Source organism: Miscanthus floridulus, chromosome 1 (assembly GCF_019320115.1).
Source record: "Miscanthus floridulus cultivar M001 chromosome 1, ASM1932011v1, whole genome shotgun sequence".
Lineage (NCBI taxonomy): Eukaryota > Viridiplantae > Streptophyta > Magnoliopsida > Poales > Poaceae > Miscanthus > Miscanthus floridulus.
In genome coordinates, this window is record NC_089580.1 from 96,850,338 (window position 1) to 96,922,426 (window position 72,089).

The following is a 72,089-nucleotide window of genomic DNA, read 5'->3' on the forward strand; positions in this document are numbered from 1 at the left end:
ATCGGTGACGTCGCGAATGTCCCCCATGGAGTTGTTCACGATGTGGCTCCGGATACCAATTGTCAGTCGCTTGATCGCCTCTGCGACCAACAGGAAGGTTATCAGCTAGCTAGGGCTGCCTGGCGGCGGCCTGGCTGGATGAGCAGGGCGGTGGGGCGGTAGGCTGGTAGCGGCAGCAGCCTAGTAGCAGGGGCCAGCGGCCTGGCTGGGAGCGGCAGAGGAGGAGTTGGCGGTGGCAGAGAAGAAGAGGAGAGGCGGTGCGCTGAGAAAAGGAATGGAGAAGGGGGAGGGATAATGAGATTAGCCCTAAACTTGCTTGCCTTCTCATTAAGAGTTTCCCTCATATATATAAGGGGGGTTACAATTGCTAATGGGCTTAGCCCATGGAACTTAATCTATAACAGTTGGCCCTATTACCCCTCACTACTTTAATTAACCAATTGCCTTGTTCCGTTGCTTTCTCCTAGTATATGTCTTGCTGACCATGACAGATTCAAAACAAAGTGGCACACTTTGAGATTTCGACCTTCACATGTATAAATCTGTTTCTTGTCTCAGGCTGCATACATCAGAAATGGACATCTACGCTTTGTTTTCATTGACAAGATCTGTCAACTGCCAATTTAAAGTTGAAAACTAGAAGAATTTGTTCGGTGTTCAGATGAAAGTTTGCAAAACTATCAGAATTCAGGAAGAGGCCAACGAATGGTGCTTGGCGGGTTACAGGCAGCTGCTGTCGTTGCTAGCTTTGCTGTAATGTCGTTTGTTCAACGGTCGTAAATCTACTGCTAGCTGGTTTATGTGAGAGAAAAATACTGTTCGTGAAGAAGTACTGCTGGCTGGTTTGTGTGAGAGAAAAATACTATTTCAGCTAGAAATTTATGATCGTTTACGACAAGCCACAGCCAAACGAACAGGCTGCTAGTTGTCTGTAAATCACAACCCCGTGGTGCCAAATGGCCGAGTAGCTTTAGTAATCCGTTGATTACTGCTGCTACAATTTGTACTTTCGATGTTTTTTCTACTCCTGCTTAATGAATCCGTGCTCATGCACGTTCGAGGAAAAAAAAAGAAAGTTTGCAAAACTTTTAGCCTGTTCGGTTGGCTGGTTCGTATCGTTGCTGGTTCGTGAAGAAGTACTGCTGGCTGGTTTGTGCGAGAGGGAAATACTGTTCCGGCTGGAAATTTACGATCGTTTACAACAAACCACAGCCAAACGAACAGGGTGTTTAACTTTTCAGATGTACACTTCCAAATAATTATAACTACAATTTGTTTCGATGTATATCATGCAAGATAAGGATGACTAGAGATGTTCTACCTGCCTCTCTTAAGTAGTAAAGTATTCATACGCCAAACATGTAAACAATGGCAGAGAGTACAGTTCAAAGTAGTTTCAGAAAGGTCTCCTGGCAGAAAAGAGCAAGGCCACAGAGTTACCAACCTCTGATTATAGTTTTTTTTCTCTCAGATGTCACCTTTTTGTGGTAGGCAGAACACCAGGTTTCTACTGCACCCAAAGTTTTGCCATACTATCGTTCCACAGCATTTGGATTTTGGCAATCCATCATGAACAAGCTACAGCAAGAATTGCTGAACAGGATGAGTGTAAAAAACTCCTCAGCAGATTCCTAAACAAGTTTAGTATCAACGCGTTAATAAAGATTGGACTTCTTGACTACTTTGATCAATCTGGTTCCACTTAGCCAACAAATCGTACAAATCGATGAGATTTTGTAGTTCAGGATGCGTCTTAACATGTTATTTTCTCTTCACTATATTCCTATAATCACCAGTATAGTAGACATCAGAAATAAATCTTGCCCCATTAGCCACTGAACGAAGATCAGCTGCCAGGTGCAGTTTTTTAGCTTCAGAGAGGCCTTCGAAGAACTCATGCAACAAGGCTTTGTCAGGAGCAATGCACCTCCTGAGCATATCCTTCAAAACATCAACTGCGCCTTCAAAATCCTTGTTCTTAGAGAAAGTGGATACGACAATCTTATATGTGTAGTAATTCGGTTGAAATCCAGCTTTCTTCATTGCATTCAACAGATCTAATGCACGCTCTGAGTTCTGCTTCTTGCACTGGCCAATAATCAGAGCCGAGAAAGTTGATGCATTAGGTTCAAGTTTGGCAGCACAAAGCTCCTGAACCAATTTCCCGGTCTTCCTAGTCTTCCCTTCATTACAGAGCCCGAGAATGAGTGCATTGTAGGTTACCATATCAGCACCAACTCTGGCCTTCACCATCTCCTCACGCATCCTCATCGCCCCCTCGTTATCACCAAGAGTCACATAACCATGAATTAGTGTGTTGAAAGTGATAGTGTTTGGCGTCACACCCTTCACCCTCATCTCGTTCACCACCCGGCTCGCCTGCCGCATCCTGCCCTCCTTGCACATCCCATGCACGATCGTGTTGTAGGTCACCTCATTCGGCACAAGACCTTCACGCTCCATCCTCTCCTTCAGCCGCAATGAGGTCTCCATGCCACCACTGTCATGGCAGTAGGCAGCGATGAGCGTGTTAAAGCTGGCTGCAGTCCTGCTAAATCCCCAGCCCGGCATTTCGTTGAGCAACTGCGCCGCGTTCACGACACGCCCCAGGATACAGTTGGCCCGCATCACCATGTTGACGGTGTACACGTTGGGAGAGACCCGGCACCGGCGCATCTCTCGGAAGAAGGATATGGCTATCTCTGGGCGCCGCAGGCGGAGCGCGGCTGAGATGAAGACATTGCATGACTCGACCGTCGGAAGCAAGCCATGCGCGCGCATGGCGCGGTAGGTAAGCGTGGCCCGGGAGAGCTTCTTGTCGCGCGCGCACGCGGAGAAGAGGACGTCTATCGCCGGGACCGCGGCAGCGCACTGCGTCCCAGCAGCGAGGCGAGCGGTGAGGAGCAGGTGGTGGAGGAGGTCCGGGAAGGCTCGTGGCAAGACGGAGGGGAGCACGGAGGTGAGGAGCTCACTGCATCGGCGTGGCGGGAGTGAATGGAGCAGGATGGCGAGCGGGAGCGGTGGAGGTGGTGAGGGGAGGAGCGCGGTGAGGAGGCTGTGCAGAGGACGCGAGACGCGCCCGGCGAGGAGGAGGACGAGGTGGGAGAGGCGGAGCGGGGTGAGGCCGGGGAGGAAGCGGGAGAGGGAGGCGGCGGTAGGGGGAGGCGAAGCGGAGAGGTGGGAGCGGAGTGCAGCCACGAAGAGGTGATCCTGTCCGGCGAGAGGCGGAAGCGTAAAATGCGGGAGCGGTAGTGTGCGCGGCGGCGGCGGCGGCGGCACCTGCATCGGTAGCGGATTGAGTGGGTCAGTCGGACTTGGGGCTTGTCCGTGCCCAACTATCCTACGTCAACGTGGGAGCAGAAAATGGTCGTGGTTGCTTATATGGTCTTGCGTAATTTTATTCGTGTGCATAATACTAGTGAAGATTCGGACTTTGAGCGTTAATTTTATAACGCTCATTAAAATTAATGTTGAGGTATTGCATTTGAGTTATAAAAAAATACAACATTATTTTTTTCGTGGGCAAATCCATCGAATCCTCAATTTCGTGCATCTGGATCTGCTCTGTTAGTCAAACTTTTTGTCTACTCCAGGATGGGAGCACAGATTCACGGTAAAACTGCTCTACACTGAATCTAATGATCTAGATGACTTGGAGGTCTCCCGAATATAGTTGATTTCACAAGCAGATACATGCATATGATAATCTCATATAAAACTGTGCTACGGTTGGGAGTGGAGTTGGAATCATCAAGTCTTTCAAAGAAGGGCGAATAAGAAACAAATCAAACAAGAACAACGATGGCGGGACAAAATCAAATTCGTGAAGGAATATGGCATGCATGTGACTGGAATAGAATGCACGTAGCAGGATAGCTACAGTTGTATATATCGTTGTTTTTGGCCGCTCATGTCGGTGGCGGCGTTCTTGACAGCTTCGAATACGGCTCGCTACGCAACATGCTTCTATGGTTTTTAAGGCGTTAAGGCGAGACATAACAATCCACTCATTCGAGACGACTTGGTGACACCTAAGCGGTCATTAGGCGAGGCAAAGTGATGCCTTACCATTCTAAGAAATAGAAAAATAGTAGCAGGGTATAGGCAAGAAAAAAAACAGAAATACTATACAACACACATGTGTTTTAGCACAAAAAAACACATGGATTTTTTTTTGTATCTCTCTTTCTCACCGGTGACCACCGGCACCGACGACGGCGACCAGTGAGCTTGCCCCGGCGGCGGCGGCGGCGGATCTGTGATTTGTCCTTTCATAGAAAAAAAAATTGTGATCTGTGATTTGTGATCTGTGGAGGCTAGAGGCTGGAGGTAGAAGAAGTGTGAAAGATATTGGATCTTAATCCTATAGTGTAAAAAAATCATGTGTTGAAACTACATAAAACACATGGTTGTGTGGTAGACAGACTCGTGCCCCTCTTGTACTTATCCCTTCTCAGCTCATCTCACGGAGGCACACACACGTCGTCTGGGAGCTCTCTACTTCTCCTTCACGCAGGAGACGTGGCATCTCCCTCCTTCACATAGGTGCGGGGCCGACGCATCTCCTCCCTCATGGCTTACACAGAAGCTGCGCCACCCATCATCCCTCACGCTGCTCTTTGCTACACGTGCCCAGCCTGCCCTCCGCTCCTGCCCTCCGCTCCTTCCCTAGCTCTTTGCTGCTACTCCCTTGAATCCCCATCCCGATCAACTGCCACCTCTGTCGCACATGACCCAGGTGGCACCGGTTTTTTTACGCAAAACCGTGGGGGAGTTCCCCATGGTGTTAAAAGAGCTTTTTCATTAAAGAGAGGGCTAATGGCCCCAGAAAATAGGGATACTTACTGGTATGAACCCACTAGGGTTGAATCCCGAACTTTCGATGAGAGGGCGTGGGATAACTCAATTGGTGGATGGAGACGACGTTCATGGTCCGACTACAACCTTTCAAGTTGCGCCTTAGCAACCGATACACCACCTCCAATGGTTGCCACGATCTTGTGGAGCACATCACCCGGCCACTAGGGCACTCGTCCTGCAAGCAATCGAAGAACTTGCAAGAACAAGTATAACAAGTACTGAATTTACTAGATGAAGATGAAGGTTTCAAACTCAATCTCAAATAAGGTGGGGTTCCGGAGATAAGAAGACGAGTGGCTGATCCAGCACGCGCGCTTACAAGCAAGTAGCGAGAGCTAAACTTGATCTAAACAAAAGCCCCAGGGTGTTAGGGTCGTGCTCCAATCCTAGGACGCGTCCCTAATAGACCCGACTTGATACACGGCCCATTGGGCCAAACTAAGGCGACGTAGCACCTTTGACAGAAAACTTCTTGGTAGTAATTCGGTCATTGCGGCCGCCTCAGAATAGATATGGACTTGATTCCAGTTCCATGTGAAAATAGACTTCATCAGGATTCCATGAAGTACTTGAACGCGCCCCAATCCAAGTCTGTATGCGACCGTGGTGACCATCACAAGTTGGAGTTGTCCTCCGAATCCAGCCTGCATGAATCCTTTTCCCTTTCGGTCCTCTCCCTGGTTTCTAACCAAAACAAGAGTGCGTGCATCTTCATGGTCTAAATATAATGGACAAGAACTCAAGAGTGAACTTACTTGATGATTAAGTTGACGAGCACGGGCGCGAGTAATAGGACCAGAAACTGGTACTTGTGTCGGTGTGGATGTATCGTTGGTGTTGATGTCCTCATCATCCTCCCTTTCTTGCATTTGAGTCATCCTCGACTCAAGCTCTTCTTCTTCTCCAAAATATGGCTTCAAATCGGCAATGTTAAATGTGGGACTAACCCCAAAATCTGTAGGCAGATCGAGCTTATATGTATTATCATTAATTTTCTCTAACACTTTAAATGGTCTAGCAGCCCTAGGCATCAATTTAGACTTTCTCAATTCCGAAAACCTATCCTTTCTCAAGTGCAATCAAACTAAATCTCTAGGTTCAAATATTAGTTCCTTTCTACCTTTATCATCAGTAAACTTATATTTAGCATTCATACGCTCTATGTTTTGTTTAGCTGTTTTATGCAGTTTTAAGATCAATTCAGCACGCGTAATAGCATTAAAATTTAGTTTTTCAGAAGATGGCAAAGGCATCAAATCAATAGGAGCACGAGGCAAGAAACCATACACAATCTAAAATGGGCACATCTTTGTAGTAGAATGCAGCGAACGATTATAAGCAAATTCAATATGAGGCAAACAATCTTTCCCCATCTTAATGTTCTTCTTTAAAACAGCCCTTAACATAGTAGACAAAGTTCTATTAACAACTTCAGTTTGACCATCGGTTTGGGGATGACATGTAGTAGAAAACAAAAGCTTAATCCCTAGTTTTCCCCCATAAAGTCTTCCAAAAATGACTAAGAAATTTAGCATCACGATCAGAAACAATTGTGTTGGGCACACCATGGAAACGAATAATTTCTCAAAAGAACAAATCAGCAATATGAGTAGCATCATCCATTTTATGACAGGGTATGAAATGTGCCATCTTAGAAAATCTATCAACAACCACAAACACACTATCACGTCCCTTCCTAGTCCTTGGCAAACCCAACACAAAATCCATAGAAATATCTTTCCAAGGAGCACTAGGAACAGGTAGAGGAAAATACAAATCGTGTGGATTTAACCATGATTTAGCCTTTTGACATGTCGTGCAACGAGCAACAAACCTCTTCGCATCTCTTCTCATCTTTGGCCAAAAGAAATGACAAGCAAGTATGTCCTCCATTTTCTTAGCTCCAAAATGCCCCATTAACCTCTATGCGCTTCCTGCAGCAACAACAAACGAACGGAGCTACCTGGAATGCATAGCTTGTTAGCTTTAAACACAAACCCATCATTAAAGATGAATTTGTTCAACCTTTCCCATCTTTACAATGCAGCAACACATCTTTAAAATCAGCATCATTAACATATTGGTCTTTAATTGTTTCTAATCCAAAGATTTTGTAATCAAGTGGATTCAGCAAGGTATATCTCCTAAACAAAGCATCAGCAATAATATTCTCTTTCCCTTTCTTGTGCTTAATAATATAAGGAAAGATTCAATAAATTCAACCCACTTAGCATGTCTACGCTTTAATTTCCCTTGACTACGAATATGCTTCAAAGATTCATGATCAGAATGAATAACAAACTCTTGGGGCCACAAGTAATGCTGCCATGTTTCTAATGTGCGAACAAGAGCATACAATTTCTTATCATAAGTAGAATAATTTAGAACAGGCCCGCTCAATTTTTTACTAAAATACGCAACAGGTTTGTCTTCTTGTAACAAAACACCACCCAGTCCAATTCTACTAGCATCACATTCAAGCTCAAAAGTCTTATTAAAATCAGGAAGTTGGAGAAGAGGTGCATGCGTCAACTTATCTTTCAGCATGTTGAAGAAGTTCTCTTGTACTTTGCCCCAACTAAAAGACACTCCCTTCTTTGTAAGCTCATTCAAAGGTACAACAATGGTGCTGAAGTCCTTCACAAAACGGCGATAGAAACCAGCAAGTCCTAGAAAACTCCGCACTTGTGTGATAGTCTTTGGTACAGGCCATCCCTGTATAGCTTCTACCTTGGCTTGATCAACCTCAATTCCCTGTAGAGTCACAACATAGCCAAGAAAAGACATTCGATCGGTGCAAAAGGTGCACTTCTCAAGGTTATCAAATAAATGGGCATCTCGTAAAGCATTAAAAACAGCACGTAAGTGATCAAGATGTTTATTCATAGATTTGTTGTAAATTAATATATCATCAAAGTAGACTACAACAAATTTTATAATGAAAGCACGTAGAACCTCATTCATTAATCTCATGAAAGTACTAGGTGCATTAGTTAACCCAAAAGGCATGACTAACCACTCATATAAACCAATTTAGATTTGAAAGCAGTTTTCCATCCATCTCCCAATTTCATACAAATCTGGTGGTACCCACTACGCAAATCAACTTTGGAAAATACAACAGCACCACTCAGTTCATCAAGCATATCATCCAAACGTGGAATAGGGTGTCGATATCGAATGGTGATATTATTAATAGCTCTACAATCAACACACATACGCCATGCTCCATCTTTCTTAGGCACTAAAATAACAGAAACAGCACAAGAACTAAGGGACTCACGCACATAACCTTTGTCGAGTAGTTCTTGCACTTGTCGCTGAATTTCCTTTGTTTCTTCCAAATTTGTCCTGTATGGCGTATGGTTTGGCAAAGATGCACCAGGAATAAGATCAATTTGGTGCTCAATCCCTCGTATTGGTGGTAGCCCCACTGGTATCTCACTTGGAAAAACATCTGAATACTCCTACAAAATGTTAGCAACATTAGGGGGCAAAGAATGCTGCATATCGTGAACTGAAATCAAAGCATCCTTGCATACCAAAGCATAGGCAACAGAAGTGGAAGCAACCAATTCATTAATATCAGATTTAGTAGCAAGCAAGCAATGTCCTTTCAATCTTATCTCATCTTTCTTACTACTAACAGATTTGACATTTTTATCGATCTCAGTTTTGATTTTCTTAGCTTTAGCAACATCATCACGCGCAATAGCTTTAGGAGACATAGGAAGCAAAACAATTTTCTTATCATGGTGTATGAGAAAATACATATTTGATCTACCATGATGCATACAATCCGTATCAAATTGCCATGGTCTACCTAGCAGAATATGACAAGCTTCCATAGGCACAACATCACACTCAACAACATCATGATATGATCCAATAGCAAAATTAATTCGTACTAGTCTCGTCACCTTAACCTTACCACTATTGTTGAGCCATCGAATGTGATATGGATGTGGGTGCAGTTTGGTTGTAAGTGAAAGCTTCTCTACCATATCACTCCTAGCCAAGTTGTTGCAGCTACCTCCATCAATTATCAAACGACACGAACGCTCTTTAATGACACACTTTGTTTGGAACAGTGTATGCCGCTGATTTTGCTATGCCTTCTCCATTTGTGCGCTAAGCATACACTACAAAATGAGGCTGTCATAATGATCTACATCCTCTGCACCAATCTGCTCTTCTGGTTGTTTCTCACTACCTGCATGGTCAGCAGCAAGCAAAGCAAAGTGTATCATCATCAAAATCACTAGCAGAGGAATACTCACCATCATATTTGATGACCATAACATGCTTGCTTGGATAGTCACACATCACATGTCCATATCCCTTGCACTGGTGACACTGAACATCTCTTGTTCTACCTGTAGATGCCACGGATGAAGCACTCGTAGCAGGCTTCTAGATCGTCTTTGCCACTTAATTTGTGGGAGTAGCATGAGGCTTGTCGCTAGATGATGGCATAGGAGTACGTGTAGTCGGAGTAGTAGTCATGCGGGGCTACCATGAATTAGTCTTTCCTGTAGAAATATTATTCTTGGCACTAGCACATCGCCCCTGCACTTCCCTTTCAGCTTTATAAGCAAGATGAACAAACAGGTTACGTTAGTGTATTCTTTATAGGCAAGGATGTCCTGAATTTCATAATTTAACCCACCCAAAAATCTTGCCATAGCAGGTTCCTCATCCTCATCTAAATTACAACGCAACATACCCATTTGCAATTCTTGATAATATTCCTCTACACTTTTAGCACCATGTCTCAGTTGTTGCAATTTATTTAACAAATCACATGCATAGTAGGAAGGAACAAATCTGGCCCTCATGATTCGTTTCAAAGCATTTCAAGTTTATAGTATGTTATTAGGATTTTTCTTGTCATGTTCTATCCACCAAACAGTAGCAAAGTCAGTAAACTCACTAGTAGCAGCTCTAATACGTGTATTCTCAGGAAATTCATGACATGCAAACTTTTGGTCAACAGCAATTTCCCAAGAAATGTATGCATCAGGATCATACTTACCATCAAAAGAAGGTATTTTAAATTTAATTTTACTGAAAGCATCATTATTATTGGGTACCTCGCGTTGGCGGTGACCACCCATACCTCTACAATTATGGCGTAGGCGACGCCAGTCACAAGTGTCATGAGCATCATGTTTAGTATCAGCAATATAATCATCATCATAATTATCTTCGAGTCGCTCTTCGTCCTTGTTGTCTTCATTATGCTGCTCTTTGTCTTTCGTGTGGAAGTCATCAAAATGCTTTAGAAGAGCAGCAAGGCTTCTGTCCATATGGGCAACAGATGCCTCCAATCCTATAAGCTTGGTTGTGGTGGCAAGTTGGGTGGTCTCTAATTGCCCAATCTTGTCATTGGTCACCTGTAAATCTTGATCAAGTCCTTCTGTATGCAGTTTCAACTTGCCTTGTAAAATGTTGAATGATGCCCTTGGTGCGAGGAGATTGTGGCATCTTGTTAACATCCTCTGACCCTGATATGGTTTAGAAGACAAGGATAACAAGAAAACAGGTGAAGAGGTAAAAAAACCCTACAGCTATTAGGATGTAGCTATAGCAAGACGCTCACTCTCAACCCGTTACACAAGCTCTTACCAATTCTTACCTTGCTCAACAGGAGGGGACGGCAACCAACAAGTCTACAACCGTGGAATGAAGTGTATCGGTGCTGCAACAACAACACCTGTCAAGCTGTAGTCCAAATATGTGGCGCTGTAGGTGGGCTGAAGCAAGGAAGTACTAGCAGCACGTTAGTCACAAAGGCAAGCTAAATAATTGTTCAACGGTGGTACTGTACTGGTCCTAGCCTAGACCGTGCTAGAGGCGCGAGCCTGGACACAAAGGAAGTCACAAACACACCACTAGAAATAATGAAGAAGCACAACGAACAATCACTTTTCTTCCTATTTTTTTTTCTTTTCTTTTTTTTTTTGAGTTCTTTTCTTTCTCTCTCTCTCTCTCTCTAGAGTAAAACTGAGCCAATATATATACACAATGTGGAGGAGTCGAGTACAGGTATGGACTTCTGCTTCCTTTCTGGAACACTTCAATATATATAGCACAAGTGCAAACAACAACAAGATTTGGTAACACGGCGCAACAACAAATTTGGACTCCACACCGATTCCATCTTGGTCTTTAACAAGATTAGGACTCTGGAGTAACCTGAGTTAATATGGATATGTTGGACGTGGAGAAGTTAAGTATAGATATGAACTACTGCTGCACAAAGATGTATTCAGATTCGGACTCAAAACAGCAATAAGGAAGCTATCAATTCAGACTCAAAACAAACTCAGATTCCTACTCAGACTTGAACACAAGGATGTATTCGGATTCAGCCAACAGAAGGTTTATATGGTAGCTCACAGCTGTGACTAGAACGTGATAAGAACTCAAAACTCTAAAGGACTAAAACTAAGACCAGCAACTCGACACAACCGATGCAAATCGAAAACTCAACAAGCCCTAACTAAGCAGTGCAAGCAAAGGCTCAAAGGGTTTATAGAATTGCAGGTAAACTAACCTACTATTTTTTTGGCTTTTCTGGACTATAAAAAAAATAAAAACAACGAAGGATTTGAAGTCTCTCACCGATAAACCTTTCTCTGATACCAACTGGTATGAACCCGCTAGGGTTGAATCCCGAACTTTCGATGAGAGGGCGTGAGATAACTCGATTTGTGGATGGAGACGACGTTCATGGCCCGACTATAGCCTTCCAAGCTGCGCCTTAGCAACCGATACACCACCTCCAATGGCTGCCGCGATCTTATGGAGCGCGTCACCTGGTCACTAGAGCACTCGTCCTCCAAGCAATCGAAGAAGTAGCAAGAACAAGTATAACAAGTACTGAATTTACTAGATCAAGATGAATGTTTCAAACTCAATCTCAAATGAGGTGGGGTTCCGAAGACAAGAAGACGGACGACTGCTCCAGCACGCGCGTTTACAAGCAAGTAGCGAGAGCTAAACTTAATCTAAACAAAACCCCATTGTTCTTGGTGGCGACTAAGGGGTATATGAAGGTGGAGGGACGACCACCAGGGTGTTGTGGTCGTGCTCCAACCCTAGGATGCATCCCTAATGGACCCGACTTGATACACGGCCCATTGGACCAAACTAAGGCGACGCAGCACCTTTGGATAGAAAACCTCTTGATAGTAATTTGGTCATTGTGGCCATCTCATAACAGATATGGACTTGATTCTAGATCTATGTGAAAATAGACTTCATAAGGATTCCATAAAATAGTTGAACACCCCAATCCAAGTCCGTATGCGACCGTAGTGACCATCACAAGTTGGAGCCGTCCTGGAGTCCGAATCTAGCATGCGCGAATCCTTTTCCCTTTCGGTCCTCTCCCTGGTTCCTAACCAAAACAAGAGTGCATGCATCTCCATGGTCTAAATATGATGGACAGGAACTCAAGAGTAAACTTACTTGATGATTAAGTTGAGCATGGGCGCGAGTAATAGGACCAGAAACTGGTACTTATGTCGGCGTGAATATATCGTTGGTGTTGATGTCCTCGCCACTTACAACATAGAAGAACTAGCGAACTGAACAAAGCGGAGCACTAAAAAAAGTTACAAAGCATCAATCCATAAACGGATGAGTAGTCTATCAGCTTCCCCAATTTCGTGGGACTGAAGTTGAGCTTCTTCCTTGAAGTTGTGCAGCCAGCCATTGAAGGATGCAGGTATCCCATCAAACACCTGCGTATTTCTGATTTTCCAGAGCTCCCAAGCTGCAATGAGAAAAATTTCCATGAAGAAGGGCATACCGGCCAAGTTTATGTTATGTATTATTCCGTCATGGATGTTGGCATCATTAGTCCAGTTGATCTGCAATTTATCCCAACATCGCTTGGCAAACGGGCAATCAAAGAAAAGATGATCAATGGTTTCATCCTCCCAATCAAACCACAGTACACAAAAGCTGTTAGACTGAATATGTAAATTTCTTCTAACCAGCATAGATTTTGTATTAAGCCAGTCCAGCAGAACGAGCCACGCAAAAATTTTTGACTCTGGGTGTCACCTTTGATCCAGACTAGTATGAAGGTTACTGGTGGGGATGAGCGAGGAAGCAGTTGCATGGCCTTTCCCTATCGTTTTCCTTTGTTTTGTCTTCAGTCTCCATGGACATCTTGCTACTTTTGGCTAGGCACTGGGGATGCCTTACTCCCTGTGAGTGCCTTGTCGCCTAGGCGACGCCTTAAAAACACTGCATGCTTCACCTTCGCACCGCCCTATGCGACCCCACCGTCCCTGGTCGGCGTGCACCATGTCCTCCTTACGTTGTTGGGCATGGCCTGTGGGCTACGGTCTCGTCGGCCTGGTGGCTCAGCTGCTGCGTGGCCTGCTCGACATGGTGGCAGTCCCTACGTGCGGTGTTTGTACCATGCCATCTCCTCTAGCGCCACGGTCGCGGCCCACATCTTCACGCTGCTCTCCTCTAGCACCGCGGTTGTGCCCAGGCGGCTGATTCCCAACCCTCGACTTCACGTCACGACCGCGCACAAGCGGCAGAGGCGCGACCCTCGTCATCGTGCCACTCTCCTTTAGCGTCATGGTCACGCCAGCCTCTGCCCCACGGAGCATAATCATGGGCCAGCGTCATGGTTACCGGCGTCAACGTGGAGGCCAAGGTGGCACTGAGGCAGGAGACGGCAAGCGGGTGTAGAGCACGCGCTGCATCATGGTCTTGTGCGGAGAGGCGCACGACGAGGAGGATATCATTGAAGCGGCTGAGGCGCGTGTACGCCAGGAGAAGGCTTGGCGGAGCTGTGTAGGAGCTACAACCAGAGGGACCGAGCGTCCGCGAAATCCCCAGCCTGGGCGTGCACGACCATGAGGGCCACCGTGTCCATGGCTTCTATAGTGGTGGTTGGCGATGGAGAGAGAGAGAGGCAAGTGGGCTACGTTGGCGTGTACGAAGAGGGGAGGGGACATTTTCACGTGACCCTGACCCTGCTGACTCGGATCTTTTTTTTTTTGTGAATTGCTGACTCGGATCTATGCTGGTGTGCATGGTTGATATGCCATGTGAGCAAAAGTGGTAAAGTTGTAGACGTTTTCTCGTTCTAGTAGGGAAAATATAGTGGCAACTTTAAACGTGCAATCCGAGGAGGTGTCAATCATAATAATGGTAAAGAGTTAATAATCCTCGCTCCTAACAAAAGACTAAAATCAACATGCAAAAGGTTTGCATGCTTGCATTCCTTGAGTATCAGTATTTACAATAGAGTTGATTAGATAGGTGACATTATAAATGTTAACATTTGAAGATCATTGGTTTATTTAGAAATATGTCACTGTAATTCAATATATATCGATATTATTCACTAGGTTTGACTCACTTTTCAGCTATCATATTTTCGTATCCATCAAATGCCTCTCCTATTTTCTTCTCTTTCCACTCGTTGACGTGTGGATCCCCACTTGTCAACCTTACCTCTCCCCTCATCCCCATGCAATCTCTCACCACACCTACTATCACTGCACGTCAGGCCAACATGTGGCATGACGCTGGGCATCACACGTGGGGTGTAGAGTAGGTGTTTGGCATGGCGCAGCGCATTGGGTTGTGGCTAGCTAGCACGGGCGCATGCGGCATGACAAGGCTAGTGAGCCTGGGCACAACACGGCCTACAGCGAGGCTGTAGAGTTGGTGGATGCAACAATGCTACCGGAAACATGAGATAGATAATGAACTTTGAGACAGAGTATCCGGGCGAGAATATGAATTTGATGTGATTAGATAAGGCAACGGAACTAAGCTTAGTAGTAGTCCTGCCTATGTCAATTAAGTATGTAACGATGGTAGTGTTTTTGGACAAGTTTAAACGTTCGAACATATTCCAACTGAATGAGACTGCAAACCGATATACTTCCTCACCCGAAGATTCGTTGTTTTGCACGGTTTAATGAACACACAGCCTCTTGGGTAGCAGTCTGGAGGCGAAGAATTCCAATTGTAACTCGTCGTTGAGAGATTATCTAGAACATGACCCTGGGGTTGTGTTCTTACACTTCTTAGAGGCGACCGGATCAGTTCAAGCCTTAGTTGTTTGGGCGAGGGAAAGGTTGCCACATATGCCCCGGAAGCAGCTACGGTTACGATTGGGCCACTTTTTCTATTATCTTTTTCTGTCCAATAGAAACGTGCGCTCTGTTTCTGGCCACGCACTCTAGGAGGCGCGGGAGCCAGCTGGCCATGCAGCCACCCAGCAGCATTGTGCACGTATGTTTTTCATTCCATTCTATTATATTTCTTTTTCCTTTTTCTTTTCTTTTTTATTTTTCTCTTTTTCTTTCATTTCTACTATTTCTTTTTCCTTTTTCTTTTCATTTTATTTTTTGTTGTGTTCTATTGTTCTTGTCATCTTTTATTTTCTTTTATTTCTTTTTTATTTTTCTTTCTTTTTTCTATTTCTTTTTTCATTTTTGTGGTCTTTTTATTATTCTTTTTGTTTTCATTTTCTATTTTCGTATTTTATTTTTTATTTTCCTTTTCTTTTTTTCTATTTATAATTTTATGTTTCACTTTTTTTATTTACAGCACACGATGTTCATGTAGTATAAACGTAATGTTCTGTGATGTATTTTTTGATGTCCCCGAGTAGAAATGTGAGGTTCTACGATGTATTTTGTGATGTTCAGTAAGCATACATTGATGTTCTATGATTTTTTTATGTTCGGTAGCATTTTTTCTTCTTTTTACGTGACTCTAATTAATTACTTCAATAATTTTATTATTTTATTTTATATTTTCACCATATTTTGTGATGTTCACGTAGTATAAATATGATGTTCTATGCTATATCTAGTGATGTTCGTGTAGTGTTAATGCGATCGGTAGCGTTTTTTCTTCTTTTTATCTGACTATAATTAATTACTTCACTAATTTTATTTTTTATTTTTTTATTTTTTACATTTCATGATATATGTGATGTTTAGGCAGTATATATATGATGTTCTATGCCATTTTTTGTGATGTTCGTGTTATGTTAACGTGATGTTCGACGATTATCTTTAAATACATATTTATCATGAGATAGATGCTTGTTAAAAAATTTTATCAAAATATATTCATGTGCGGTCTTTTTTTTGAAGAGTTTATTGCAAGGAACACGATGGTGCAATCGAATTTTAATTATGATACTTGATTTAGGATATATGACTTTTTTTACCTCAAAAAGTATGTGTATGTGCTGATGTCAGCAATTTCAGCTTTTAGTGCACATATGCTGCGTGGTCTGCATGGTTGATGGCGAGGATAACGATAAATTATGATATATTGATTTTTGTACTTACCATATGCTTGAATTTAGTTCAGAATATTTACCTAGTCCGAATAGTTTAGCCATTTAATATTACCGCTAAAACTGGATAAGCGAGGAGGCTTGTAACGAGGGAAGCCACATTGGGGATTCAGCCATATTCTTCTAGGTTCTTCTTTAAGATTCCCCAATTTTATCCTACTGGCAGTTATCCAACAACCTGTTCGTTTCGGCTGAAACGATCGTGGACTATTACTGCTGGCTGATTTGTATGAGAGAAAAATACTATTCTGGCTTATAATCCACGATCGTTTACGACCAAGCGAACAGGCTGCAAGTTTGTTGCAGATTTTCACAAGGTATAACAAACAACACTCCAAAATGATAAACAAAAATAAATATACACGCACCACAACCGGAGTACTAAAAGCATTACACAACACACAATTATATATATTCCAAGATGCCAAACAACCTCAGCTTTTCAGTTTTCACAATATGGACAGTTGCAACCCAGTTTTTAAAAATATGGAATGTGCAAGCTCAAATTGGAGAAAGTCCCTGAAGATGGATGATTCATATTGGAAGAATGGACAGAATACCAAGACCAGTGTAGGGTGAGAAGCAAGCAGCTCAAGTTACACCCACCAGATGTTCCATCTTACGCACATAAGTAGTTCAAATTTGCAAATGTTAACCGGATGCTTTCCTGAACATCTTAACTACTACTCTCTCAATTTCCAATTATAAGACATTTTGGCTTTTCTAAATACATAGTTTTTTTACTATGCACTTAGATATCTACTATGCCTATGCATAGTACAAGCACAAAGCGTACTGATGAAAATCATGTATTATTTGGATTGAAAAGTAAATAATTACTTCATCAGGATTGCTGACATTGAGAAATGCCACCCAACTAATTACAGGATAAACAGCTAAATACATGACTACAAACAGAACAATTCGTTCCCAACTAAGCAGGGTTTCATGCTCCACTTTGATCTTGCAAGAACACATAGTTTATGTGCAAAAACAGAGGACATTTTCCAGTTCGAATGCGATGCCACCATCGATCAACCAAGAAGCTGCCTGAGGCCATCAATGACCTGCTCCCTCTTCAAAGGATTCATCTGTACCAGAATTAAGAATTCAGGATGTTGATCTTATAGAAACAAAAAAAAAAGGTCTGCTCAAACAAGTTAGAAGAAAATTACCTTGTTAAGGAGGAGCGAAAGACCGTTTGGTAGAGCTTTCACGTCTGAACTTTCAGCAAGATGTGAGAACCAGTTCGATACTCTTTCAGCCTTCAACTCCTCAAGATAATTCTCATAGTTCTTGCGATCATTCTTCCAAGTAAAGAAAGATTCATCATCATTCCACATTTCACTACCACCTTCAGTTCCTTTGGACACTAGATACCATTTCTTGATAGAGTCTAATGCTGATCTGTGGGAAAGCTGTTCACCAGCAGCTTCTTTAACTTCCTTGGCCAGGGCATCCTCAGCAACTCTCCTTCGCAATCTCCTGTAGAAGAAGGCCCGAGACTCTTCCCAATCAACAACCTTACCGATCACACCTTTGGCGGCCATTCTAGCAGAGGTGTCATGCAATTCGGCAAATCGTGTGGCAACCTGAGTATAAATAGGCATCAACTGCTTCATCCGAATAGTCATACTCCTCCGTATGGTCTCCATTTCTGGGATGCTGGCATTTTGTTTCTTCATGTCTTTCAGCCTAGCATTCAGGCCAATCAATTCTGGGTCAAGCCTTAGCATGCAATCTTCCAGTTCCTTTGGCCTGAATTTTATCTCCACCAATCCTTCTGCCTCAAGGACATTCCCTTTCGCAGTCCTCTCGGCATACATCTCTATGTGGTCTGGATTGATCTTGCTGTCCACCACAACCCAGGCCCCTCCCCGTAGCTCTCCACCCATTGGGATATATACAAAAGCAGGCTGCTGGTATGTCCTCAGATTCTCAACAATTGTTGAACCAGCCTGAAGGATTCCTTCAAATAAATCCCTTTGCCCACCAGAGAAACCTCTCCAGTTTGCAAGGATGAACAGTGGAAGCTCCTCACGGTTGAAATCCTGTAATGCCTGAGCTGTTTTGTTTGCAGAATCTGGGAACCACACCTGACCTGCTTGAGGGACTACGCGCTCAGCGGAATCAAGCTGACCTGGATCAGCTGGGATGACTTGCATCACAGTCTGGGTTTCCACAGCTATGACACCAACTGGTATTCCACCAAGCTTTGCTCTTCCGGTGATAACTGTTTTTGCCCAACCTTCCAATGTTTCCACGAAGCTTTCCCTATCAAACATACCACCCAACCACTTCCCTTCACCGTCCTGAATGCCACAGATGGCTGCACGAGCATCACAAGCATTCTCAGGGAAGTATGTTACTGGTCTTTCGGGTGGGTCCAGGGGTTTCATAATGGGAAGAGGACCACCGACATATGGAGGAACATAACTGAGCCATTTCAGGATAGCAGAAACACCTTCAAGGTCATCTGACACAGTTTGGTGGACAACACCATTTGTAGCCATGATTTTGGGGCCACCCAATTGCATATGAGAACTGTACACCTCCCGCCCCAGGAGCTTGTTTAGTGCAGAAAACCCAGTCAAAATAATTGGTTGATCAAGACGTTGTATACACCTCATACCTAAACGAGCCAGATAAGCCCCAATGCCAACAGCTCTTCCAGTCACAAATGTCAGAGTAAAGGTCTCTTTGTATGCCTTAGAATATGCGCTGGCAATCGCACCACTTCCATGGAGATTCTCACAACCAAGTCCATCCTCTTTACCAACAATGGTATCAACCACCCATCTGGTTTCTCCATTTTCTAGTTGCAGCTCGTGAGCTATTACTGAAGAGCTTAGACGTGAGTAATCTTGTGTAGTGAGGTAAATGTACTGAAAACCACGTTCAGGGCTCTCATCATCAGACCAGCCCACATGGAAGCATGACTTTATTTCCTCTGCTACACCAAGCCTGGCACCAGCAGTTGCTGCCAGGTAGATAAGAGGAAGTTTCCTCTCACAGGCAAGATTGGTAACAGCATCAAAAAATGCATCTTCTCTTGGACCAAAGGACCCAGCTTTAAATGTCACATCATTGGCAACAACTATAATATCCCGGCCACTTGGGAATTCTGGCGTGGACAGCTTCATGTTCCAAGCAACAATGCCGATATCATTGATGCCTGGAGGACGTTCAACTGAAACCAATGGAGTGCCCCATGCTCCAACCGAATCAACAAATATAAGCTCTTTCACTTCAGCATAGAGTTGATTGTGCTCATTAGCTTCACTAACACCATAGCTACTTGATTTCCATGATCTCTTCAGCGCTGTTTCAAATGCCTGCATAAACAGTATTACTGGTATGAATTGGTCTCTTTAAGCATGCCATAACTAAAGTTAGAAAAAACAAGGAGCTACAAGCAACTTACCAAGGGGAAATCGTAGCAGTATGTGGTTTCATTTTTCCTAGCAGCATAACGTTTGAGGTCAATAGCATCCAAAGGCTTGTATGGTTCATTCAATGCAACACCATGCAAAGGACCAGCCGTGGCTGTGGCAGAGTGGTAGACAAGCTGATGTGTGCTTGGGTCTTCCACTTCTCGGTAAATCTGGGAGAAAGAATTTGAACATAAGCACATCAAAAAGTGCAAATGATATCCTTCTAGCTAAAAGTAAATGGTCAAAAATACTTAGCATACAGAGCATTTGCTATTAGCTAAAGAAACATGTATGGTAGTTTATGAGGGTGTGATTACTGTCAAGTTTTATGCATATCAGACAGGTGGTAGAAATCTTTAGTTCTTCACAGTCGTTACTAAATTATTGTTATGATTATTTCTGGTAAAGTAGTGAGTTGTCAAAGAACTTACATCAACGGTGCAGGTGTGGCCAGTAACATTGGTAACAACAACTCTCCAAGCACCACTAGCTTGCCCGTCACAAACCAACCAGAGCTTGACTTCCCACTGGCACACAGAAAGCCGATGCATCCTGACCCCAACATGTTCATATAAATTCAATACCATTTGCTTCAAAAGTGTACATGCAGTTCCTTCGTCCTGATCAATTTCATCAGTCATCCTGCACAATGAAATAGCAGAAGTGGATAACTTCAAGCAAATTAACAACCTATCCTTCATATCCACAACATAAAAAGACAACATTGTTTCACTATGAGCATGTAGCTCTATTTCTTCATCAGAAATAGCAGAAGTGCATTGACTGACCTTGAAAATGGGATTAGTTCATGCAATTGTTGTTCTCTCAGTAAGCACAGATACATGTGTGAGTGACCTGATCTCACAGTCTCACTATGAGCATGTAGCTCTATTTCTTCTAGTGCTCCCATTAATGATCTGAGAATGCTGTTTGATGTGAACGATGACGAAGCTTGTGCGCGGCCTACTTCATTGTCAATATTACCTGACAGGAAACCATTTGTTGCACTTGGTTGTCTGACTATGGTACGAAGGAACATCCTCTGGTCGTTTAATCTCTGATCTTTCTTGTTCTTGATAAGTGTATAAATATGCCACTGGCGATCACGTGATGGGGTGTATTTTACTTCATTGTAACCTTCCAAATTTACTTTTTCCTGTATTTACAGAAAAATGTTAAAGAGGTGCAGTTATAGTCAAAGAGGATATTAAAAGAATATGAAAAAGAATGAATATAGCTACATACCAGCTCAAGGAATGTAGACAACGGTGGTTCCACATGGCGAAGCATTGGATCCTCCTCATAATAAAGCTTGTCAACAGACCATTGGAAGGAGTGTCGCATTGGCGGACGCCCTTCATCTCTCTGGATAATACAGCTGACAACCTTAACACTAGAGCCATTAAGATGTGATGTAATAGTATTATCCTTCAAAATCTTGGATAGTTTGTTCACCCTTTCTTGTGCTTGATCCTCATCACCACTACAAACAGACACAAAATAGGTAAAATAAGAAATTGATGACATCCATTAACTCTTGAAGATTTTCATCAAACAAATAGCCACATACGGATATGGAGATCAAACAAACCTGTCTTGGAGAGTACTCATCTGATTATTGATACCAACCAAAGCAATATGAAGCATATTGCTTTGATTAGAATTTACATGGTTACCGTTCGAGACACTTCCGACACCCACTCTGTACTGTGAAGTCTCCTTCAGTGCAACATCAATTGCAGTTGCTAGAAACTGGAGAGACTTGATTACAACCATGATGCCCCATCTCTTCTCCATGGGATTCTCTACTTGCTGTAGGGGCACATCTTGCCCGCTTCTTTGCTTAAGATGCTCTTCAGAGAACTCCCATACGGCAATTAGGCCAGCTCGGTGCCACTGCATCCGGATACTTCCACTTACAAGATAAGGCTGTAATACGATTTTGTGTTAGTTCACAAATAATTTGTCAAGATTTAAGCTGTATCAAGACAAGCAAAGTAGTTGACAAAGTCGCTGATACCTGATACAATCTGCGTATATATGTCTCAACCACTCTCCGTTGAAGAGTTGGATCACTGTGATCGAACAATGCTACAAGAGCATCTTCAACTGCCAGTGGAGCACAAACTAAATCTTCCATTCTCTCATTTATTGCCATCTTTCTCCTAGGTGTTGACAGACGCTCTCCTTCCTCAGTAAACATCTCCAGCTCTGAAAGGCTTCTTGCTATGCTTGTGCGAAGTTCACTCAATTTAGTGTGCTCAAGAAGTTGGCTTGCTTTAAGTGCCAGCTGTATCAGTAACAATATATTACACATTTTTTATCAACAATCACATGACTACATGAGCAAAATAAATCGAACTTCAATCTTCCAAAATCTTCAACTTTACCTCAGAATATGATGTATGGTTCAAGGCAGAGAAGCGAATCAACTGATCCCTGTAACCAGATGGGTTTGGATATACCAATGCTTCCATAAGCCGTAGTATTAATTTATTTTTGCTTCTCACGCCCTTCAAACAAAAACAAATTGTCAGGAAAAAAAGCCCTTGAATATCTAGATGTAGCAAAGGCAGACCCAGTGCCGGAGGCTCCCACATGAGTGGGGTCTGGGGAAGGGATAAACCGAGACAAGCCTTTCCCCCGCAAAATCTACGGAGAGGCTGCTTCGAACCCACGACCTGGTGACTCAGATAAAAATAAAAAATCACAGTTCACAGAAATTACCTGGTGTGAGAACACAATGTATACAACCTTCTCAAGGTCTTTTGCATGTTGAAGGCGTAGACGCTCTATAACATCAGACTGAAAATGAAAAGAAAAACAGAATACACAACAATAGTTAGCACATTTTGGTGAGCAAATGAGCATTGAGCAACCTCTTCAAAGACTTGCCTGAAGGTTATCATTGAAGAGCTCTTCAACAGACAGATACTCCTCAAATAGAGATTTGACGACAACACGAGCATGGCTTTCTCTTCCACCCTCATATGACTTGACCAGGCTCATAAGTGGTTCCACAAGCCTCTCATTAGTAACCCTATCTTTCTCCGAACAGTATGCAAGATTTGCCTATAGTAGTAATTTTGTAAGTAAGCAATATAAATACTCAGACAGGAGTTAACACTAAGTAGCAGTGTCAAACTGACCTGAATAACCCCCCTCAGCAACTTTGCAGGGAAATCCTTGCTCTTGCAGAAATCAGGATTGAATTCATACTCCTTGTACTTACCATCCAACTGAATGCATCCAAACTAGTCAGACATCTCATGTGCACCCAAAACAGAAGAGAGAAGAAATAAAGAAAGAAGACCACAATTGATTTGACAGAAAACTAGTCAAAAGCTAATCACCTCATTCCTAAGATCTTTTGGAAGCCGTGTTGCTAAAACAGACATAAGTTCTTGCCATTGTAGAAAAGGGAGCTCAGGGCTGTCTAGGCAGTTTAGCAAATCTTGTACAACCTGCAAAAGCAAGTATAGATAGGAAAATGTTGATTAAATATTACATAAAGACTAAACTATGTTCCAAAAAAATGGAACAGAATATTTTCCAAGAAAATGGCAGTGTGTGCCGTAAACTATGAAATTGTTTTTTCTTTGTAGATGAAGATAATGGAAGAGGAGAGAAAATTGAAAGTAGATTGAAATTACAAATCATTGTAAAAATTAATGTCTTACTTCATTGATATTATGTTCATATCCTGCAAGGATCATGTGTGCAGAATTCACACTTGCAGCAAATTTTTGATGAACTTTGCCAGATATAGCGGTAGGAGGTCCCAGTTTGGGAAAGGAACCATGAAATGGTTCAGCTCTCCTCACAGAAGATGGGTCATCAAGGTCCAATCTTGCTATCAGGTCATTCGCCTGAAAAAGGGAAAACATACATTCAAGTTTGTTCTAAATGTAGTAACCATGCTGATTTCATGATGTTTGTTATAAATGAAGTAATCATACTGATTTCATGAGAGAGAGAGAGAGAGCATGGATGTGCAAGCAGAGGGAGATGGAAATAGAGAGCAATAAAACCTGCATGGCCTGACCCTCAGGCATAACAAAGTGAATGACACCAGAGGCAGGCAGTAACAATGGCATGCACATCTTCATGACTTCCACCTCAGCATATGGTGTATCAGCATCCACATGAGAGCCATCCGCAACCAAGAACCGAAGAAGTTTGCAAGGTGTATCAGCCAACAACTTTGAAGGATCGTGTTCTTTCTGCAAAGTACAATTAAGAGAACGAAAATGAAATCACGTATTTCCAAATGATGTGAGAATATAGTGAATAGTTGAAACAATCCAAACTGCTTAATCCTTCAAGTCAAATTCAACATGGTGAGGAACTTTCAGAAAGATCTTAGGCAACTGGCCACTGGGATATCTTTGTCTTTGGAAACTGAGGATATTTTAGATGGTTTGACACATGAAACGCCACAGCTATGGAAAAGCCAAGAGAGAACTTGCAGAGGAGGAAAGAAATCTACATTCAAGCAATTTTATATGACTCAGGGCCATGCTGTATCATGGATTCCTAAATTCTATTCTCCACACTCTATGTTGTTATATTCTAATCAAGTTTAGTGTGGGTTTACAACAAAAGGCAGAAAAGAAGAATATAATGTTTTATGATCTTCGTATGAACGCAAGATTCACAAGAATTTGCCAGATCCAATACCTTCAGTTTCAAGTAATCATATGTAAAAGTACTATGTTTTAGTACGTAACATGAAAGAGTAAAGATATGAAAATGTAGCCATCTTTACCTGTAGTAAGCATGTTCTACCATTAATGAGAAGGCGTGTACCAGCAGCCTCCGTCTCTGCATAAGTTACATGACTGTTTCCATCCAACTGAAGAATTTACAACAAAGATGTATCAGAACTTTTTTAATAGAAAAAAAAAACTCGACCTGCGGGGGGGTAAGACAGCCCCTGGACATTGCATTAAGAAGATCTTCTCACGCAGGTCAAGAAAACCCTTGAACCCCTGCCCTACCCATACACAGCGGCACCAGTGAGAACAACCACGACTGAGGCCGGACCTTAGACCTGTGATTTGGGGTGGGACAGACGAGGAGATTTTTTTAACCCTAACCTAGGACCTGAGTAGTGATACTCAAGCCACCCAACCAACTCAGCTAGAGACCTTTTGCTTTAATAGAAAAAAGGACACAGGGTGGGAAATTTACCTGCATTAAAAGTCCACCATCTCGCAGAAAATGTATCTCTGCTTCAATTTCTGATCCATTCATTCTTAATTTGTAGCTGCGGGGTCCACCCCTTACCGTTACAATCTACAGTAGAGTTTAATCACGTTTAATTTTGCTTAAAAAACTGTGAGTCACTGAGTTGTAAGCACAGAAATGTAAAGAGAAAACTATAGATGAGTACCGTGTATTTGCTCCCCTCTATGTTCAGAGTAACAGTTAAATTGACAAGCGAGATGTGCTGCAATGGAGAAAGAAGTTACACAGTTACCAAGCTGTTTTAAGTCCAACAGCAACAAGTATAATCTGCAATAAGGGCATTTCAGCATATATCATACCTTTGGTGGTATCTGACCTTTGCTGAGATAACCAACATAATCAGTGACAACGCTCTTGCTCCTGCTTGACGCTTCCTGTGAAATAAGAGATAAATGTTTGATGTCAACAAAGATAGATGACTTCTAAGCTCACAAGCAGGTATGAAATCATGGTTCTGCAGTCAAACAGGCATACATATAGAGCTCCTCCAACAACTGAGAGGTACCATGGGGGCCTCTCTGCTCTAACACGCATAGCTATTCTGCTGTCAAGCCAACCAGTATGGATCTTATTTTCGCGGTATTCTGTCGCCTGTACAGATGGAAAATTGGAAAGTAAATTACACAAAGAGATAAAGAGTATCATGTACAGAAGACCATTTACTATGGAGGTCATCATACATTCAAGAGATCTACTGTGTAATCAACATTTGTGCGTATCTCTCCACGGATCTGAATCTCTTTCAGCCCAAGTACCATATTGGCTATGGCCAAAGATCTAGATTCCCCAAATGCAAAAACATGACCTGCAACAGAAGAACACCGAATTTAACCAAAACCATCAAGAGATACCAAGAACAAACAAAAAATCATGCTATGTTACTTACCAAACTGTGAATCAGAAAATTCATGAATTGCTCCTCCAGACTGAAAATTGAAAAAAGGGAAACAAGATTTGGGTTAGTTTGTATCATACCAGGATACATATTTCAGCAAGAAAATTTTATGGAAACTAAGAAACAAAAATAAATACTCAAGAGTGATACTTTCAGCTGTGGTGATGTATATATAACACAAAAGCAAAGAACCAATTTGGATGGACATATACTTGCCTTAACAGAGAAATAGGCCCAAACATTTGGTTTGCTTTTAAAGTTTAACTCCTGATGAAAAAGACAATAGAATATAAGTTAACATATGGATAAGCACAGCTGGTGGATTACCAAAAGAGTATTATATAGTCAAAAGTAAACCAACCTCCACTCTTCCACTTGTAGGCTTAAACCCATCATCAGGATCCTCACTAGTAACTCTGACTGCAACACAATGGCCCTTTGGCCTCACTGACTGTGCTTTATCCAAATCAAACTTAGTTGCAACAGCTGATATTTTCCTCCAATCATGGTAGCCGCCCCCATGATCCATTCCATAAAAGCGTCTAATCTCTGCAGTGATTCATTCATTTGTCAAAACAAGAGAACAAAATATCATCAATCATGGAGTCGAGAAATTGAAATACCTGGAATGTTATAGAGGGGTATGCCCATTCCGACTGCAACTTGGGCTGCTGGCAAGCTTACTTCAGCTATCCATTCAGTCACAGGATGTTCTACCTGAAACGAAGCCAGTCAAAAACTCGAAATGCAAGAACCATAGAAGAATGCCTCTGCAAAATCCCTGCATTGGAAGTTTAGAACAGACCTGCAACCGTGGATTAAGCTCCAGAAAATAGTATTCGCCCGTTTCCATGCTGTACAGATATTCTACCGTAGCAGCACCAACGTATTGAACACACTTAGCAAGCCGCCTTGCTGCCTGCTCAAGCTCTTTAACAGTGTTTGGAGCAGCAACTGTGATTGGCCCCTCTTCAATAATCTGTTGCAGAGGTAAATGGTAAAAAATAATATTTTTTTCAATAAAATACAAATAGAGAAAAAAATTGTCTTGCACTAGTTCAACTATAAAAGTTATTCAAGAAAGATATAAACTTCTACAGAACAAAATACCACAATCCAAGTATGGGACAAATTCAGCGAAGGCATGAACCCACAATGGGAATCAGATGTTTAAAAGAATTTGAAGAGCTAACCTTTTGGTGCCTTCTTTGAACACTGCAATCTCGACTGTGTAGTGCTGCCACATTGCCATGTTTATCACAGAGCAATTGAACCTCCAGATGTCGGCTCTACAAAGAAAGAACAGAATGAATGCTTTCAGGAACAAATATATATTACACAGAAGCGATCAGGATACAAAGAACAAAGGCAGAGTGAAAGGCTCAAAGCCGACATGAAAACTGTTAAGTTTATAAAGGCCAATCTATTATAGGCCCATATGGTCCATGAGGCTCTTTACATATGGTTATCTCCACTGATGGAGTAGATCATTCTCTCAAATCCCCAGGTTAGTAACAAGAGAAACAAAATATTTGAATCAGTTCTCACCTGAGATGCCACTTTCATAATAAATATAGGCGAGCCAGGGACTTCTCCTTGAACTTGCTTGAACAGTGCCCTCACCTCATCATCGTTATGAACCTACAGATCCATGCAGATGACAACAAAATTAGTGATAATCAATCTAATTTTTTGACTGAAATTTTAACTTCATTTTCTGAATAGTGGTCCCTTCTCTTTCCCAAAGTTCAGTTGAAAAAGAAAACCAACCTTCCTTATTCCTTTACCACCGCCTCCCCATGATGCCTTGATCATGGCAGGGTACCCGACCACCTGACAACTAGCCACTGCTTCCTCTGTGGTGGAAACACAAGCATTCTTATACATCTCCTCGGGAATTGAATGGCAGCTTTCTGGTGGAACTTTTACCTGCAGAGAGTTTGATTTAATATTAAGTGAACACTAAAGTAGCAGACGAAAATAAGAGTAAAACCAAACAGAAATAGGAGATGGCATACATGTGATCCACTCCATGGAAGAGTTGGAACTCCTGCTGCTTGTGCAATAAGAGAAGAACCAATCTTATCACCAAGTGCAGCCATTGCAGCTGACGGTGGCCCAAGAAAAATGATTCCTTTCTCGTTGAGAGCATCTGGAAGTTCTGGGTTCTCAGACGCATGACCCCAGCCAGGCCAAACTGCAGATACACGAGTTCTCTCTGCAATCTGTGAAGTTGAACTTGAAATGTTAATTACCAAAGTACACAGTGAAAAATACATGTAAAACTAAACACAATTATGTAGAAATTTCCAGAACTCCAGATGATGAATTGTGCTAACCTCCACTATAAGCTGTACATTCGCATAGTTGTTATTGTTTGTTCCTCCAGGAACTTCTACGAACTGATCAGCGATTCTTATGTGCTCAGCATTTATCCTCAAGTCCTCCGGAGTTGCCATAGCAACCAAAAGAATGGCCTTCTCTGTCCCAAAGGTCTCCAGGGCCCATATCCGGATGCTGCGCATGAACTTGACCGCGGCCATCCCATTGTTAGCGACTAGCACACTGTGTATTGGTGAGTCACCACCAAGCGCTTTACAGAATTCATCGACCTCTGATGGAGAGGATGGATGCCTCAAATTAGGCATCCCGTTCAGTATGCCGTTCAATTGGTAGGGCTCCGCCATTATTTCACCCTGTGAAGTTCAGACCTCCTGGTAGGAGCAAAAGAAACAGATTGTTAGTATATTAATCACGATTCATGAGAAGCGGTACTTAGATGAATATCAACAAATCACTATGACGATGCTTCTCCCATTCATCACCAGACTAGTCGAAATTCATACAGACAAGCAATAGTTTCTGAAATACAGTGAGGAACTGATAGCAAGTTAGTAGCAGAGAAGCGACTATTTAAGCAGATCAAATGGTTCTGCACCAGCTGGTTATATCGTAATCGTAATATAGCATAACCAACCAGCAGAATAGGAAGAGCAAGGTCACGGTTTTTGATTTCCTAAGCAAACTCGCAAAGGCAAGTAGGTTGACCATGTATGTGATGAGAGAAAAGTCGAGACTAGATGTGAATAAAGTCGAAACAAAGGGGACCAAACCCCGGCACGCCAAAATACAAAACTACAAGCTCCCCTAACCAAACTGAAAAGGAAGCCTACTACTTCCTGTACTTGACAAGTTCCGATCGTCCGCAACAGGCAGGATCTCTCGCTCTCCAAATCCCATTTGACACGCCCACAACCTGCTCGACAGAAAACCAAACCGTGTGCCAATCGCCGCCGAGGAAGCAGGAGCGATCTAGTACCGGTGGCGCTGCCAGAAATCGCATTTTGGAGCTGGATTGGGCTGGGGACGGCGCCCAGCGGCCGCCTGCGCACGGAGCGATGAAAAATTCGAACACCCCGAGCGGAACAGAGCTGAGCTACCAGCGAAAACGGAGCAGAGAAAAACTGAGAGAGATTATACGTACGTACGCACGCAGTTGCAGAGGCGATGCGCCCGTTCGGCCGAACGCGACGACCGGCACCGGCCGCCGCCGAGGAGGAGGAGAGGAATGAGGAGCAGGATACGTGCAGCAGATCACGATCCAAGGGACGCCTTAAATGCGTGCCGTGAAGCTACAGCAGGGCGTGCTCCGAGTCCCCGCGGGAAGAGAAAGAGAACGAGAGAGAGAGGTGGGGTGGTGGACTGGTGGTGCGCCCCCGGGCCGTGGCGACGCCGCTTGTGCTGCGGCAGCTGCCGCGCCCGCGCGGGCCTTTTAACTGCCCGCAGCGGTGGCCGCGGCGCGGCGGGCCCCGTGATGCCAACCCCCCCCCCCCGGCCCTGCACAGGGGGACCAGAGCGGCGGAGAGCTGCCGGGTAGAGAGAGAAGGCGGAAGGCGTGATGGAGGGAGACGGGCAACAACAACAGGACAGGAGCGTGGGGAGTAGATAGAGATGGAATTTGACTGGGAGATGAGAGGGAAGGAAGAGATGGTTGGGGGTTGGTTGGATCAACTAACCCCCAACCCCAGCCGGTGCATCGCATCATCATGACGCCGTCTCTCTCAACATCAATCAGAGCAATGACATGTCACTCCATGGAAAAGTAGCTATCTGCATATATGTCCTCTGTGCATTTTATTAGAGGTTATTAAGAGTCATTTTAGAACACAGGAATTCTGTAAATTATGAAAACATTTCATATGCATCGGTTTATTTTGACATAAAAATCACAGGATTCCATGTAAGAGGCTCTAATTGATGTAGAATTCTTTTTTAAGAGCAATATAATATGCAAATTCTCATAATAGGTGATAAAATGTATATATATCAATAAAAGTCACATCCAAATTGAAAAAAGTTTCAATTTTAGGACAAGAAAAGAAAAAAGAAACTCACACTGATTAATTTCAACGGGGCCTAGGCCACATTACTATAGTATAGTAGCGTACTATATGTGTAAATATACTTGCGATTTGTCAAACAAATACTCTACCAACATAGCTATAGCTATATAAATTAGGGAAAGGTAGGGAGTTGCAAAACAGGTAGGGGAAGAGCTTGCAAGGAAGTGGCTGCTACAGAAAAGTGCAAGGTCTTTTTTCTTTTCTTTTTGGATTGCAGGGTGCTGGAAATACGTGGAGCTGAAAAACAAGACCCGCCAACCGAATGTCCGGCCGGCTATCACAATCCTAGACTCGTTCTCCTTAGTCAAATCTAATTAATTTTTTTGTGTCATAAAGTTGTATTTTTATGTAAATTTGATTGTGATTGTTTAACCGAGTACTGGTAGGTTAAAATCTTTTTTTTGTTGTTGAGAAGGAGGAAGCGGCCATTTATATTAATAATAACAATATATGGACCGACGACGTGGTGGTCATGTACTCCATGTCCGGATCCGGAAAAGCAGCTTGCACGTGGTGGAAGGCAGAGAACGGCCGAGGCTCTGCCTTGACTTTATAGTAGTTTTCGAATTGGTTCTACTGAAACCAAATTCCTATGCATGCTTGAAATTTCGAGAGTTTGTCGACAAGAGTTGGTTTCCGCTAACCTTCTGCTTGGTCTGGCCGCGTCGTTCGTCTCTCCGCCGTTGCTAATCCGGAAACTCGGTTGATCTCTCTCTCTCTCTCTCCAAATTGAAGGCGAAACGGCTGATGATCCACCTAACTAGCAGTAGCAGAGGTTAAACGCGCAGCCGATACCTCCGTTTCCATGTCGTGAGGCCCACGCGTGCTTTTATTATGTGACGCCCCGCCCGCGTCCGATCCGGTGTGGCGCGACCCCGTTTGGCTACCTCCCAGCTAGCCAGGTCCAGTCAAGTCTGTCTCCGAAACAGAATTCAGACAGAACATGGCCGAGATGAGATCTCGGGGGAACGCAGGCAAGGCAGACGGCAGCCGCTTTTGTCGTGGCGCACGTCTCCTCTTTCTTTCCAATGCGGCGGCTGGCCAATAGCCGGCCGGAAGACTAGATTGTGGGCCGGTGCCCGGTGGGAAAGCCACTGATAAACCTATCCGCAAATTAAAGCACTCCTACTCGTACTCACGAATTCTATACTTTATTTATTAGTACTATATATAAAACAGCTCCGTTGTTCATCTGCACCCTCCGATCCTATTTATAGCTCGTTTGACTTTTTTAACTCTAAGTTTGATCATTCGTTTTATTCAAAAAATTTATACAAGCATAGTCAAATTTAAATCGTTCTTGAAGAACTTTTGTTAATAAAGCAAGCCATAATAAAAAATAATATTTTATATAAATTTTTAAATAAAACAAGTAGTTAAACTTGAGGTAAAAAAAGTCAAACGAACTATAATTTGGAATAGATTTAGTACTAAGCAGCAAGCACTTTTAAAACGTAACTGCTGCTGGTGGGGCGATCCAGTTGCAGTCTCCTTCCACCAAACTTCGCCTCCTAGTGCAACGAGTTCGTTCTCACTCCGTCTCTAAGGTCAAGAATCAATGGTCTCAGACCACCACGAGTCTAAAACATGTGTGTTGAATGTTGGTCAGCGGGCTCGCTACGGTGGCTAGGGACGGCCCATTGGCTGGGGTGGGGGGAGGCGGGCCACGGTTGGGACGGTGCTCACCGACCGCAAAACGTTCCTGGTAGTAATTCAAGGACTCAAAGTTATTGATTTCCATCATTTCTTTTGTTATTATTGCTACTATATAGTTCACCTCATATTTTCATTCTAAAAACTAAACTAGTTTTTTTATAAATGAATTATAATCGGTTAGCTAGCTAGCAATAAATGGTAGATGCACCCTCTCTTGAAGAGGATGTATGGAACCAGATTTTTCTCCATCGTCCAAAAAAGAATATAAAGGTAGAAAAGATTAGAACGTTGTGCAGTTATATGTTCTGGAAATATTTGACGTCACTCAGCCCTTTCAAGATTCATATGTACTACTTACATATCTTTTTCCTCTAAATAAGTCTACAACCACTTTGAAGTATCTATCTTTGTCTTACGATGAACAAGGCCTATGGCCCAGTGAAGCGAACGTCGAAATATAATCATGATAGGACAAGTACTGGTTGTTTGGAATATATACTGGTACTAATCTAGTTCCTGAAACAGGTCTACTACTTAATACCGCTGTATAGCCTTTGATTAGTTTTTGATTAGCCTTGGAATAAAGCCAGTTGAGACGCATCAGTGATTAGCTTTTTTTTACATACAGTTATATAGTCTTTGAAATACTATAATATACACTGGTACTACTACTTAATATACTACTAGCAGCTGGTTAAGCAAAATGTTTAATTGGTGTGGCTGGAGATCGTTGATCAAAGAGGCTTGTTGATTAAGCCATGCCAACTTTTAGAGTTAAGAGTCATGTAGTTCTTCACCTCTCATAGAAGGCATTTCATATTTTGTATTGGTAAAAATGGTAATTTTGAACATCTTTTCATGCTTGTACTAACTTCGGAGTGATGATGTCTCTTTCACGAAGAGGTCTGAACGAAGTTGAAACTTCTCCGTTGTCTAAAAAGTTACAAAAGGTTAAATTTACATTGAGAGGAATTGTAAGATGATGTAAAGTCTTTACCAGCTGAAAATATATTGGATAGAAATTGGTGGTCAAATATTCATCTTAAATTTACTTTCTCCTAACAAAGTAGTGAAATAATACTTCCTACATTTAGTTTTTCTCCTAACAAAGTAGTCGATGATTGTACTAGAGTCTACAATTATTGGTAGGAGGAAAGAAATAATATGGACTTTTTGCATACCTTTCAGTTTAGTAATAAATTAAATAATTGAAAAACTGTTGTTACCAAAAGATAAATTGAAGTGCGAAAATACTGTACTTTATGATAGGTAGGATTATATGAGGAAGTGAGAGGAGCCTCTTCGTGATAATGGGCCCTCCTCGAAACTACCTGGCATGATACGTGGATTAGATGAGACGAGTGCGGCAGTAGCCCCTAGGGACAAAAGTAAGACGGTGATATCCGTCCGTCCGGAAAGGGTCAAAACACTATATTGATAGTTTGTATCTGAATTCGAATATTTAATATTCGACCATATCCAAATTCGAATACTTAAAATTGGACTTCTGATATGTATAACTCGTACATATGTTATTAATATCTGAACGATCCATATCTGATTCTGAGATCGAAAAAGAGATATAACACGGGATATGCGACAAATGCAAGATTACTGGTATCCTATCCGATTTCATCGCTAGCCCGTATAGCCTCAATGGGAGTGGGACAAGCAGAGTAGAGCAAAGGGTGGACGGGTGGATGGAATGGACGGCGGGGACACGGCGACTCACATCCGCCCCGCACGTCATAAACGCGTACGAGCTGGCTTATCGCCGCCCACAATTGATGGCAGCCGGCCAGCCGGGGCAGGGAGGTAGGTAGGTGGCCTGCACACCAACACACTGCAATACTTGTGTCAAAAACACATGCTGCAGTACTTGACCATGTAGTGTGACTGCCTTTCAATCTTTTGAGGATATAGAAAAGATGAAACATCGGAACAAATGATACGGTAATATAACATCAAACTTTTTCTTTTTGGAACGGTGCATCCGGGTGGTGTTTGTTAATTCGCTGGGGAGACGAGTAGCTGGCCTTCGTGGCTCTAAACTGCAGTCAGGACACCTGGGCCCAGGCGCCACCTCTCCGTCTATCTACCTATCTATTTCACAGGACCTCGGAGCAAATAAATGTTCTTTTTCATGCATCCGTGCCATCAAATTATTTGCTGCTGCTGCACGATGGTGTCAGATGGGCAGCGGCCGGCACGCGTGTGAAGGGGCGCCACTCAGCTGCACGTCAATGCTGATGGTCGCTCGCGGTCCGGGATCAATGACCTCCAGCTACACCAAATTAAACATTTTGCTTAACCAGCTGCTAGTAGTATACTACTAAGTAGTAGTACCAGTGTGTTGGTGTGCAGGCCACCTACCTACCTCCCTGCCCCGGCCCTTAGCTTAATTTTTTCATCCAACGTTTTCATCCCTTTTTACACGTCACGGCTTCGCATGTGGCGTCCTTGGGATAAGCGTTTTCAAAGGTGAATAATCCAGTCATACAATTCTCATATAGTCAATTTTGATGGCTTCTAACATGTACTAGCAATCAAATTTTACAGAGGTTGATTGCAAGGCCCCGTTCGTTTCGCAGAAAAAACAAGGCGAAACACTGTTCGGGCTGACATGTTGTGAGAGAAAAATATTGTTCCGCTGAAAAAACAAGTTGAAAAAGACGACTTATAAGAGAAGCAAGCATGTCCAAGAATCATACGCCAAACCAAAAAGTGATGGACGGAGTTCCAAGGCTTACGTCAAATATTTGCGGAACATATAACCGCACAATGTTATGATCTTTTCTACCTTTATACTCTTTTTTGGATGATGGAGAAAATTTTGGTTCCATACATACTCTTCAAGACTGATTATAATTCATTTATAAAAAACTAATTTAATTTTTAGAATGAAAATCTGAGGTGAACTATATAGTAGCAATTAATAATAAAAGAAATGACGGAAGTCAATAACTTTGAGTACTTCAATTAGTACCAGGAAATTTTGCGTCTGTACTAGTAGTATATTTGTGGTACTGGTAGTGGCATGTGCAGCATAATAACGAGAAGCACAAAAAAAAAAGACATGCTGCGTCCCAGTTGGTTGGAGCTAGTGGTTCCGATACGTACACGTATATAGTTGGGCTGAAATTCCGTTGGGACGAGCAAACTAACCAAGTATTAATGGCGATGTTCCGTTTACGACTGGGGCAGATTTGGTGTGTGGAGCCTATCAGCCAGGGTAGGTTTCCGGTAGCTTCCTCCTTTCTTTCTGCAAAGTAGGTAGCTATGGCCTCATTCTTGTTGCATTCTGCTACAGTATCAGACTCGTACTACCAATATCTGCTGGTTCATTCTTTTTGTGACGGAGAATATGGCTGGAGCTCTTCGGTCTTCACACAAGTTATATTATTTATTTATAAAATACTGTACTAGCGTAACGGATCGAGGTCATCATCAGCTGTCCTGTCCAGTCCTTCTAAAACACAAATTCCTCGTGTTCGGTTGTCTTATAATCTGTACTTTTCAGCTCATTTTTTCAGTCGGAACAGTGTTTTTCTCTCACAGTAAATCAACCAGAACAATGATTTGGCTTATTTTTTCAGCGAAGCGAACGGAACCGTTATATTTATATGCTCGAGCTTTCATTTACGACGGCAGTTGCAAAACATTCTCTTACATCTTCTTCTATAGTACTTAGCTTAACTAGAAATGAATTGGCAGATGAGCCCTCCTATACCTGGTGTCCTGTATACTGTATGCTTAATTAAATTTGTATGGTCTCTTCTTTTGTTGCGTCCTCTTTCCCCTTATTAGCAATTGGTTAGCTGATTTGGTGGATTGGCGTGCTGTTGTTCTTGGATGGGGTAGGTACATCATGCATGCCTACCTCGATGAGCCTCTCAGCACAGAATATAAATGATGTTCTTCTTGAACAAATGCCTCTCAACACTGTTCTAAAAAACTGTCCAGGACGTCTCTCACCGAACATGTCCATAAATGATGTTCGGTCAGAGACGTCCTGGACAGTTTCTAACCCTGACAATAATTTCAGTTTCTAGCCTTCAATCCTAGAAAATAGAAACTAATCCTAGGGTATTGCATTAGAAGTGCCCTTAGAGCATCTCCAGTAGCTAATCAATAACTCCCCCAATAAGATGATATTGGTAATCAAACACTCCCCTAGGCGCCTGAGCGGATTTTGTCGATCCGAGGCGGCGGACGAGACTATCGCTCCAACGCTCTTTCTCTCTCGTGCAGTTGTTGCTTTCGGCTATTTATTCAATCGTCAATCAGCATTGATCCGGGTAGTTAGTCGGTCTCTCTTTTTTCCCGTCCTTCTCTATCTATGAAATTCCTAATTAAGGGAGTTCGCTTTCCAATATCTAAATGTTTATGCAAAGCAACAAACAAAATGCAAGAACTATCATGCAGAAGTCACACAGTATGCTGATCGTTCTTAAATGATAAAAAGTATGGGATTTCATACGAGATTCATACATAGAGATCGAAACTCATGGAAGGGCCCGACCAGCAAATGAGATTACATCCAAAGGACCATGCCAATCGAAGATGAACCATTCACCGAGCCGAGTATGTGCAAGACAAGACACGGCTAGATAAGTCAAATAGAAGATATTGCTTTTACACGAGTAACTCTTTTCTTCCTGTAGGTATAGCCCACTTTTCCTTTAATGAAATGCGAACACAAAAGAAAGAAGTAAAGATCGAAATCAAAGCATTGTCATTTCAAGAGCAGGGAAGGAACTAGGGCAGACATAAGCTCACCAATTAGGATGCGTGATTAATTTATTTAATAGGTATGAAATGAAGATGCCTTGAATGAACCCAAGCAAGCCGAAATCTAATACTAAAAGTATGAAGTGGACATCTATGGTTTAATTGGAAACATCTCTTTTCCATCTATAAGGTGATGAGGGTTGAAGCACAATAACTTATCATGAGTAGTGCGGTTATTTATGACTATAAACTTAGAATCCCTATATTTATATAGAACAGTGGCTACTTTCGTAGCATCTCCTCCAAATAAGCATTATAGAAAAGCCTTACTTCATTCTATATGGTTATGGGAGGTTTATAGTTCTGTCTGCTTCGAGCGCTTGTAAAGCTAACTGATCAGTTATAAGAAATGTATGTGCTTGTTGATAGGCTCTGACTGTGGTCATCGTTCTAAGATCCTGTCTTTTCTTCTTTTAAAATCAAATAAATGCCTTCCCTCGGCTCTGGGTACAAGGAAAGAGCCATTCCTACTATTCTTTGTTTCGTTGGCAGAACCAACACAAACCTCATGTTTTCTAGCCAGGAGTAGAAACCTCAAGAGCACACGGGCAAATGTTAGCTTCTTTCAAAGACTTTCCGATGTAGTCGCGTAGCTATTGCTTCCGTTCTAGGAAAGCATACGGATGTTTCTTACTTCTATGTTTTGATTGAGCTGAATCCTAGGTTGTTATGGATCAATGCTAAAGCCATCCTTGAGAACACAATCCCTAGCAATCAATTCTACTTAGTTCAGTTATTCAGCTTTCCAAAGAGACTCACCTACATTCTATCCACAACATACTGGTATCCACACCTTTTGTTGGGAATATCCGATTCGTACCGGTAACTGAAGAATATCCGAAGCAGCCTTATCCGATCTAAGTCTTCGGCCTATTCGGTTGGCTGGTTCGTATTGTTGCTGGTTCGTGAAGAAGTACTGCTGGCTGGTTTATGTGAGAGAAAAATACTGTTCCAGCTGAAAATTTACGATCGTTTACGACAAGCCACAGCCAAACGAACAAGCTGCTTATCCATATCTGCTTCGTACCCGCTCCATTTTGCAAAAGTCAGCCCAATAAATATCTATCATGATTTGTGCAATTCAGCCTCAATGTCCGTAGAATAAAAGTGAAATAAAAAGCGTCCGCGGAGCACCTCAGTGGAGCAATGTTTCCTCAATGAAATCCAATTTGTGCTTGAGATGTGCAATAATGTATCAAGAACCCTTCAATTGGCTTTCTTTTTTCTTTCTTATTTCTTTCCCATGATGACTAGGAACAGGTAAATCAAGAATTTCATTTTGAATTCCTCCTCTTTTTTATTTTTTATATTAAAATATCCTTCCTTGTTATTATTTATAAAAGTTACCATTTTTGTTGGTCTAGTCTTTTATCGTTTTTTACTCCCCCTAGTGCTACTAGTCTCCCAGTTAGATTTGGCATTGTTGTCCTCCTGTTTTCTTATAACTCTCCAGCCGGAGGTTCCAAACCCACAGGCTCTAGCTCATTTGTATCTTCAAAAGTTTGCTATCTCAACTTGGCATCCATATAATTTTGACAAAACAAGAAAAAATAGTCTCCAACAGTTTGGCAAAACAACTTGACATCAATAGCAACTTGGCAAATCTTCCCTCGCGCGTATACGGCTTGGCATCCGGGGCTCTTCGTTTCTTAGCGGGGCTCTTCGTTCTCTTAGCGGGTCTCTTCGTTCGCTTAGCGGGTCCTCTTCGTTTTGTTAACGAGTTTTTTTTATTTTACCAAGTCAAAAATGCCAAACTCTTGAAGATGGATTATTTTTTTACTTGGCATATAATTTTAGGAGTTGGCAAATCACAAGATTTACCAAGTAAAATTTGACAAACTCTTGGAGATGCTCTTAGAAGGGCTAACCTTCTTTCTGAGCTTTTAAGACCAGGATCCGGAGTGGGTTGCGTTTATTGAGCAGGAGCTGAATCACAACACCCCTCTGGATGACATTCCTGGCTGCCTATGCTTATTTTTAATGGAGGAAAAAATATCGTGTTTACGGCGAGATTTTTTCCAAGATTTTATCTTTCAGTATAATAATACCACGAGGGCTCGGCGGCGGGTGTCTTTCCACCAATGGAAGCCAAGGCGTCAGATCGACCCTCCGTCCTGTCATGCGGCCGCGTCCCCGCATCACTGCTCTAGAAACACCATCCCCTCCGGAACGAAGAAACACAGCGTTAGGTTTGCTATTGTCTTTACAGCACGTACCTATAGGATTTGTTTCTAAAAGCAGAGCTCGGCAATGACAACTTTCCAGTGTGTGATACATGAATGAAATTGAAATGAACAGAAGTTTTCATACTTCTTGCCAGTATATCAGTCAACTAAATATATATTTATATATATTTTTTCTATGTTGATCTCTTTCCAATATATTCCTACAGACTCATATTTGAATTGCATAGGCTACTGGATGTGTATTGTTGAGCCAGTTGTCTAGAAGAGATTCATCTGAATCTTTTTCCTTGCATAGATTCTGCCATTGTAGGATGCCGTGGCACTTGCAACTACAAAATACAAGGCAATACGGTTTGCTGTTCCTGGGACTCAATGTTAGCTATATGTTCGTAGCTAATTAATTGTCCTCCTCTGAGATGCAATTTTTTTTAACCCAGATCATTTCCAATGTGCTGCAGAAGACCTCCCTTTTGAATGTTCAGATCAACATTAGGCATACACCGCCGTTCTGCTCCTCAAAAGTAACCCCTAATATATACAAAATTTTTAGCCCAGATAATTTCGAAGTTGCTGCAGAACAGCTTCTTTATGAATATTCAGATCAATATTGGCTATATCATTTTGCTTCTCATATATAATTTTATATTTATGGGTGTTTTATCGTCCGGCTAGTGAATTTGTATGAATGTCGCGCTGCTCCAGGAAGACGGTGATAGCATCCAAAAGACACAAAGAATTATGCTGGTTCAGGCCGGAGCCCTACGTCTAGTCTTAGAGAAGATCGAGTGTGTGTTCCTCGGTTGAATGCTTTGAAGTTCTTACAATGGGGTATGTAAGAAGGGTGAATGAGGTAGGAGAGTGGTGATCTATGAGCTAGATGGACTTGAGATAGATGTCGATGTCCCTGGAGGGGGTGCTCCGGCTGCTCTTATATAGAGTCCGGGGCCAGACCATATACAAAGAGATAGGTTCTCCCGACCAAGTGGCCGTGAGCCTGAGGGAGGGAAACTAGCTAACTTGTTCGGCAGGGAAGGCCGTTTTGTCTTGATGTTGCACACGTCCAGGCGTGGTTGTCGTCATGGTCTTGTGCCCACGTCGTGGTATGGGGTGGCATGGTGCCACTGTGCCGGTTGTAACGTCACTGTTGGCACGGTGGTGGTTCGCCAGCCGTCCTATGCGACGTGGTCTCCGTCTTGGCCTCCTGATCCCCCGGGCTTGTCGTACGGGAGTTGGTAGTCTCGCTGGTCGTGGAGCCGATGTCCACGATCCCGAACTCTGGGGTCGTGGCCTTCGTCGCTCGGACAGCCTCGAAAGTCAAGGCTGTTATCGTGAGCCCCATCCCGTACGCCCATCCCGTCGGGCCGTGTCGGGCGGTGGTTATCGTACCTGTCGTCACCGCTTGGCGGTCCAGTCTTATTTGTGGCGTGGCACAGGGATGGCGCCTGTTCCGAGATAGCTGTCTCCCTCGGTCCTGGTGGACTGGGCAGGCGTGCCTATCCTTGTCTGGACAGTTGTACCTGGTGAGGCTCGACCCCTCCCGTCCCTTCCATGGGTCGGCGCGGAGGAGAGGTCGCGTGGCGCCGTGCGGCATATGATGAAGGGAAGGAGAGGTCGTGGCTGACTCCCCATTGTAGCATTTGGCCCATGTCCACACAGCTTAGTTGGGGCGCGGTCGTTCGGGCTTATACCAGCTTGCGTATCGTGGGCCATCTGAGCGGCTAACTAATCGATGCCTTAAGATACCCGGGGTATCATAACCCCAACAATACTTATCCCCCTAATTTACAGTGACTTAGATGTCTAAGTATCTACTTAGTCTAAGGGGTGTGCAGTTTGGATGGATGCATTACTTTTTTTGGGTTTTATATGATGTCTACTTAGTCAAGCAGCATGCAGTATAGCCAGAAATTTGACTAAATAATTGTACCCTCTATACATTTTGTCTTCTTTCTTTGTGTTGATTCCTTTTACTCGACTTCTGTCTTTCAAATTTCCATTTCAAGTTATCACATGATAGACGTTGTATACCAAATTATGATATTACTAGCAGGGAAGCACGGACCAGTAAGCCGGAACTATAGTAGATCATATGATTATACATGGAACAAAAAGATTAGTGAAATTAGTTACAGATGGGTTGCCATTCAAGCTGTAGGATAACATTAGTATAGTACAGTTATGGTTCAGTTGGACGGACTCATTTTGCCATGGGCCAAAGACCTGAATCGTTACATGAGGATACCAGACACTGTGGATAAAACCTGTCACAGTAAGACCTGAATTAGATAATAACAAATTAGAGGTGATTGATGGTAAAGAAAATTGAGGGTAGTGAGAAGACCTGGCCAATCTGAGCAATTGCAAATCTCGTCAAATTCACGGAACAAACAAATAAATAAACTAATTATTAAGAGCAGATAACCAATTTTAGAGAGTTGCCTGTTTATGTGCAGTGATATGAGCAATGGCTATGAAGAAATGATTTTGGCAACGATCTTATTCATTATGGGCAATGCTGTAAAGGCATGTAGTCATATACTACCATGGTTAGGTACCAAAAGCTGTAGCATCAATATATAGCGATGGATTTAGCAGCGTAATGGATTTAGCGTGTCCACATGCAGCAGCAAATTTAGCCTTCCTCGAAGCGAGAAGAGATGGATAAAAACATTGTTGAGGCAAGCTAGATTTAACGGTGTTGAATATGAATGTCTCGGGTATAGAAAAATAACATGATTTGCATATTAAATACATCATAACCCTAAAATCATAGCTTAATGGAACGTATTAGCAGGAAATGTCTTTTGATGTGTAAAAACATTGAGGGGATTGTAGGCCTTGGTTAATAATTGTGCATACAAGGGGCACTTTCATGTAAAAAATCAGAATACATGAAAAGGTTTTAAATAATCATCGTCATTGATGGTGTATGTGTGCCGGTTGGTAAGACATTCAGAACCATCACACCTGCTTGTTGAGAAAAATAAGAAAGACAGGTTCAGGATATATAAAACCCACTGACCAACAGAATTACATGGATTTTTTGTGGCATTTGATGAGTCACCACATTTACAAAGCCTACAATCAAGGTAGATGTAATGATGTTGAATATGAAAATTGTAGGTATATGAAATAGCATGGTTTGCATTAAGTACATCATAGCCCTGAGATGATAACCTAAATGGAGCATGTCAGCAGGATAACTGATCATCATATGCATGATAATTAAAATGCAGTTCGGTTTTATAACCTTAACAAATTAGTCTTTGGCTCTAATGCCTCGTCATTTTATAATTTGGCAGGAACATTCTGTGGCAAAGCAATTTATTGATAAACTACAATCATCCTGATCACTAAAAAAATAAGACGGCCAAATTTGAAAGTAGAACACCAACTCTGTGAAGCGAGAAGAAACAAACCTTTGTTTTAATATCCCACGGGCGAGGTGGCCGGAGGCGGCTCGGCGCTGCTGCGGGGCGACGTCGCGGCGGCCGGAGGGCGCAGGTAGGGCGGCGCTCCGGCGGGGTCGCGTCACAGCCGGTGGAGGTTGCAGGGGCGGTGGCTTTTCTCGGTGCCGTCGCCGCCGCACTTTTTGTTTTGGATACCGCTCAGCTGCGATTGTAGCAGGTTGTGTTGTCCGTGGGGGGCTGCAGCGGTGGATGGATAGGGTCGGCGGGTGGGCCTGCTGGACGCGTTCGTGGCGGCCATCCGCGCCGGGGTGCATGATCCGACGGACAATATGGAGACACTGTGGATGACCAGTGCTCTGTGAGGAAGAATCGGAGGAACACTACTGAACTACATTGCACATCACCAAAAATAGTGATATTTATAGATTTGTTTAATATTGTAATAAACCCCTTTTTTACATTGTGTGGTTGCACCCACTTGCTTCATGAATATTTCCAGTTAATTTCATGAACTCCCAGTGGTGTAGTTTGATTCTCTTTTATGAAGCAGCAGGGATTTGACCTATGATTTATAATATAATAAAAACAACAGAATTTTTACAAGAGAAAGGAAGAAGACAAGAAAAATGATAAAAACAAGATTACACAATGCAACTGTATAACCTGAGCACTAAATTTTCTTTTGTTTTCTAAAGTTTGATGTGGTGCATGCTTGAGGATAATGTTAGGCTTATCCCATATTCGGCTTATTCGGCTTCTTTTTTCAGCCGGAACCGTGTTTTTCTCTCACAACAATTCAGCCGGAACAGTGTTTTTCAGCCTTTTTCAGCCAAGTTTCAGACCAGCGAACGGGACCATATGTTTCTTTACCATGGCAGCATACAGGAATTCGTCCTTTGTGCTGAATAAAGTTTTGTGCTGCCCTTATTGGTTTAGTGTTATTTTCCATTGATGTTGCTCCTTTTTTAGTAATTTAGGAATAGTGGAATAATGTCCATCTTTGTAGGGGAAATAATCATCCCTATTATGGTGTCTGGACGTTACGATCACCTCTGCGGTAGACGGGGAGGTTGAGCGGCTGGTTAGGGCTGCTAGGCGGTGGCCGAGCTGGCAGGGCGGCGGCGGCCTAGTTGGGAGCGACGACGGCTGGCTGGGCTGGGCAGCGGCCTTGCGGTCGTTGGCTGGAGGAGCGGCGCGGCAGCAGGGAGAGGAGAGGTGGCGGCGGCTAAGGGGGAGAAGAGAGGGCGGCGCACAGAGAGAAGGGAAAGGAGAGAGGGATAAAGGGATTAACTCTAAACTTGCTTGCCTTGTTATTAAATGTCTCCATCATATATAAGGGATGTTACAATTGCTAATGGGCTTGGCCCATGAGTCTATCCTCCTATTGATGCCTGATCTATAACAGATGGGTCTACTGGCCCTCGCTATTTAACTAGCCTGTTGCCTTGTTCTATCGCCGTCTTCTAGTATAGCTCTTGCAAACCATGGCATCTCTCCCCGCCTGAAGAATCAACTTATCCTCGAGCTGAAATTTGGGATAGAGCTTCGGGAAGAGTTCCGCATCTTCCCAAGAGGATTCCGCAGCTAGTTGGTTTTTCCATTAGATTAAGACATGTAGTTGTCCCCGGTATAACCTTGATTTAAGCATGAGATTTGTATCTAGGACTGCAGCTCCCTCGTGCATTGTCGACACCTGTCCTGGCTCTGAAGGTGGCATCCCCTAGTGCTTCTTAAGCATACTCACATGGAAGGCTTTATGGATGTAGGTCTCCTCAGGTAGATTCAAACGGTAAGCAACTTAGCCGATGCATTCACTTATCTGAAAGGGGCCGAAGTATTTCGGGGCTAACTTGCCTTTCTAAAGGTTGAAAATGCCCACTGCCGCCCGGGCCATCAATTTAAGCCTAGATCCAATGACTTGGAATGTTCTGTGTGCTTGTTGTCATAACATTTGTTGTAGTAATCTCGGGACTGTTGGAGACGAACCTTTGTTTGTTCCAAAAACTGATCACATTCTGTGAGCAAGTCATCGTTTGATGGAACTGTAGCATCACCTGGGCTATAAGATTTCAATTTTGGGGGCCATGTCCATAGACTAGCTTGAATGGTGTGGTGCGGATGGACTTGTGGTAGGCAGTGTTGTAACATAATTCTGCCGAAGGTAGCCATCTGATCCACTCTTTTGGTCTATCTCCTATCAAGGAACACTGATACATAGTGATGATTTTATTGATGACCTCCGACTGTCCATCTGATTGTGGGTGGTATGCTGATGTCATTTGTAGTTTAACTGCTGACAATCTGAATAATTCTTGCCAGAATATGCTTGTGAAGACGACACCCCTATCATGGACAATGGATTTTGGCAATCCATGTAATCTGACTATCTTTGAGAAGAATTTGTGAGCCACAGTTGTTGCCAAGTATGGATGTGCCAAAGGGATGAAGTGAGCATATTTGGACAGGCGATCCACTACAGTGAGTATAACTGATTTACCTCCCACCTTAGGTAATGCTTCAATAAAGTCCATGGAGATTGTCCTTCCAAATTTGGTCTAGAATTATGAGCGGTTGAAGGAGTCCAGCTAGATGGAGGTGCTCTGTTTTATTGCATTGGCAGACTGTGCAGTCACTAACAAACTGTGGAACTATTTTCTTAGCTCTTGGGGTGTGGAAAGTTTGGCGAAACTGATGTAGTGTTTTTTTAGATCCCTCATGTGTAGAATTGTGGATGGCGTGGATGACTTCTTGTAAGATAGGAGACGATGGGGGAATATGTACCCACCTTTTGTAGAGGATGAGGCCATCCTCAAATGTCTAAGCTGGTGAGAGTTGCCCTGTCCTGATTGACTTGTACGAGTTTGCGTACCTCTTCATTAGTTGTTATCTCTGCTTTGAGGTGGTCAAAAATTGGGAATGTAATTTCTGAGAGTGCCAGCAATGAGGGTTCTGTAGCATCCTAACATGATAAGGCATTGGCCACTGCATTCTGTTTGCCTGGTTTATATATATTCAACTATGAAGTCATATCCCTAGTAGTTTACTAACCCATTGGTGTTGTTGTATTGTCAAAAGGCACCTGGTCCAGCATGTATTTCAGGCTATAGTGGTTGGACCGGATTAGAAAGGTGCGCCCCCGAAGGTAGGGCCTCCAGTGTTTAACTACTATCACTAAACCAATTAATTCCCTCTCATAAGCAGCTAGTTTGGCATGTCGTGGAGCAATCATGCGGCTGAAGAAAGCTATTGGACCTGCCCCTTGATGAAGTACGATGCCGAAACTCGTGGAAGAAGCATCACATTCCACCAGGAAAGGTTTGTTGAAGTAAGGTAGTTGCAATACTAGTGCCATCGATAGGACCTATTTTAGTTGCTGAAAGGCTAGCTCTGTCCATCGGAAATTGTCCTTCTTGAGGAGGTTTGTGTGAGGCTTAGCTATTGCACCGTAATTTTTTATGAACTTCCTGTAGTAACCAGCAAGTCCAAGAAACCCCTTCAATTGTTTAACTATTACAGGTTGTGGCCAAGAAGTGATGGCCTTGATTTTTTTGGATCAACTGCAACCCCTTGATCTGATATAATGTGTCTGAGATAGCCCACTGTAGACTATCCAAAGGAGCATTTCGATTTTTTGAGGAAAACTGAATTAGCTTGTAGAAGGGCTAGTACCCACTGAATGTACTACAGATGTTCTTCCCAAGTTTTGCTATAAATCAATATGTCGTCGAAGAATACCAAGACAAATTTTTGGATATAGTGGCCAAGGATATCATTCATAAGAGCTTGGAAAGTAGGAGCGTTGCATAGGCCAAATGGCATAACTAGGAATTGAAAGTGACCGTGGTGGGTTTGGAAGGTTGTTTTCTCAATATCATCGGGATACATGTGTACCTGATGGTATCCCTGAACTCAAGTCTAGTTTGGTGAAGTACTTAGCTGCTTCTAGTTCGTCGAGTAATTCATCAATTATAGGAATGGGGAATTTATCTTTTAATCTGTTGTCATTGAGAGCTCGATAGTCAACACACAAACACCATGATCCATCTTGTTTTTTACAAATAATACTAGTGATGAGAATGGAGAAGTGTTGTATCTGATGATCCCCTGCATCAGCATACTATGACACTGTTTTTCCAATTCATCTTTTTGGATTTGTGGGTAGCGGTAGGGTCGAACAACTGTTGGTTTACTTGGATCTTTGAGATGAATGAGGTGGCCATATCACCTTTTGGTGGTAACCCTTGAGGGTCCTTGAAGAGAGATGAAAAAGTGTCAAGGAGGGTGTCCATTGTTTCTAAGGAATTTAGTGTGTGTAGGCACACTTGTTGCGGCGGTTTGCTCAAGCTTGTCCATATAATTTGGTGCCCTGTTGCGCCAGAATTTCATAGTGAGGTTGTTGAAATCCTAGATAATTGGTTCAAGTGAGCTTAACCAATTGACACCGAGTACAAAGTCATATCCACTGAGCTTGATGCTGTAGTAGTAAATGATGAATGATTCTATGTCAATCTGGACTGCTAAATTGTTGTATATGCCCACATTAGAAATTTGGTCTCCATTTGCAACTGCAACAGTTGAGAGTTTGGAGCAGATGTGCACTAAAGATTAAGGTCGACTACTGTATCTGAATCGATGAAGTTGTGGGTTGACTAAGAATCTAGTAATGCTAGGAAATCATGGCCATTGATTGAGAGTTGAACCTACATTGTCTGGCTCATGGTGATTCCTGTAACCTGCATTTAGTGAGATTTGTATGTCCTGGTTGTCCTGCTGTAGGTGCAGATCAGACTGCTATGGAATGCTGGGAGGCTAAAATTTTTGGGCCAGTGCGATTGCTATCTCCAAGTTTGGGGGTTGTTGAAGTTGAATGTCTATTTCCAGTGTCGATGCTAATCCTATAGTGTATAGCATTACTTGATGAGTAGTAGATTGGCCTGTGGAATTGGTTTGTATAGTTGTCCAATTCCCCTAATTGGCAGGTGTTGGTGAGGTCGCCTAGGTGGTTGTGGTGGAGCAGAGGGCCAAAGCATCTATCAATCGCTTTGAAAAATTAGGGCCCATTTCTTGCTCCCATCTGATGAACTAGGTGAGGGCATTGTCACATGGTCGGAACCGTGGCAAGCATTGTTGTTCGAGGTGTTGTCAGAGTATGTGTCTCCGATGGCTTGGGTGGACTCAAGAACAAGAATCACAGAGAGGACGTAACGACTTATCCTGGTCCGGGCCAATCGGTGCCCTACGTCTAGCAGCTGATGATCCTTCTACTTAAGAGCACCTAAAATCGGGGGGTTACAACAGAGTGTATAGGAGGTAGAGAGCGATTTGGTAGGGGGTAGCTCGGTGCTAATCTAGATTTTGCCTCGCCACCGGTGGAGCCTTCCCCTCATCGGAGAGGAGGAAGATGATAGGTGCAGTGGAGGAGCTCTCGGTGCCCCTCTTTGGGTTGCTCTACTATAACATCCCAGATGTTAAAAAGTAATTAAAATTTTTATCATGATAATCAGTATGCATAATTATCAAGCATCAAGTCATTAATGCATTTCATGTTTAATTTATAGCATGTAAATGTTGTTTATGAAGTATTTTATATGTTATATGAAATAATGTCAATAGTAGTGATTAAGAAACTTTGTGAATTTTTGGTGTGAAAATTTCTTAAACAATTAAAATCTTTTCTTAATAAAGTTTGAAGTGCTAAGTTGATACTTTACATTAGAATCAAAGATATGTTGTGTTTTTGAATCAATCATGTTCAAATTTAAGCTCAAATATTGAATTTAATAACTACTTCTCATACTTAGCCATTTTGACTAAGTCCTTGTTTCAACCGTAATGGAGTTCATTTTTTGGGGAATTATTAAATCAATTTTCACAAATAAAAGTTGGACAACTTTTGTTTCATTGGTTGGTATGATGTTTAAGTTTTGGTAATGTGCCATGAGTGGTGATGATTGATTAATGGTTGTTAACTAATCAATTCTCAGAAATGCTTAAGCATAACAGTTTTGAAAACCACTGGAAACTGAATTCAGAATTGCAATTTCAAGTTCCTGTGTTCAAAATTCAAAATCTCTCAAACCTTTTGATCTTTTGATGTCAGACTTTTATACAAAGCTGGAGATCTCGGGAAGATTAACAACTTTTGTTAAAGAAGCTAATCAATTTTATGTTTGGAATCGGGAGAAAGAAAGAAGGAAAAATGCTCTGTCAGTCGGCTACAGTACCGCTGGCAGCAGCCAGCTTGCCTCATCACCGTCGTGCGCCATTTGACCGCCCTCGCGCTGCTTCTCGTGCCTGGGCACGCGGCCGTCTACGTGGCCAAGCTAGCGCAGCCACGGGTATGCCCAGAAGCCTCGCCCTGCCTGTATAAAGGCCTCAGCAGTGCTGCCGTCCATTTCCTTCTCTCTGTTAGCCGCCGTCGTCGAGCCTCCATCCGCCGGTGCACACCACCTCCACCGCTCATCCTCTGGCCAAAATTGAGATCGTAGAAAGCTTCGCCTCTCCCTTGTGCATCGCCTGAGCATCTCGCCTCACCAGAAACGGCCGCGCCTACCGTTCATGCCGCGACCAGCCGCCATGGCCGCCGTGCCAGTTTCCGCGGCCATCACTAGCTCTCGTGCCTCCACATCTCCTTGTGCCTAGAAACCACAACCACCAGCCTCCCCGAACCAGGCTGCACCTCCACAATCCCATTCCGACCTCGCTTCACCGTCGAGGCGCCCTGCCGCCGTGCCACTCCACCATCGAGCAGCGGGCTCGTGTGGCCAGGCCATCACGGGCCATGACCGGTCGAGCTGCGGCCATACTCAGGCTCACCTCGCCATCCCGTCGCTCGACCACCCCTCCAATTAGCACCAGCGAGTCTTCACCAGCCAGAAATTGAGCTTCTCCGGCGTCCTCTGTTCTTCAAATTGCGACTAGGGACTTTGGCTTCGAATTCGAGAATTGTGAGGGGCTTTTCTGTGAACCGCAGACTCATGTGAATAGTGCCTTTTGGACCTGTTTGCTTTGAAATCGGCTGGAACTTTAAAAATTCATAGTAATTCATAGGAAATTCATAAAATAGCAAATGAGGACTTTTTGGAATCCTTGTGAAATTGTCTATGCAGTAGATCTATAATATGGCATGTTTTAGTTTAAACTTTTAGCTGCAAAAATAGATTTGTGAAGTTAGGGTTTTAATGCTAGTTGTATTTGTCCTTTTTCATAACTACAGATGTAGGGCTCCAAATGAAGTGAAATTTGTATGACATGCTACTCATGTGATGATTGATATGTTATAAAAATTTCATGGTCATTGGTTGTTGTATTAGTGAGATAATAATTATTTTCTTGCAATTGTTGTTTCGGGACAGTTTTTGGGACAGTTTGGATTACATCATGATAATGATGTTTTTCGGGAAACTTATTAATAACAAAGTTGTAGATAATTCATGTATCTAGCGGATGTTAAAATTTGGTGGTATTTGACCTTGTGGTTTGTGAGTTATGCCTGTTTAAAGTTGGGTTTCAGAAATGGCTGCTCTCTGTCAATTGTGGACCAGTTTCTGTAAATAGGTATATTTGACTTAGTTAACTTGAGAATCCTGCTAAGATGATTAAAGATGAGTTATAGAAAATTTCATAAGCTTTCCAGAATGTCTTGTTGCATGGCTATTGGGTTTGTATAATTCTAGTTATGATCCAAACATGAACCTATTGTTTCCAGTCCAGAAATAGACATATGCTAGTTATGGTTGTTTACTCCATGTGTTGCTAAGTGTGGCTTATGCCCTTGTTGATGGTCAAGTTATGATACTTGTGACCTTGTTAAACTTGCGTCATGCTTGATGTGCTTGCTCTCTATAGTTAGTTGTATTCAAGTTAGTTAATCTTTTATGCTTTCACCAATGCACCTCCATGCATCATGTCATACAATCCATCATGCTAAAGCATGCATTATTTATTTACGTGTAGTGCATACATGAGTGAGAAGGTTCGCGTTGACTAATCTTCGGATGAGTGTCATCATTCAATGGTGCTCGTATTGATCAAGTGTTGGAGAAGGTTCATCCATCAATGGTGATGCTGTCAAGTCTAACTCCATAATCTCTATGTGGAACTAACCTTTTCTGCTAACCAAGGCAAGCCCCGGTTTATGCATTAAACCATTACCTTATTTACTTTGAAAAGCTTATCACCTATGTTACCTATTGCATTAAGTTGATTTATTCAAATGTTACCTACTTGATGCATTGCCTACCTTGTTAATTGTTTACCATCCTTGAAGATGTTTTCATTTACAAAGGTGTAGAATGCTTAGTATGCTTTATGGTAGGCTTTCAAAGTAAAAGTTTCGATAGAATCAAAGATGACATACTGGCCACAGAAAGAAAGAAGATATAATGAACTAGAGACTAGTCGGGTGACTTATCTTGAATGTTGGGTAATGTTGCCGACTATGTCGCTTAAAGGCCACTCATTGTGGATCTTCTGAACGAGACACTTTGTAGTACTGGTCACATACTCCGATAAGCCTACTTCGGCTAATCCGATACTAAGACGAATGCCCACGCACTTGGAGTGGAGAGATGGCGGGAGTAGCGTGTACCCTCATAGCTAGAATGTGGCTGGATTAGAGGTGTGCTGTGCTCTCGGGTGGCGTGGAGACGGCTTAGTATAGGAGGATCCGGTAGTGAGGTTGATATATGCAAGATTAAGTTCTATATATGTCATGTGATAAGGAATCCCCAGCTGGGACTTGAATCAATTCAAATTACTGGTGCTCCATGGATATGGAGACTTGTTTCATTACAGAAGCAATGCAGGACTGGTGAATTACTAAAACTTGAGAAAAGGAATGGAATGAGAAGGATTGGAACATGGGATATGAACACTTAGTTTGAGATAATGAACCAAGAAGACTTAGGGGAAAAACTTGAAAATAGGATCAAGAATAGTAAGCTTTTGGCAAAGAACTTTTGAATCTTGCTACATCCTTACCATGCCCCAACACCTGCATCTCTAAAGTCTTTCACCCCCTTTTTTGTCGGGTCAGTCTTGTTGAGTACTTTTGTACTCAGGGTTTGTTAACCCTTGTTGCAGGTGAGTCGCATGCGCAGGCTTGTTTTGGTCCCTGCTGCATGTCTGTGTTTGAAGTCAATGACGATGAGGAATGATGAATGACCTTTGGACAAGGCACTAGTTTGTATGAAAAATAATGTTAATGTAATATTATCCCGCTACTATGGTTGTATGACACTTATGGTTTTGTAAGTTTGAAACAACTGGTTTGTAAACTATGTTATCGTAAGACTTCCGCTATATTTTACTCTGATGTATATATTTGAATAAATGTTGTAATACTGCAATGACTCTGTAATGTGATGCTGCTCGAAAATCATGGATGATTCGGGGTTCCCCGAGGACACCCGACAGACTTCTTAAGTTACCAGGAATATATGCATAGACGTCAAAGGTCGTTGGATAGTGACAAGTGCATGTGGGTCCTATAATTTAGGAGGTTCTGCCACATCTACTCTCGATGCCGAGCAGGAGCGGATTAGTGAGGAATGGAATGATCTATCTAGGGTCATCCCCCCCTCTGGGATCCGACCTATCCCTTATATTCCAAGGTAGCTCGGGTATGTAATGACCCAAAATCCATTACAACCTAGGCAATCATTTTTGGATGCCGAGAGAGGTCAACTACTAAAAATCCTATGGAGATCCATGTCGCGTTACACAAGATGAAACACTGAGAATCCGCTAACACACCCGGCATAGAGAAGGAGAACCTCTACTTGGACTGGTGTTCGTCCTATTAACATCATCAATACCAATTACATCTCAAGAACACATGTGGGAATGATACACTAGCCATTAGCATCCACGATTTAATGACTTAATCAATTCAGCACAAGACAAAGACTACCAGACGATCCTCTAGAGCATCAGGCCCTACGATAGAAACTGAGACAACACAAAGTTAAGTGGAAATAAGTGGTTTTTCAATTTATGGCCTTGGACCCACATGTCAGCACAAGTTAGGACACTTCACCAGCAGAAGTTGAACCCTCTTACCCACTCTCTCACCCACCCATTCATTTGCTACTCCCCCTCTCTCTCTACTCCCAAGAACAAGGATGAACCCTAGAACTAGAGAGAGAAAGGATTGCAAGGGAGATTGAAAAAGGGGAAGAGGGGGAAGGAAGGAAGCATCAACACCTTTCCATGGATCTCATCAACATCCTCAACCTACTCATGGTGAGCCAAAGAAGAGTACCTCTCATTTTGAGGATTTTCCCCAAATGCCTAATTTGTGGTTTTTGGTGAAAGCTTGGAGTTGTTTTGCTAGTGGTGATTCAATCATGTGTAGAGGAGATGATGGATGGAAGAAGAATGGGATCTTCAACCATTTGACTATGGAAGCTCTCAAATCCCAGAGCTAAGGATCTTCACCTCAATCTCAAGGTTTACCTCTTTTCTCATGAGTTTTGGGTTTAAATCCTAAAGCCCTAGCCACATGTAGTACAACTAGCTCAAAACCTAGCTACCTTGAGCCTGGCAAGCCACCAAAGCTACTTTAGGATAGTTTGGCACATGCAAGATGCACAACTCCACAAATCTAAGCTTGAACCTAGGATCTCCTAAGAGCATAGGTTCTGTCGCCCGAGTGTTGGAGTGTCCGTCAAAGCCCGAGAAGCCACAAGAAAGCATTATCCTTAGTTAGCCTGGACCACTAGAGTGTCCGCGATACCTCATGGAGAGTCTGTTGAATTATAAAGACTTATTGCTAACGAACCCCAGAACACCCAGCCTATACCGAAGCGTCCGTCACTCACGGTGGAGCATCCGATGAGTTATTGAGGGCAGTAACCCAGTAACCCAAGAGAACCTAGTTCCTACCGAAACATCCGTCAGTCTATCGGACCATCCGATGTTAGCAGCAACCCTAGAAATAAAGTCCTAAACCTATTAGAGTATCCATTACCTCCATGGAGTATCCACCAAACTAAACAGAACCAACCTAGAGGCAACCCACCTTGGTACCCAACATAGCGGAGTGTCCGTTAGCAGGACAGAGTGTCCGTCAGTACCCAGAGGGTGTGAGATTATTTAGCAAGTTTACCCAAGAGGCCACCCGTACTAGTTTATATCCTTTACCAAATAGTGCAATAGTAGAGCCACAGTTAAATGTCTCTTCCTAGGTTCCTAGTGTTGACCTATGCACCAATATCCTTTCTTGTTATCCCGATCATCGATGTATCTACTCAGTCGTGTCTCTCTTATTCTTTCAGCAATGTCTCGAGTAAGGATCGTATAATTGTATAAGTCATCATCGTCAGCTTCTAGAAGTCTGAATGGCAGCACAATCAGGCAGGCACCCCACTACTATAACCCTATCTTGTACACTTATTGTGTTTCATTATGAGTTATGCATTACATGTAGTTTTGGTTAGTAAACGTGTTCACTCTACACTTAGAGTCACTCATTAATCTATTAGAAGCCTCTCATCTAAACAATGGGAATGGGAACACATAATTGCTAATTGCTTAGTTTCTTAGCAACGGTAGAAGTCAAGCATGAGAAGGGAACTCATACTCGCACATGTAGGATGCTACACTTGGATAATTAATCACTAAAACTAGTGAGGGTACAACTTGACTTACTTCACTAATCTGGCTAAGGAATAACATCACTAAGGGTTATAAACTTGATACCACTTTGGTAACTTTGCTCATGCGAGCGGTAGGTTGTTGTGAGTGTGGGATCTCAAAGTGATGTAGCTCGTGGAGTGGTTAAGGACCGTTTATTGGGATACATGAGTCCAAGTAACCACCCATACATACCACATGTCACGGATGGGGTCGATAAGCCAAGTAACTAATTGCGACCACTTTATCCATGAAACTGGCAAGGGGGTGGCGCTGGTTGGGAATGTTCGGGACATTGACCGAGCATTAGTCGAACCTTTCATGAGACACTCAGGCCAGGTTAGGGAAAGGTTGGAAGACATGAGTCAACCCTTACTCTCGTGCAAGGGTATGGTGGTTAGTCCTGTTCTTCTGTGTGGGTATAGTTGTACACCTCTGTAGAGTTTAAAAGCCTGAAGTCCCTCGGGACAGAACCATTTGGTTGTTCCTACTTTCTATACCCATGGTAGCATTGTTAATGAGCTATGATCACTTATGTGTAATCTTGATATTAATCATGCGCTTTTTGTTCTAGAGAGAGAGCATAGCATGTCACATCTTTAAGAAACACCATTGCCCTCTGCAAATGCAAAAATGCTTGATAATTACCCTACATCCACCAAATATCTATTGTTGGAATTAAGTCCTGCGAGTACGAAATGTACTCATGGCATTGCCGTTAAGTTGTTCTGTAGGTTGTTAAGGTATTCCTTCGAGACTAGCTTCGAAGAACGCCACGGTTAGTAGACCTTGGAAGGTTTTCCAAGATGAGCTACGTGTAACCCGATAAGTGGAATGAGATGAAACCTAGACTGAAGGTAGTGGTCAGTTAGAGTGCTAGTGTTAATGGTAGTTTCTCATCGTAAATCTATTTTTATCATCAATAATGTTTCAGCTATGTGTTGGAGACTAGAGTGTGTATGTAATTGAGTTGTTTGGTATGCCATGTATCGGGTATGTGTGTGTAGTTCAATGCCAGGATCTTGAAGAGGAGTTGCTGAGTGCGCTCCTGGGGGCCTCACGGTGGAATGAGCGACATGCCCTGCCATCGCATGGCGTGACAGGGTACATGGCGGTTTGGGGGGATAAGCATATGTTCTACAAGCACCAGAGTCTAGGAGGGTCTTGCAGCGGCGCTCTATGGACTATTGTTGGTGGTCCTTAACCCCCATTTCTAACCACCAACTTCAATATAAAACTATTAAAATAAACACCAAGCTTAGTCATAGGGCTTGAGAACTAACAATTTCCACAAGTTTTGGTGTTTGACCATTTGCAGGAGGGCATTCCTAGAATACATAGAAAATACATTCAAAATGCGCAAAGAAACAAAGCGTAACACTGTATTACGCAAAGCAAAAGAACCTAGGGGGAGAAAGCCTACTACCGAGCCAAATGAGGGCCCAATCATGTGGAGAAAAAGAGCCCAAACCCAAACCAAGCGATCTCCAAATGGTGTGAAACTTCACAGGCGTGGCCCATACATCCCTAGAGGCCGACTTGACAAAGGCAGTGGTGAGATGGACCACCCTGGGTGTGGCCGCACCCCCCTTCATGCCGCTCACCTCCTCCTTCCATGTGGCACTTCCTGGTGATCTCCCTAAGGCGGCTGCATGCGGGTCTTCCAAGAATAGTCCTCTGAACCAACTTCTTGAGCACTATATAAAAAGGAGAGCCCCCTCATTCCAACAACACCTTTAAGAAATGCCATTGCTTTTGTTCTAGAGAGCGAGCATATCATAGCATAGCATGTCACATCTTTAAGAAATGCCATTGCTTTCTGCAAATGTAAAAAAGGCCTGATAATTACAATGAATCCACCAAATATCTATGTGTTGGAATTAAGTCTTGTGAGCACGAAATGTACTCACGGCATCGCTGTTAAGTTGTTTTGTAGGTTGTTAAGGTATTCCTCCGAGACTAGCTTCGAAGAATGCTACGGTTAGTAGACCTTGGAAGGTTTTCCAAGATGAGCTGCGTGTAACCCGATAAGTGGAATGAGATGAAACCTAGACTCAAGGTAGTGGTCAGTTAGAGTGCTAGTGTTAATGGTAGTTTCTCATTGTAAATCTATTTTTATCATCAATAATGTTTTAGCTATGTGTTGGAGATTAGAGTGTGTATGTAATTGAGTTGTTCGATATGCCTTGTATCGGGTATGTGTGTGTAACTCAACGCAAAGGTCCTGAAGAGGAGATGCTTAGTGCGCTCCTGGGGGCCTCATGGTGGAATGAGCGACAACCCCCACCATCCCATGGCACGACAGGGTACATGGCGGTTTGGGGGGATGAGCCTATTGTCTACAAGCGCTAGAGTCCAGGAGGGTCTTGCAGCGATGCTCTATGGACTGTTGTTGGTGGTCCTTAACTCCAATTTCTAACCACCAACTTTCATATAAAAACTATTAAAATAAACACCAAGCTTAGTGTCTGCGCAAAAAACATGTCAATGAGCCTAGCACACAGCAAGCCAGAAGGATCTGCTTAGGATGAGCCCGGAGATCCGCTTAGCTTCAATCGTAGGACCCGTCGACCCTACAAATTCCTTCCAAGGCGTGCCATTCAATTTGACCTGCAATTAACAAGGAGAGAAAGTTTATCAGTAATTTAAGGTGGAACATGCCGGTCTTACCCAAATAGTTCCAAGTGTGCCACTTAGAGAGCAGCCAGATGGGAAAATTGACTAAATAGCTGAAACGCGAAGAAATCGGCTGTTATAAACTGTAAAGCTTGTGGATCATGATTGATTTTATGTTGACAAGTACAATACACACAGATGTAAGTAAAATCATCAGCTAGGTGGGTATTACCAGTGTAAAGCATTGAGCCAATGAATCTAACTAGAAATGCTATAACATGCGAATAAATCGATTGTCTAGTACAAATGGATCTACAAACGCTCTGAATCTAATCTGTTACCATCAATAGTGAGGTTTGACCGAATCAATGGCCGCTATGATGATAATAACAAACTAAAACCGAAGAATCTGTAAAACCATCTATACATTGATAGGCTTTATGAAAGACACACTATATGTGTGAAAGCTCTAGCGGATTGGCTGAAATAGCCGATTTAGGTGGATAAGGGACTACAACATGTGAATAATCGACTATTTGACATGGACAAATCTATGAACTCATCAGACTTAATCTATTATCTCTAACAGTGGGGTTCAACTGAATCGATGGCAGCCGTGATAAAGACAACAAATCAAACCTTTAAAGTAAATAGATCTATTCACGTTTAACAAAATCATGGAGACACACTGTAGGCGTTAAAGCATAGGTGATCGGCTATTTAGCCGATGCAGGCATATCAAATAGTCAAGGTCACGCCTGATCGAAAACAAATCTACTAACTAGCATCCTCCTATCTAAAGTGCCATCAGTGGGGATCGACCAGATTGTTACAACCATAATAGCGAACTATAAACTAGATTTAACAAGCCAGCAAACCTCCTCAAGATCAAACATGCCTTAACCGTGTACTATGCATGATCAAGATCAAAGTAGAACAGCCGATGAAACATGACCCGTCGCTCAAAGTAAGAAACATCATGTTGTAACAAAGCAAATGACAGACTAAAAGGATATGAGGCCAATCTAGATCGATCTCGACCGGGCAAGTTGATGTTGCTTAAAACTAATAACAACAAGAACATCAGTTTGATTGGTAGCTTAATGAATCTACCCGAAGGATGCCACTCTTAGGTAGAGTTGATAACTTGACCTTAATCTAATTTGAGCAGTGGAGGTCAAACTTAACCGATGCAGCCGTACTTGAACTAGATGAAGATCGATAACTAGCTTATGCTAGAGCTCGTAGTGGAGGTCGAACTTAACCGATGCAACCTTACAAACCAAAGCATAAGCCATGACGGTACTTATAGACAAGCCAGCGGTCAGCTGGACCGATGCAGCCTTGCTTGTTAAAGAACTCGCTGAGATCTACACTACTCCTACTCCTAAGGGTTGGCGTAAAGCTAAAAATGTAATTTGTATTGATTGATTGGATGTCCTTTTTATAATAGCCAGGGTCCAATATTTATACCTGGAGCCTAAGCATGAATCCTACTCAAGTATGACTCATTACAATCTTTGGTATAAAAGAAAATATTCCTAACTTAAGATAACTTGGACCCTAATCTTTCCCTTTTTATAGAGTCCGACATGTATTTCCCAACACCAACCGTAGCTCATTGTCGATCTGCTGACATCATTCGAAGAGAGCCGATTCTAGAGCCACATCTGAATCAGCTGATATCAATCCTTATGCAATCGATTCCTTATTTGACACAATCTTGGAAGCTTTGAGTTCCCGTGTTCTTCCTCCTAAATTTTGGTGTAAACACATGCCTCCCAATTTTGGGATAAAATGATTTTATTCCAAAATTCCTATTTACCTATTTACCATGTCGCAACCGTTTTATTCCAAGATATACGCGTGACTCCTGACTTCTTGGTCCGAGTCTTATATAATATTCCAACAGTATCTTTTCCAACTTACTCGACCCATTTGCTTTCCCCTTCTTTCTCAAGTAAATCTTAACAACCAAAGCCACCATCGCCAAGGCCTCAACCCTAGCAAATCCTCTGCTTCATCAAGCTGTTCTTCGGGTAACCCTTTCTAGATTCAGATCTATCTTGGTTGCAATGGCGACCAGCGACCACGTCCCTGAGGTATGCATTTTTTTCTTCTCAAATTTATTTTATCTGGTTTTTAGGAAATGAGGAACAAAATCTTGTTTCCATCGGCTGTTGCTCCCAATGTCTATTTTCTTGGGCCTATGTGTGATCTTGATCCATCTGATTTTATCTGTCAAGAAACCAACCGAATCCCCTTCAAACAGCATGTAGTGGATTTGTCCTCCTGGAACACCAAAACTCCCTTCAGAAACTGGCCCAAAATACCTAGGGGATGGAGAGATTGGTTCCGTAGGGTATTGGAGAAAAAGGCTGGAGATTGGGAGGTTTATGACTTGAATCAATGCTTGACACTCTCGTTGTCTGAGATGGAGCGGAATGATTCACTCTTGATTTCTGCATCTTATTTCTGGTCTAACACCCTAAATGCTTTTGTTTTTTGTCATGGCCTAATGACCATCACTTTGGCCGATGTTTATATGTTGACCGGCCTTAGAATAACAGGATCAGTGCAACCTTGTGACTTTTTAAGTGCTAGATCTAAGAAATTAGCTAAAATATCAGACTGCACAGGATGGGCAAGCTATATTCTAAACCATATTGGGGATGGGTCAACTATTAGCAAAAGAGAATATGTGGCCTTCATGAACATGTGGTTAGAAAGATTCATCTTCTATGGGTCATCTTGTGGTCTGACTTACAATCATAAACTCATGGCAGAGCATCTGGTAGTAGGCGCTTAAATTCCTCTTGGCAAATATCTATTGGGATCAGCTTACCATTTGATGCATTAGATGGCCGCTCAGCTGCTGAAGAATGAAGCAGTGCACACCATCAGCGGCCCTTGGTGGCTAATACAAATGTGGTTAAACTTGTATATGCATAAGATTGTAAGGCCAAATCTCCAGAATTTGAGCTTTCCCTCCTCCAACTTTGATGAGGAATACAGAGGTGAAGGAAGAACCCGTTAGTGCATGAGCTATGGTGAAGCTACATCGGCCATAACAATTGCTATCAATGTTGGCCATCTCTTCAAGAAATTTTATAGAGGGTTTGATGTAGATATCCTAACTTGGCTACCCTATGATGAGGATGAGAACAATGAGTTGGTCTTCCCATTCAAATTTTGATTTGAATCAGGCTGCTCAGACGAAACGGCAGTTGCAATCTTCAATTCCTTCATAAAACTTTATGTTCTTCCAGCTGAATTTCGTCATGGCTATGGCAAAATGTCTATAGGTTCCTTCCTTCTAGGCAACCTTCCAACTTATGAGTTTTATAATCCTTCTTTTGTAGCTCGTTAGTTTGGTCTTGGTCAACTGCCTCCTCAACTGTTCTTCAAGAATATACTGAAGCCAAGAGAGGGTATTAGTGAAGTGTTGGAAGCCTCCAGAGTCTTTCAACTAGGATCAGATCTTCCTTCTTTTTGCTTACATGACTAGACAAGAGTCAACTTCACTTCCAACCTTTTTGACTCTTGGTGGCAAGAATGGCACTCCCGTCTCTTTTGTGGGCTAGGCCATCCTAGATGCATAGCTCTAGATGGAGAGTTTGCTTCCGACAGTGAGGTAACTTACCATTCCTTTTTAGAAAAATTATTTAATGAATCCCCTTACCAACTGTTCTAGTAGACCTTTTTAGGACACCGAAATTGATCCCCCAAGCTTGGACAAGAAGGGACATCCTATGGATTAGCAACCACCATGCCTAGCCTCAAGAATAGGATCAGCTGCACCTCCATTGAAGAAGCTGATGAAAATCATGCTGCCTCTACAATTGTAACGTATCAATCTAGAAAACCGTTACTAGGAAAAGACTTCATAGAACAAGACCATCGACTGCTCAGATAAAACAATTCATCTTCTTCCCAAAATGATATTCAATCTCTAATTCTGATTCTTTCCTTGCAGTTGTCGACCATTGCATCTCAACCTGCTCTAGGTGCAGAACTGTTGTCCTAGGTGTTCAAGTCAGCATCAACTAAACCTTCATCGACTGATCCTCAAAAGGAGCCGATTTCAGTTGAAATAGCAGAAGATGGGAGTCCTTCCATTTCACCCCCTGATGCTGCCAAGGTATTTTTCAAAAATCTTGATTTTCATTCAGTTTTTACCCTTCTTTGACCATTTACCATGCCAGACACTCCCTGAAGAAACATTCACGCAAGGGCAGGAGTCTGGCAGTCTACCCATTGAAGGTGATCCTATTGATGTTGACACTCAGACTGTTGAATCTCCGGTCCAGCAAACAATTGATGGTAAGGAAGTCATATGCTTAGTTTATGTAACATCCCTGATGTTAAAAAGTAATTAAGAAGGTGATCATGTCATCATTATGCATAATCATCATGCATCAACTCATGAATGCATTTCATGTTTATATTATAGTATGCAAATGTCATTTTATGGAGTGTTTTATATATTACCTGAAATAATGTTAATAATAATGATTAGGAAACTTTGTGAATCTTGATGTGGGAATCTTTTAAACAAGTCAAATCCTTCCTTAGTAAAAGTTTTATAATTTTTGTTGCAATGCTTGGTGTGGACCTTGTTTTATGATATGTGTTGGCTTGTATGGATGAATCAATTTCAAAACATTTGTGTTTAATTGGATTTCCGAAAACCCGAATTTCTAGCATTTAAGTTTACCCTGGGTAACCCAATTCAAAATCTAAGCATATTTTGGGGTTGAGCCTAAAAGCAAAAGTGTAGAGCTTATCAAGTTATACAAAGTTTGTTTTTGGAGTTTTCAAAGTTGTTATGAAAAATTTGAAGTAATTTGAAAAGGCGAAATTCTTTAAATGTATCCTATTTGAATTCAAATTTGCATTTCAAAATGTAGACTGAATTAGGGGGTGGTTATAAAAGCAAAGTTGTAGAACTTCGAATTTGGAACAACTTTTATTTTTGGAGATTTTTGAGTTGCCACATAAATTTGGGAGTAAATTGGGATTCAAAGTGAGTAGCAATTATGTAAATTCGGTGAACAGTAACCGCGGAAGCCACCTCACCGTCGGTGATATTCGATCGTCTTCCAGTCGTCGTCGTGGCTGTCTTCGGCTCTGTGTTGGCTTAGAGAAGCTGCTACATGTCATCTTCGTGTCCGTGGTCGAGCTTTAAAGCCAAACGCCGGCGCCGTCTCTCTATTTTTCTCTCTCAGCTCAGAACCCGCCGCCATGGCCACCGAGCTCCACCTCTCCGTGGCCAGAGCGCTCTGAGCACGCTAGAACGACACCACCGCCGTTCACGCCATGGCCATCCATCATGGCCGCCGAGCTCGCCTCCGCCGTGGCCGGCCTACTCCGGCTGCTCTCACTCATTTCTCTCTCTTGTTTTGCGCTTACCTCTGTGCCGTGATGCTCACAAGTAAACCGGTTGCTCGTCTTGTCCATAGGACACGTCGGAACGCAGCCTGCCGCCATGTCCACCGCTGTAGATCACCGGTGCACGTGGGCAGCACTTCACCGGCCATCTCCGGCAACAATTCGTCCACACACGGGTGTGCACAGGTCCTTGCTTGCTCCAGCACCTCTCCTTCGCCGCCTGCGAGCATCATCCGACCGGAAATCAAGCTTCTCCGGTGTTCTCTGTTCTTCAAAATCGCGATTAGGGACTTCGTCTTCGAATTCGGGAATAGGGACGGGCTTTTCTGTGAACCGCAGACTCATGTGAATAGTGCCTTTTGGACCTGTTTGCTTTGAAATCGGCTAGGACTTTGAAAATTCATAGTAATTCATAGGAAATTCATAAAATAGCAAATGAGGACTTTTTGGAATCCTTGTGAAATTTTCTATGCAGTAGATCTATAATATGGCATGTTTTGGTTTAAAGTTTTAGCTGCAAAAATAGATTTGTGCAGTAAGGTTGTAATGCTAGTTGAATTTGTTATTTTCCATAACTGCAAATCTAGGGCTCCAAATGAAGTGAAATTTTTGTGGCATGCTACTCATGTGATAGTTGATGTGTGGTAAAAATTTTATGAGTATTCGATGAAGTATGGGTGAGTTTTGGTTTATCTCGCTCTCACATGATTTCTTGCAATAGCAAATTTTCTTTTTCATAGAGGCAGCTATACTTATGCAAATGGTATGAAATTTGTATAGTAGACTATTGAGAGGATATGTGAGCTACTGTAATGTTTGTAGAATTTATTGTGCATTTTTGGTATATGTTCATAAATACACCTTGATGTCTAAATAAATTAAGAAATGCTTTAAGAAAATTTATTTAGAGGTGAGCACCATGCTTTCTGGTGTTCTTTAGTCATGTGTGAAATGTTGGTAAAGTTGGTTTTGCCCAATTATGTGTTTGCAACAGAAGTTAATAATTATTTTCTTGCCGATGTGGTTTATGGACTAGATCTAGGAACTTAGCAAAGTTCTTCATGATAATGTGCTTTGTTGTGAAACTTGTTTATACAAAAGTTGTAGATAATTCATGTATCTAGCTTCTGTTAAAATTTGGTGTCATTTGGCCAAATAGTTTAAGAGTTACAACTATTTAAAGTTGGGTTACAGAATTGATTGCTCTCTGTCTTGTTTAGACCAGTTTCTGTAAATATATAATTTCAGACCCACTTAACTTGTGAATCATGCTGTGATGGTTATAGATGAAATGTAGAGAATTTCATAAGCTTTGCTGAATGTCTTGTTGCATGGCTATTGGATTTGTATAACTCTAGTTATGATCCAAACATGAAGCTATTGTTTCCAGTCCTGAAATAGACATATGCTAGTTGTGGTTGTTTACTCCATGTGTTGCTAAGTGTGGCTTATGCCCTTGTTGATGGTCAAGTTATGATACTTGTGACTTTGTTAAACTTGTGTCATGCTTGATGTGCTTGCTCTCTATAGTTAATTGTGTGATGTTAGTTAAATAGCAAACCTTAATGACTTAGGTTTTGTTTGAAATTTTGATTGAGTGATGACCTTGGGTCATTAGCATAAGATGATTCTTGATACTTAAAGTAAGTAGTTGGGTTTATAAAAAAAGATTTAGTTTGTTTGACTTGCAACTGTACCACAAAGGAAAGTTGTATTCCAGTTGTTAACTTTTGCATCCATCATCAAGCATCATGTTTCGTATTCCGCATCATGTTAAACATGGCATTGTTACTACGTGTAGTGAACGAAGGCGAACACGTGGTAGTTAATCAAGTTGTGGAAGAAGTTGATCTGTCTGTTGAGGTCAGGATCGAATACTTGTGGAACAGTCGCAGGAATCGGACTTTTCCGTCAACTGAAGGCAAGCCCCGGACTGCATACAACCCTACCTTGTGTTTTACAAATTAATTTCGCTTTTTCTTTTCTATACTACATTAAGTGATTAGGGGTTAAGTGGAAACCTAATTGGTGCATTACCAACCTTGCTTTTCCATATCTACCTTGATTACCTATTTTATTCATAAATGACTAGTTATGCTTAGTCATGCTTAGTCGGGTGATTACCTATCACCTACGAGTTTTAAATGGATCTTTGGTTACTTATGTTATCATGAAATATGAGAATGTGAAGTAATAAGTCTAGACCGGGCGGACTCGGTGTGTGAGAGCCACAAGACTGTGGAGGTCTTGTGAGCGGGTTCTTTCCACCTGTGTCGATTAAGGTCCGGCCGTTGTTGAACTGTGTGCGGTGAGACTTTGTAGTACTAACCACATACTCCGGTAAGCCTTAACTTGGCGATTTTATTATGAGAATGGCTACTCGCGCACTGGGAGTGGAGAGATGGCAGGAATAGCATGTACCCACATGGCCTTGGGCTGGATTGGTGGAGTATTGTATTCTCGGGTGGCATGGACCCATTCTTGTTTTAGAGGATCTGAGTGCAGGTTGGTATATGTAGGTCGGGGACCTACATATGTCGTGTGGTCTGGAATTCCTAGCTGGGTTATAATCGGTTCGAATCGTTGTTGCTCCTCGGTTATGGAGACTCACTTCTCTGTTCATCATCATAGTTTAATAACTGAAATTTGAGAAGGTGTTAGATATGAAGTTTCATGATCTCAATACGGATCATGTCATCTTTGTATATGATTTTATGAAGTTTTAAATGTTGAGATAAAGAATTTTGTTAAAAAGCTTTTATGCAAAAGAACTTTGATTATTGCTAAAGCCCTACCTTGAATCCCTGAGCCTACAGTCCTAAGTCTTCTCAGTTTTATTTCGGTTAAGTCTTGTTGGGTACTTTTGTAGTCAGGGTTCGTTGACCCTTGTTGCAGGTGAGCCTCATGAGCAGGTCTGTTGTGGACCGTGCTACATGACTGTTGTTTAGGTTGATGACGATAAGTGAATGTGTGATCCTTGGGCAGGATACTTATATTGTGTGTTTGTGTTATGTTATAATGCCACTCCACTACTATTATGGTTTGTATCAAGTATCGAACTTAGTTTGTAAGATTTGAAACAACTGGTTTGTAAACTAAGTTATCATAAGACTTCCGCTATTTTACTCTGATGTAGATATTTGAATAAATGTTGTAATACTGCAATGACTCTGTAATGGGATCCTGCTCGGAAATCATGGATGATTCAGGGTTCTCCGAGGACACCCGACAGTCTTCTTAAGTTACCGGGAACATATGCATAGATGTCAAAGGTCGTTGGACAGTGACAGGTGTATGTGGGCCCTATAATTTAGGAGGTTCTACCACAGAATGATATCAGAGCGATCGTCACAAAGTCTTTGTTGTATTGTTTTATAAAAACTTCAAAATGATTTGGGACAAATCTATTTAACTTGTTAATTTGGTCTAAATTGCTTCTGACTTATCTTATTTCATTCTCACCATTCCTTATTTGATGAAAAAGGCTTTGTGTGGTGGAGTAGTAATCTTATTATGCCCTATATAATAAGAACTATTATTTATGTACCTTAGGAGCTTTGATGTTTAATAACATAAGAATTGTTCATGCATCATGTCATTAATGAAACACTGCACATATTCCAGTTATAATCATTCATATGAAGTTGAAATATAATGATGTTTAAAACTTCCTCCTTCTATTCAGGGAATGGCTATTGCTTGATATAGCTATTTTGTCCCAATGAATCTGGTCATGCACCTGGCTTTGCCAGTAAACCACTCTTTGCTTATTTTTGCTCATAAGTTCCACATCTTTGGGAATTTCTTGATGCACTTTAATTTTCCCCCACCTACTCAATGTTGAAACTTGGGACTAATCCTTGAATTCTCAAACCTATGCATGTGTCATGTCTTGGTCTCTCCTAATGCAACACATGCTAGTTCCTTGATCTTGCTAGCTTGACAAGTGTTACTTGTGAGTTACTTTAGTTGTGCCCTATGGTGGTGCCATGATCCATGATTTACGGTGCCACGTCGAAACCTGGGGTCTCCTGTGGACTACAGCCATAAGGAAATACTGCTGGGCACTCGCTAGTATCGAAGTCTGCGGTCATGATCCACTATAGCTTCGCAATTAATGTGATTCACTCATCTTGGAACTCTCATTTGGAATTCATGTTCCATCATTCCATTGAAATTACTAAATCCTTTGTCCCTTCCAACTGTCTTTTGATCTCATTTGTAATCTCAAAACCAACTCTTGTTGTTTTATGAACAACTTGAAAGTTAATGTGTTTGACACATTTCCTTTTCTATTATTCAACCCAACATTTTTCACACTTTAAATCTTGGGACGAGATTTCTTTAAGGGGGAAGGATTGTAACATCCCTGATGTTAAAAAGTAATTAAGAAGGTGATCATGTCATCATTATGCATAATCATCATGCATCAACTCATGAATGCATTTCATGTTTATATTATAGTATGCAAATGTTATTTTATGGAGTGTTTTATATATTACCTGAAATAATGTTAATAATAATGATTAGGAAACTATACCGCGAAGGAAAGTTGTATTCCAGTTGTTAACTTTTGCATCCATCATCAAGCATCATATTTCGTATTCCGTATCATGTTAAACATGGCATTGTTACTACGTGTAGTGAACGAAGGCGAACACGTGGTAGTTAATCAAGTTGTGGAAGAAGTTGATCTGTCTGTTGAGGTCGGATCGAATACTTGTGGAACGTCGCAGGAACCGGACTTTTCCATCAACGAAGGCAAGCCCCGAATGCATACAACCCTACCTTGTGTTTTACAAATTAATTTCGCTTTTTCTTTTCTATACTGCATTAAGTGATTAGGGGTTAAGTGGAAACCTAATTGGTGCATTACCAACCTTGCTTTTCCATATATACCTTGATTACCTATTTTATTCGTAAATGACTAGTTATGCTTAGTCATGCTTAGTCGGGTGATTACCTGTCACCTACGAGTTTTAAACAGATCTTTGGTTACTTATGTTATCATGAAATATGAGAATGTGAAGTAATAAGTCTAGACCGGGCGGACTCGGTGTGTGAGAGCCACAAGATGTGGAGGTCTTGTGAGCGGGTTCTTTCCGCCTGTATCGATTAAGGTCCGTCCGTTGTTGAACTGTGTGCGGTGAGACTTTGTAGTACTAACCGCATACTCCGGTAAGCCTTAACTTGGCGATTCTATTACGAGAATGGCTACTCGCGCACTGGGAGTGGAGAGATGGTGGGAATAGCGTGTACCCATGTGGCCTTGGGCTGGATTGGTGGAGTACTGTATTCTCGGGTGGCGCGGACCCATTCTTGTTTTAGAGGATCTGAGTGTAGGTTGGTATATGTAGGTCGGGGACCTGCATATGTCGTGTGGTCTGGAATTCCCAACTAGGTTATAATCGGTTCGAATCGTCGTTGCTCCTCGGTTATGGAGACTCACTTCTCTGTTCATCATCGTAGTTTAATAACTGAAATTTGAGAAGGTGTTAGATATGAAGTTTCATGATCTCAATACAGATCATGTCATCTTTGTATATGATTTTATGAAGTTTTAAATATCGAGATAAAGAATTTTGTTAAAAAGCTTTTATGCAAAAGAACTTTGATTATTGCTAAAGCCCTACCTTGAATCCCTGAGCCTGCATTCCTGAGTCTTCTCAGTTTTATTTCGGTTAAGTCTTGTTGAGTACTTTTGTACTCAGGGTTTGTTGACCCTTGTTGCAGGTGAGCCTCATGAGCAGGTTTGTTGTGGACCGTGCTGCATGACTGTTGTTTAGGTCGATGACGATAAGTGAATGTGTGATCCTTGGGCAGGATACTTATATTGTGTGTTTGTGTTATGTTATATTGCCACTCCACTACTATTGTGGTTTGTATTAAGTATCGAACTTAGTTTGTAAGATTTGAAATAACTGGTTTGTAAACTAAGTTATCATAAGACTTCTGCTATTTTACTCTGATGTAGATATTTGAATAAATGTTGTAATACTGCAATGACTCTATAATGGGATCCTGCTCAGAAATCGTGGATGATTTGGGGTTCTTCGAGGACACCTGACAGTCTTCTTAAGTTACTGGGAACATATGCATAGATGTCAAAGGTCGTTGGACAATGATAGGTGTATGTGGGCCCTATAATTTAGGAGGTTCTGCCACAGTTTATCTCTCTGCAACAAATATGAACTAAAAATCTTCCTTGATGCTTGCAAAAACCAACGTTAAGAGTTTAGAGCTGATTCAACCAGATACCATTGGTGCATCATTAGCTGTTCCTTCTTCTCAGATAGCTATCCCAGAAAAGGTACCGTACTTGCTTCGCCGTTTATCTTATTATCAACCGATTCATTCCTCTTAACAAGATTTTCTTATATATAGGTACTTAATCTTCTAGCTCCGAGCTACTCTTTCAATCTTGAAGAGTATCTAGATGAAGAAGAAATCAGCTCATCAACTGCCTCTTCTAAAGAAGCATTATCTGAAGAGACTAGAAATTGGCTAAGGGATATATTGCCAATGCTTAAGAATATAGCCGATTTGGTCCAAGATGCAGATTTATTGCAAAAATTCTCCTTGGCCTTTAAGGATAATTCATCCCCAGTTCTTACCAAGGTCTTATCATCTTTGTCCATCGTTTAAGATCAAGCTCCAAGGGTGAAAAAGGCTTAGAGGAGACTGTCTAACCATGAAGCTTTACTGGCCAAGAAGAACTACAATAGGCAAGAGGCTAAAGAGCTGATATAGCTGATTGATGATTTGAAGAACTCCTCCCTTAGGATCGATCTAGAGCTAACCCAACTAGAAGCCAGGCGTGAAGAACTTGAGAAGAAACTAGAGAATGTGAAAGCTACCATGGATCGCCATAAGTCCAACCTAGCTCAAATACTCGTTGCCATTAAGCAGAAGAAACAAGAACTGCTGGTCAAGGTCAGAGAAGGTAGGGCCATCTGCAGTAGTCTTGAGGATATTCCTGGATTAGCCGAAGAAGACAAGCAACAAATTGTAGAAGTCGATGCTATCTGGCTAGAAGCATTGAAAGCAATCTAGGATGTTCTAAACTTGTAATCTGCAAATCAACATGTGTTTTGTGTAGAACTAGTGATAACCATATTTTCTGTCGCCTTATTGTATTTCTTGTCTCGGCTAAAGAGCCAATTTGAAAATAGCCAATTCCAGACTTCTAACCTCAATCCGATTAAGACTGAAAACATGGCCTCTATTAAGAGAACCCCTCAACCTTCTATCCTTAGCCACATTCTCTTCGGCATTAGTGTGGTGGCACTTTGCCTCCTATTAATTGTGGTTGCCTTTTGCATGTCCTGAGACATCCACCACCTCGCTTCATGGCTACAAATACTAGCCAAGGGCTCTGGCCTCGAATACATATACACTTGCAACTGTTTCTGTTCCTTTGCACTTCTCCGCCTTTGCAAACCCTATAGCAGTTTTCTTCCCCCTTCTCATAGATCCAATCAACCCTATGGCCGACGAGGACAACCTAAGGCAAATGTGCGGCGGTGGAGGTTCTGGAGGAGGACATGCTGGTGAGCCAGCGCCTTCGACACATGAGGTGAGATCGATTTCTTCTGCTCATGGCGATGAACTTTTCTAACTTGTTTATAGGTTCATCTTGAATGATAGCCTTCATCCTCTTCCTAGGGCTGACAAGCCCTCCAATGCCGTATCTAATGCTGCATTCTATGCCAGACTCATCGTTGGACTCCTTCGATTCCTACAATGGCAATGACGCCTAGGTGTTTCCTCTAGGATTGGAGGGCAGCCCAGGACCATTATTCCAAGGCAACTCGGGAGAACGACTAGCTTGAGATCTGCCTCGAGGTCTCTTAAGCTGCCTTTCACGCCACCGAGGAAGAGGCCAGGGCCGCTTAGGTGTGGCTGTCTGAATCTGATGCCATGGTGGTGGGTAAGATGGACTCCAAGAACATCTTCACTTTGATTTCTACTGTCTTTATTTTGATAGTTCTTTTATTTCTGTGATCACTAGCCCTGACGATATAATTGGAGTCCCTCCAACTGGTGGTGAATGTGGCTACGGTGGCCGTCAATGCCTGGGGCCCCCTCATCAATGCCCGCCTCCATGATGTTCTGGCCCATGTCTAGGAGATCGCCCTTCATGGTGTCCGTCATGGCACATCAGTGGCGCTAGCCGCGGCGTAGGTCTAGACCGGGTATGAGCTCCATACCATGGAGACTGGTTTCTTGATGGGTGATGACCCCGAGGAGCATGAGGACTTGATCGAGGAGTTCATCGATGCAACAGAGGCCATCGTGGACATCACATCCGCTCAGGATGTGTTAAACAACATTTTTGATTAGTTTGTATTTAGGGCAACTAATGAATAAAGTCTCTAGTTTTTTCCATGATCGTATCTTAGCGCACTTCTGCAATGTCTTTGTACACATCATGATTGCTTCTGTGTTTGTTTTTGCTCTATAGGTGATACATCTCGTATTAGCTTTTCCCCTTTTGGGGTAATTTTGAGCTAAAGGCAATACCCTTTTGGTATCAGCTATTAGAGCCAATGACTGAACAAATCAGCTATCAAGTGTTGATCCAAACACTAGGATAATATTCCTTCAAACATTTTCCATCGATCGCTTCTTGACAGGTTGCACCAGAACTCTTTAGACCAAAGTTTAAACAACTAACTGATCTAGGCCAAGCATCTCATTAAGCAAAACAATCTTTAAATTTCCTTTAATAAATCTATCAACTCTGGCTTATACTCATGATTCGATTTAGCGCTCACATGCGTTGGCCTAGGTCTATCTTTAGGACCAATGTCTATTTCCTTTAATTCACCAACTGACGTGAAGCCATGCCCTAGCTTACCATCTGTACCATCTATTGGGTTTTTCATTAAAACAAACTCTCAAAGCTGATTGCTTGGATAAGCTGTTGGATCTCATCATTGATCTTAATGAAGCCTCCTTCCCATAGCTTGCTAGAAAAACACTCAAAGTCTTCCAGTTCCCAATATACTAGATCGACTGTTGCGTTACTTATAGAATCATCAACATGAACCAGCTCGACATCATCTCCATGCCACTGAATCAAGCACTAATGCATGGTCGATGGTACACAATAGTTTACATGGATCCAATCATGACTAAGGAGCAAACTGTATGAACCTTTTCCATCAATGACGAAGAATGTTGTGAGCAAAGTCTTACTTTCGATTGTCAATTCGACGTTCATTGCCCCCATGGTCTTGGATGCATTACCCCCAAAATCCTTAAGCATCATGTCAGTCTCGATCAAATTTCCTACTCCCTTGCCAAGCTTGCGAAAAGTAGTATAAGTCATAAGATTGACAGAAGCACCTCCATCCACCAACATCTTACTCATCGGCTTCCTATCGATAATACCTTTCACATATAAAGCCTTTAAGTGCCGATGCTTGGCTGGCTTATCGAATATAGCTTGATGTACAATTGCTAGCTTGGCAACTTTCTCCTCATACTCTAATTCATCAAAATCTGAATAAACTTCTTGGTCTGCTAGAGCTTTAAATTTTGACGGTAACAGAAAAGCCATTTGAATATTAGCCGATGGTTGACTCCTATTGGCTGTCTGTTTAGCACATCACACTTGAGGTCTACTAGATACTTGAGCCTGTTCTAGCTCTCTATTCCTTAGGCATTGCACCCTTCTTGTCTGGCTTCTTGTCAAACCTCCTAGACACCATTGGCCTTCCTACCAAACATACTCTTCTTCATTATCTTCTTCTCCATAATCAACCTAGTTTTGATCAACAACTTGCTTTCCAAGCCGATCATGAACACTTCTATTTTTAAGCGCTGATCCATATTATGATGATATTCATCTCGAGCATGGATAGATCGGTGGTTGACTTGAGATCGCCTAAACTCCCAATATTGCTCACTAGACTCTGGTCAATTATTTCTAGTAGGCAATTTCAATCCTTCATTCCAACAATGCCTGAAGAAAGGATAATTCCAATGTGATTCAGCTTGCTTTCTTTCATACCTCTCCTCTTCTTGTTGATGCTGGTATTCTTTCTCCTTTAACCAATGCTGATAATCCTTTTCCTTTTGCCACTGCCATTTATTCAATAAAATTCGAGATGCGACATGTGGCCTTATCGCCCCATCCCTTGACAGTCTCTCCCTGCTCATATTGGCACTTCTGTTGGTCATAATGCCTTTT

At 42.3% G+C, this 72,089-nt stretch overlaps 2 protein-coding genes across 3 annotated transcripts; both read right to left on the bottom strand.

Annotated features, from left to right (window-relative positions):
- Positions 1-1,649: 1,649 nt before the first annotated feature.
- On the bottom strand, positions 1,650-3,329 carry LOC136490085 (pentatricopeptide repeat-containing protein At4g26680, mitochondrial-like). Its single transcript, XM_066486576.1, has one exon. It carries the CDS (start codon positions 3,283-3,285, stop codon positions 1,762-1,764), a length of 1,524 nt encoding a protein of 507 aa, XP_066342673.1. The 5' UTR covers positions 3,286-3,329; the 3' UTR covers positions 1,650-1,761.
- A 13,689-nt stretch (positions 3,330-17,018) lies between these two features.
- On the bottom strand, positions 17,019-29,576 carry LOC136538074 (acetyl-CoA carboxylase 1). Of its 2 annotated transcripts, none has more exons than XM_066530074.1 (32): positions 29,290-29,576; positions 28,141-28,515; positions 27,820-28,026; positions 27,572-27,730; positions 27,350-27,442; positions 26,995-27,090; positions 26,607-26,780; positions 26,425-26,518; positions 26,163-26,350; positions 26,018-26,068; positions 25,793-25,832; positions 25,587-25,711; positions 25,381-25,497; positions 25,206-25,280; positions 25,052-25,108; positions 24,850-24,954; positions 24,425-24,511; positions 23,688-23,879; positions 23,337-23,525; positions 23,010-23,120; positions 22,806-22,895; positions 22,552-22,728; positions 22,384-22,461; positions 22,047-22,169; positions 21,677-21,946; positions 21,248-21,585; positions 20,902-21,139; positions 20,445-20,812; positions 20,088-20,298; positions 19,647-19,826; positions 17,398-19,557; positions 17,019-17,313 (listed from the first exon to the last, which is right to left on the bottom strand). In XM_066530074.1, the coding sequence occupies exons 2-32, from the start codon at positions 28,486-28,488 to the stop codon at positions 17,257-17,259; spliced, it is 6,798 nt and encodes a 2,265-aa protein (XP_066386171.1). In that variant the 5' UTR covers positions 28,489-28,515; positions 29,290-29,576; the 3' UTR covers positions 17,019-17,256. The 2 variants fall into 2 exon arrangements, with proteins under 2 accessions (XP_066386171.1, XP_066386164.1); XM_066530067.1 differs by having other exon boundaries at positions 29,286-29,575.
- Between the last annotated feature and the right edge of the window lie 42,513 nt (positions 29,577-72,089).

What these genes read in the sequence shown, in the direction of transcription:
- LOC136490085 (XM_066486576.1), bottom strand. Translation starts at nt 3,285, where the DNA reads ATGCAGGTGCCGCCGCCGCCGCCGCCGCGCACACTACCGCTCCCGCAT.
- LOC136538074 (XM_066530074.1), bottom strand. Translation starts at nt 28,488, where the DNA reads ATGGCGGAGCCCTACCAATTGAACGGCATACTGAACGGGATGCCTAAT. An exon ending in CTGAGGGTCAGGCCATGCAG is followed by an intron (nt 23,526 to 23,687) that starts GTTTTATTGCTC and finishes TCCCTTTTTCAG; the next exon opens with GCGAATGACCTGATAGCAAG. An exon ending in ATGAGTACTCTCCAAGACAG is followed by an intron (nt 21,140 to 21,247) that starts GTTTGTTTGATC and finishes GTCTGTTTGTAG; the next exon opens with TGGTGATGAGGATCAAGCAC.